Genomic DNA, 72,089 nt, shown 5'->3' on the forward strand with positions numbered 1-72,089 from the left:
TTTCCCAGCTGCTCGTTCTACTTTCATTTTTTCTTATAAAGCTGAGTAGTTTCAGGAAAAAAGTCTTCATTGATAAAAATATTTTTCCTTTAATATAATAAGATTTTTTAAGAATTCCTGTTTTATCTTTAAAATGCAAAAGCTTTAGCACAACTGTTCATGACTTTTTTACATCTATCTTGCCAGTTCTGTGAGCTCATTTTGTTTAACATATTTTAAATCTAAATAATTCTTAAATAACTTTTTTACCTTTAATTCGGTCCCAGCTTTCATTTTCATTCTCTTTTACACCGTCTTTTCTAAAGTTATTTTGTTTAGAACGATCTTCCATTTCCCTTAAATTTTTTTTTATATTAAGAAATTCCGAGTTAGCTTTAGTTATTTCACTAAAAGATGGATTTAGCTTTTTTTGTAAACTGATTGGAGTTTTTATTTTATCATCTTTAAGCTGTTTATGAAAATTCAAGCTTAATTTTATTTCTTTAACGTCTTTAAAAGACGTTAAAGTCAATAACAATAATTTTTATTGACTTTAACGTCTTTTAAAGACGTTAAAGAAATAAAATTAAGTCAATAACAATTATTGTTATTGACCTGACTCGTTCAGCATTGTCGTTCAACTTTATCTATAGTCATAAAAAGAGTAGTCTGGAAACGCAGGCCGTTTTTAATTGTTTTCATTGTTAAAGTTGAAAATCGGGTGGTCCGCGTAAATAAGGTGCAAAACAAACTTTAATGGTGACTTGAAGTTCAGAAGATTTGAATCATTTTAACCCCATTTTTGAGTTGCATCAAGACGAGCTTGATTCTATTTTTATAGTTATTGACCAGGATTTGTTAAGTTGCTGAAAAACAAAATGCTTAAGATATACCACATATAACACTTTTCTGTATTTTTAAAAGAAAATGTTTGAGCTTGAGGGGTTTCCATATTACTCGGATTTGAAGTATGTAACCATGTATTATCGTATCTTTCTAGTCAGTCAGTTTAGAGGAATACAATTTCATCTGGGAACGCTTGTGTACTTTCAGATAGGGATCGATCTGTTATTATATAGGTATGTTTTCAGCACATTATATCGTCGTATCATGCTTTCAGGTATTTATAAGGAAGAATACTACCAACAGTATATATCTATTTTATTTGCTGCTCAATATCAAGAAATCAATGATTTGTCTGATCACAAACTTTTCAACTCGCACAACAGATCAAGCTTGTGGAAAATGAAAATTGAGGCAATATGTATTTTCATTACTATTGAAACAACCTTTAAGAAGTAAGTAAGCTTATTAAGTTAGTAAGCTTACTAAGACTTATAAGTCTATCAATAAAATTAAAGTTCAAAAACTTAAAATCAAGTCACTGCAAACTTCACTAAAAAAGAAGATTACTTATTATTTAGTATATATTTATATATATATATATATATATATATATATATATATATATATATATATATATATATATATATATTTATATATATATATATATATATATATATATATATATATATATATATATATATTTTTATATATATATATATATATATTTATATATATATATATATATATATATATATATATATTTTATATATATATATATATTTATATATATTTATATATATATATATATATATATATATATATATATATATATATATATATATATATATAAGATATGTTAATTTCACATATGATAATCGAAAACAAATATATGATATTATCTCAATTTTTAAAATAGCTATTTCATAGCTACAAATGGCTAAAAACATTTTTATGGTATTAGAGTATATAATACTAGTTTTTTATTAAATTGTTTTCTATTCTTTAAAAAAGGTCTTTTACAATTAATCTAATTTATCAAATAAAGATTTTCCTTTAGAAAAAATTTTAGTAATTGGGAATTGAAATCAAAAGATGACTATATAAAATTTACAAACAATTCATTTTGTGGGGATCGGAAACTTTACATAGTTAAAAACTATTAATATCAAAAACTATTGATAACATTTAGGGCCAACATCTTATGGAATTTAATACCATATTTTAAGTTTTTTTGGAAACTTTCCCATTAATTCTAAGCTTATTGAGTCTGTTTATTAAATTTTTTTATTTAATAAAATTATTAGATTAAAAAATCTGTCTGTTATATAAACTTTACTTGTTATCAACAAAGAAATTATATCTTGAAACTAAAAAAAAACTTATTTTGGTAAACCAACCTTAAAAATTATAAATTATAAGTGCACTAACAAAAATAAAAAATTCCTATCTACCCGTTTGTTATGACCGAATACCTAGTTAGAAATAATTAAACAAGAGCATTTATTTAGCACCCTAGATAATTTTTGATCAGCATATACTTTTGAGAGTATATAAAATAAGCAAGTATTAGGAGGGTAAGGATTACTTTTCACAAAAATTTTAGGTTATATTTACTTTTTTTTTAACTTATATTTATTAACTTAAAATTTAACTACAAATTGCATATTTAAAACCCTTAATCTATATGAATTAAAAAATTGAAAAAATTAGATTGTAAAATATTTTACATGAGTTTTTCAACTTTTCTAGAAATTAATCTCACGGTTAAGCATGCAAATCTTTTTCATCATTTTTTGAGCAACCTTTTTAAGCAACCTTCCCTCTTGTAATCAAGTTTATTCATTCAGTAGACTCACTCTAACTTTAATTATCAACTCCAATTCTCTTATTTAGATACAAATAAAGATCAGCCGCGGTTCCAGCACTTTTTGGTCTTTGATAGAGCTACCTTTAAGAGGTGGAGCAAACTCCAAACATTTGTTTTTACTTATGTTAAATATTTGCAATATGCTTTGCAAAAAATTGCGATGATCGGAGCATGAGTACAAATATTCCCAAAATTTTCGCCTCTCTGCCTCAATCATAAGAGCGACAAGTTGGCAAAATATTTTTTATACTATTCTCAACTAGATTTATATTTATCGATAAATTTTCAATTTCATAGTAAAATATTTTAGAGTTCAAAAATTAAGACCTTTTAAAGTTTGAACCTCCCTCAATTTAAGGGGGTTACAAATTTTATATGGTCATAATTTTTGAACATAAAATGGTTAAACTATAAAACTTCAAAATTATTTTTGGTATAAGTCTAGTTGAGAATAGTACAAAAAATATTTGATCAATATCTTGCCCTCACATTTAGGACAGGGAAAAAAAAACTTTGGAGGTTTTTGTTCCCAGGCTCCAACCATTGATATTATTTGCAAAGCGTCCTAATTTGACATAAGTATAAACATTTAAATGTTTGGAGTTTGCTTTATATCTGGAAGTTAGCTATCTCAAAGTCCAAAGTATGCTAGATCCGCCCCTGATATAGATTGAAAGAGTTTTTCAGGAGTCTATATTTTATGAAAGCAACCAAAAAAATTCAATGTTTGCTTTCAAAATATTGCTTAACAAGGGACCTTTTTCACACAAATGTTTAGTTTTAGCTAAAGATTTTAAGCAACTATATATATAAAACTGTGGCTATCATCTGTTAAAATTTTTTTACTTCGTTAATAATTATGATTTGAATATTTAAAAAATATAATGAATAACTAATTTTAATAGTTAATAATTATGAAATTTTAGCCTTAAATTGTCTAATAAACTAGTGCTGATCCTGCTTATAATGTCAAGGGTTAATCAATCTATTGAAGGCAAGAAAAAAAAATTTTTTAGAATAATTACAGCCTAGTATAAGGCTACTTGAAAATATTAATCTTTTGTTGATTAAATACATCAAAATTGGGTCATAAAGTATCTGTTCATTTAGCCAATATTGTGTTTTAACAATTTGTGGCTATGAAAATAGCCGTTTAAATAGGTGTATTGTAGAAAAGTTTTTATTCGCTTTCTGCATAGTACTGGTTCTTCATTAATCTCAAAGTGAATATCTTCTTAGGAATTGCCATCTTTTATTGGTCTGAAGACTTTTTGGTTTCAAATGCTATTATCATTATAGCTAAAATCACAGACAGATGGGTTATCTTTGCGAGAACCAATGTGGGGTTCATTTCCATAATTATTTTGTGGTTGATCTTGAAAAATTTTTTCTGTTTATACATAAGACACATCATTAGTAAAAATTAAAAAAAAAAAAAGTACGAAGTAAAAATTTTATAAACTCAACAGCAGAATTAACAGCAATTTTAATTCCTTCATAGGTTTGCCACGATATAAACATTTTACATTTATCATTTAGAGTAAAACTACCTTGACGGTTATTGATGGAATTTAACCACTTTTCAAAATATGGTAAAAATTCTGTACTAAGCTAGTTAAAATGATAGTCATCAACAGAAGAAAATGGGACTAAGAATGGCTTTGACTTTTGAATTCATTCGATTTGATTATTATTATTCAGAATATCAAAAGAACTGTCAATCATTGAACCTAAGTTAGCTGTAGCAAAAATATCTGAAGATTCATAGTTAAGAAGGACTTTACTAACAGTAGTGCTAAGAACTTGAGCTGCCAATTTGACGTTCATGATAGAAAAAGATAATAACTTAATGCGTTTATATGATAATTTTGGAAGTAGATTTTTAGTCTTATTTAAAAATGTCTGCTATGTGACTCAGTTTCTTGTTGTTTTAAGAAGATGCAGAGGGTAAGATATAAAGTAAATATAACTTTCAAGAAAAATGTCGATTAATAGTTTTGTATGTGACATCTGCATCCTTTTTATCATTAGAATTCGATAATTTTGAATACATTTAAAAATTTTCGATAAGGAGCAGCATCATCACAAGTTGTTGCTATAACTTATAACTTGCATTCCAGTTCAACAACAGCTTTTTAAAATTATGGAAAAATTTGGGCTGTATACACTTACATACACTTGAATATGTGAACACTTAGCTTACTTCTATTAACTTTGTGTTTTTCAAAATGTCTCTCATACATGTAAAGTTTCACTAGCAATTTGTTTTCTTAAAGCTGAATCAATCAAATAATCTTTTGTGATAATCTCTATCAATTTTCTTCTCTATTGAACATTATATTCGGTAACTCTGACCTTTAGATGTAAGTATATAACTATACCATGCGAATAACGAGTGTACTACTCGTTATTCGCATGATATAGTTATATACTTACATCTAAACCATATATTGAACGATTTGCTGCAGGCATTATTTTTTAAACTTTTATTTCAACTCTTTATAAAATATTGTTTGTTTTGCACTTTATAGTAGGCTGGGTACAAGAACCTAACATCAACGCAAAAACTATTGCTCCCAGGCCTTATTTTCAGACTATTCATTCTTATGAGTATGTTTTATCTAAGTGGTCATAAGCTATTTTTACGCTTGAACTTACAATGGCTATTATGTTTATTTCTTGTTATTTTAAGATTTCTTCAAATTCTTTTTTGTATTTCCCAAACGTCTCCTTCAACATATTTTTATGTCATTTTGACATAATATGTCGATTTTTTATGTCGATTGATAGAATCTTATTACATAGTCACTAAAATGTATCAGTTTGTATTTTTTCAGTAGTTTAATTATTAAACTATTATTAAAAAATGCCTTATTATAATAAATTTTTAAATTACAAACTTTATTTAATTAAGTCCACGCCATAAAAAAAAAACAACGTTTTCGATCACTTTAAAAGGTAGAGTAGTTTAATGATAAGAAAAATGATTACGAAATTTTATTGATTTAAAAATCTAACGTAAAAATTTTGAGAAGCACCTTATTAACTACAAAAAGCGTTAAATACAAAAAAGTTTTAAAGTCAAACCTAATTCAAATTCGCTTCTTGCATGTCACCCTTAGTTACATACACCCTTAGTTACATGGCAGTTTTAACACTTTAGTTTCTAACGTTGTTAACACAGTGGATTAATTCGAATTAGTGCACCGTGTTAGAAACTAAAAGACGAATCAATAATACGTTTATAACAAGCTTCTGTTATCAAAAACCTATTTGAATTATAACTTTTAAAATTAAAAAATCCAAATATTTTAATTGATATCATATAATGATTGATGAGCTATATATGAGTAGAAGGGGTAACATAACGGTAAAGCAATAAAGCGTGCAACTATAAATTTTTAAAACATTCAAAACTAGTTGCAAGTACAAATTAAACTTAATTTTATCTTTAAATTGTTTAAATTTGTTCAACCGTTTAATTTTAAAGAATAAACTGCAACATAAGTTGACAGTTTTCTTACTTTCGTGCACTTTGTAGAGCTTAAAATAAACTAAGAAGCAATGAAAAAAAACCTAAAAAACTTTAAACATTAGTCTAATTTATATAGAATTTTCTGAATAAAGAAAAGTGAAGTGGTAAGAAATTACTTACGGTTAAATTATTTTTATTGTTTGTTTTTAAAATATTTACTGTAAAATTTATTGCTATAAATTATACTGTAAATATCTTAAATAAGATATCTTATATTTTAAATAAAATAGAAGATATATTTAAAATTAAATTTGCTTATAACTAAACATGACCTTTCTGTATTTATTAGGTTTTTGTAAAATAATACATATATATATGTATATATATATATATATATATATATATATATATATATATATATATATATATATATATATATATATATACATATATATATATATATATATATATATATATATATATATATATATATACATATATATATATATATATATATATATATATATATATATATATATATATATATATATATATATATATATATAGATACATACATATATATATATATATATATATATATATATATATATATATATATATATATATATATATATATATATATATATATATATATTAGGCGCGGGTATAGCTTATTAAAGAAGTTAGTCAAGATATAGAATCGCAACTTGGTATAGGAAGGATTGTGTGTGGGGAAGGGTGGGGGGGTTCTTGGTAGCATATTTAAAGGGTTTAAAAAATTTTCAAGAAACTAGCAGTTTAAAAGCTCTTTAAAAAAAAGGCTTAAATAGTGTTGCATTACGGACGCCACTACGGACACAGGCCACGATAAAGTACTATTTATTTAAGATACCCCTTTTTATGAACTCAATAAGGAAGCAGAAAGTTACGCTAATTTAGAACGATTTGAGGAAAAAAATGCAACTCATTATTTAATAAAACACTGATACTTCAAAATACTAAAAATAACCATAATATTTTAAATTTAATATACAGTATAATTAATTTATAACAAAACATTCACAACAAACAATATTTCTACTTTTTGCTACTTTTTTAGCTTTGTTTTTAATTGGCTGTTAAGATAATAGTTTCTACAACAAAAATATGAAGTTCCAGGTTTTGCTGTTTACTCTCTATTTTTTTAAACTTTTTTACGATCAAATCGAGTTTTACATTTGAACTTGTAAAAAATCAACGGTAGTTAAATCTTATTATTAAAATTAACGAACAGCCAATAGTAATTCGGTTAAGAAGTTTAATGAATATTTGTTTTAACTTCGATTGGCGAAGTTAAACGAACTTTGCCTTTGCTTAGTCAGTAAATGCCTAATGACCCAGCTAGCACACGTACGTTGATAAAACATTAGATCAATGTTGTGCGTTGCGTTGGCCAATATTGACTGTCAACGTTGTTTTTACATCATTTTGGTTACAAATGCGACGTCGCCAACAAACAAAAAAAAACGTTGGTCCAACGCTGTATTTTAAGTCGGCGTTGCCTAATGTTTTACGTTGATTCAACGTTGTATTTTACGTTGGCGAAACATTGTATTTTAATTTGATTCAACGTTATGTTTTACGTTTGCACAACGTTATATTAAGCTTTCATCGGAATTAAATTAATTTGTTTTAAGTTTAGCATATACATTTTTACATAAATTATTAAATATTTATACGCGTATAGTTTTTTATTATATATAAAATATATAATAAAAATATATGTTTTATGCCTATATGTTTTTTTGTTTTTTTTATTTCAAAATATTTATACATGATTATATATATATATGTATGTATATGTTAATATATATATATATATATATATATATATATATATATATATATATATATATATATATATATATATATATATATATATATATATATATATATTATCTTTTATTACAAAATAATAAATATTTACAATTTTTTTAATAACATGAACTAAGGTTTTATGGTTTTACAAGCTTTCGTAAATATATACATTTTCTGTTTTGTATATTTTATTATATAATTTTTGTATTTTTTATTTTTCATTTTTTTGTGTTTCTTGATTTTATATCTTTTTGTGTTTTTTGGTTTTATATTTTTTTGTATTTTTTTGTTTTTTATTTTTTTGCTGTTGTGCGGAGAGATATCGAGAGTTTAGATTAAGTTAAAAAAAAGGAGAAATTTTGAAATAGGTTAAGGAAAGGTTCATAAGGTAAAAAGAATGATTTATATGCAAAAAAATTTAAAAAAGAATTACAGGACTTTTGCATAAACATTACGTTACGAACACTATAGATAAAAAACTTATGTGTTAAAATAATATTTCATAAAATAAAGACTGGCAGTGATTTGCTTATCATATATAATAATAATTTTGTTGCTTAACATAAAAAATTGCAAGAGGGAAGGAAATCTTTCAATTTTATGTTAAAAAATGTAATTAAAATTATTTCAATTTCAAAATTTTAATTTGTTTTACTTCATTTGCTTTAAAAAATTTAAAAAAATATATGAAAAGGATGTCAAGGAGTTATATACGTGTTTAAAATACTCCCAAATTTCAACAGAAGGAGGACAGTAGGCAAAGATATGCATGTTGTCCTCGATTTTACCACAAGTTTTGCATTTTTTTATTTTTGACGATCTGCTGCCTTGTGCTTTTGGCTAGCAAGGCCGTAGAAGATAAACTGTTGTGTAAAAAACGAAAGAGGATGTTTTGAGTCGGTCCGCATGCGTGGGAGGTGAAGTTTTTTTTCCAAATTTGGGTCCACGGCATTGTTGTTTTTGTTGAACCGTTCCAAAAAAGTTCTGCTGGGACGACTGTCTTTTTGTTTTTTGCCACTTCTAAGTAAAAATTTTTTGTTGTTTTTAGGGGGACGTTTAAAAGGGACCCGTTTTTGCCTAATATTTCTATTAATGTTTTGTAGTACTGAGACGTTTTGTTATCCCAGTGTTTTGGAAAATTGTTCTGCTTTAAAAAGTTCCAGTTTTGGTTTTTGTTCGTAAATTTTAGTAAATGTTCGTAAATTTTAGTAAATGTTAGTATATACTTCCACTAATTTGATGAATGAACTTAGGTATTGTGGTTTATACTCCTCCGGCTAGTTGCCATACAGAGACCACCATACCAAGGCACGCAAAGACATATTCGGCCCCCCAAGAAGGAGCGTCATAACCGTTTTACGGCCGAGAGTCAAGTGAGTTTTGGAAGAACGAAGTTATTTTAGAGCAAAAGTTGGAAGCAATCGTATTAGAAAGATAGCATAGAGAAAGCGGACAGGATTGCACATGATGTTAGATTGTGCAAATATAGTTCAACTATTTCACAAGAAACAGGATTTAATTGAGATCTCAATTTGATGAATGAACTTAGGTATTGTGGTTTATTCTCCTCCGGCTAGTTGCCATACATAGACCACCATACCAAGGCACGCAAAGACATGTTCAGCCCCCCAAGAAGGAGCGTCAAAAGCGCTTTACGGCCGAGAGTAAAGTGAGTTTTGGAAGAACGAAGTTATTTTAGACCAAAAGTTGGACGCAATCGTATTAGAAAGATAGCATAGAAAAAGCGGACAGGATTGCACATGATGTTAGATTGTGCAAATATAGTTCAACTATTTCACAAGAAACAGGATTTAATTGAGATCAATGAACTTACAATGCTGATGATTTAAAATTAGAATTAAATAATTTATCTAACCAAAAAGATATTATTCGTGTATGTTTTGCTTGTGGCTTGATATTTTGTTATATAAAAAAGAAAAAAATATATTAGCAAAATATATTCGACATAATCAACTGGAATATTTGAATGAAAAATAATTTTTATAAGTTATACAAATGTATATTTGTATGTTTGCCTTTTCTCGATGCAAACAAAACGTTGATCCACTCTATAAAATCCAAAGTTGTTCCAATGTATATGGATTAAAGTTGGTTCAATAAGATTTTCATAAAAATAACATTGGATCAACGTTGTATTTGCAACGTTGTAATAACCGACGTTTGCGATGTTTTACATACGTTGGCCCAACGTAAGTGTGTTAGATGGGGAGTTAGTAAATTAGTTAATAGGGTTTAATAATGGTTCACGATAGCCGTATAACATATCTGTATGCGCCACATACAAATCTTTTTTTTTTTTAATTGGTTTAAAAACGATATTTTGGAAGTATACTACATTATTTCTGAGACAATGCTAAAAATAACTATAATATAAAAAGACGCACAAGGTATTATTACCATAAATATAACAAAAATTATTATCATTAACATGAAAAATACAATTTAGTTACGCAATATAGCAATAACATGAATATTAATCGTAAATATCTGTTACCAAAATAAACCAACTTGCCATGTTGCCGGAGAACAGTTATTCTTACTTTAATTGAACTGAAATCATTTTTTTTCCAAAACTGCTGGCTAATGATCAATAAAGTAAATTTTAAGTCATGAAAGTTATTATATTAAAGCCATATTTTAACAGTTAGGCAAGCTAAGCTTAAATAATGACGCAGATTTGAACGTTAAATAAGGTAAAACTAAAAAAGTAGAAAAAATATCTAATGAAATTAATGGTATTTAAATTTGTGTATAACATAATTTAAAATACAAAAATTACAGTATATCAAAAAGTAAAATCATGAATTCTTCTTAAATATAAAAATTAATAAAAACTTATTTACCATTTGAAGATTTTCAAGATACTAAAGAGAAAAAAACAGTATATTAGACTCAAAATCTTTCAATTTTATGTTAAAAAATGTAATTAAATTATTTCAATTTCAAAATTTTAATTTGTTTTACTTCATTTGCTTTAAAAAATTTAAAATAAGAAAAAAAGCATTCTAAAATTTAAAAAAATATATGAAAAATTATTAAAAACTAAAACCTAATAAAGAATATTTTTCTTAGGAGTTCGTTAAGACACATTAACAAAAATATGCTAATATTTCACTTTTTTTTTTCAATAAAATTTATTCAATTAAATTGATATGTTGAGTAAACTATTTCTTGTAATATTTATCCTTATTTATTACATAGTTAACACTGTTTGTTGCTACAAAGTTAAAGAAGAATTGACCTCTGGAACAAATTAACAAGTATAATAAACTAACTGTTGAAGAAAAAAAATAATTACAATCTGTTATTAACTTTGATTCAGATGAGATCGATAAGTGGTATGTTTAACGATATCTTAATATAATCTGAAGTTGAACAAGAAGGATTATTTTCTATTTATTTGACGACTTGATACTTTTAACTTAACACCTGTAACATCACCTTTAGAAGTAAGACAAAGAATTGTATTATACCACTTCATTTTATAATAATCTTTTAGATTTTTAAATGTAAACATACAATTTTTTTAAGCTGAAATAGAACCTAAATCACCACAAATGTCAAAAGTTTTACCTACTAACATTTGTGTAACAGGAATAGTGTAGTCAGGAACTGTTCAAGTTTTAAAATAAAAGAAGCTTGTGAGGAAGCTTCTTTATTACACTTTATTTCAAGTTCAAGTTTATTCCAAGACAAAAAACAATAGTTACAAATAAATTTTTTAAATCATCCTGCCCAGTTAAGCGTTCATTCCATCTTTTGCAACAAACATGAATTGATTTTTTCTTTGTTGTTGAAGGATAATGTTATGTAATAGCTGCTTTTAATAAATTGACTTGACTCAAAAAAATTAAAAAAAATATGACAACTCTTTTACTTGCTCCATCATATTTCTGGCTTCTTGTAGTTTGCACGAATTCCTACTAATAATAAGAATAAGATGTTGATTAAAACAGTCAGTTTCACACTGCTTTGTAATTGTAGTTTTTAATTTTCTTTGCAAGACCTTTAACATGACCAGCAACAGATCCTGCTTCATCATACCCCTGACCTTAACAATTCGAAACGTCAACAGAATAATCTTTCAGCATTATAAAATAGATTTGCAAAGAACTTCTTATAATAAACCATAATCGTAATGTAAAAAACTCATAAATTCTTCTTTAACATTAAAGGAACTATAAATCTAATAACCAAAAAACTTGTTCCTTTTTGGAACAATCACATGGTTTATAAGCAATTATTAATTTTGGTTTTCCTTAATATCGAAAATCAAAATATTTTGGATGTATTTTACACAACAACTAATTAATTCATTTTGTAATGAGATAGAAATGAAAAAATGCATTCTTTGCACAGCTGTTAAGATGATACTCAAGAACTTTATCATAGCACTGATCATGTAGTTTGAAAGTTGAGCAAAATTTCTTACTCAACTTATTAAAGAATACTTCCTGACACCAGGATGATGTTAATCATCATCCCAATAACCTCTAAAATCTATATTGAGATGGCCTAAGTAAATGATTGATTCAAAAATTGTAGACAAATTGTCACAATTTAAAGCTGCCCCTTTTCGTATTCTTTATTGATTAAGGCATTAATATTCTGAATACTCCCATACATTGTATTTAAAACTGTAGCAAATATTGTCCAGGATTCACAATGAAGCCTTCGTACAGCAAAGTGATGTTCATTAATCTTTCCTTTTCCCCCACAGTGACACAGTTTTTCTTATATAATTTCTTACTTTTTTACTACATCAAGCAAAACAAAACTAACAATAAAATACATAAAATAGGACAGGGCAGCGTCATAAAAACAGCTGAAACAAATGTGTCAAGTATTTACATTCCAAAAATGTCTGTTTTATTCAAATGTAAAAAGACTCCTTGTTTACGGCGTTAAAATACTCAATAAATGACTAAAAACCTCTTATTTTATCTTTCCGTAAACAGTTAAAACGTTAAAGTCGAAGTTTTCACCTTAGTTTTCACTCGTTGCAATTTACTTCCATAATCTCTTGATAGTTGTTTGAATAAATTACTAAACAAAAACGTTTCAGCTTTAATTTATTTATTTGAAAACAACAGAAGGACCCGAAGGCCACTCATACTGGAGTATAATTTAAAAATTTTTTACTGAAATGTAAATTGCATTAAGTGATCGAACAAGTTTGAACAAAATTGCATCAAGTTGAATAAAGCAGTACAAAGCGAGACGGTTCTTAAACATCGAGACAGACGATGTAGACACCATATTCTCCAATAAACTGTTTCATACATTAACAATTCGATTAGAAAAGAAACACTTGGTGCTACTTAAATTACAATGGTATTTGTACAGTTTAAAGTTCTGACCAGGATTACCCAAGTATGAATTGAGAATAAGAATATTTGATAGGTCAGTGTCCAGTTTAACATTAAAAAATTTGTAGCATAAAACTAAATTTTTAAACATTCGTTGATATTCTAACGTTTTGAGCTTTAGTATGGCTTATCATAGAAAACTGACCACAGATCAGCAATTTTTTAAGCAGTTTTAGTAAAGAAACGATGCACGTCCTTAATTTTATTAATCAGACATATAGGAAAAGGTGACCATACTGAGGAGCAATTTTCGAGCATAGGTCGTATAAAAGTACAGTAGGCTTTAACCATCACCAACCTATATCGTGAATAAAAAGATTTTAGATTAAGAGAGGCTCTTAACATAGCTTTATGTACAATAAGATTGATATGTTGATTAAAATTAAGGTTCTTGGTTAACGATTGAACAGACAAAGGATTTTCAGTTGCTGTTTGGACTTGCTAAGTACAACTCCATTCGTACAAATGATTAACAGCTGTGTGAAGATCTGACTTAGAGCCACAATACTATAGACTGAATATAATTTATGTGCAGAAAATTAGTTAGCCATTTCAGAAGATTGCCAACAATTCCGCAATGGTAATTTTATGAGTAACTTGGGATGTGAAACTTAATCGAATGCTTTCTTAAAACCAAAGTAAATAATATCTGTAGGAATGCAGTTCTGAAAATTTAAAGTCCAGTCAAGAAGACTTTTAAGAATATTAGTACAGGTATTACGTTTATGAATAAAACCATGCTGCTCTTGTTTGATTAGGTTATTGAGTTAAGAAATAGTTTATCAGTTTGTTATGAATGATTCTTTCCATTACACGACAACAAGTAGATGTCAAGGAGATGGATCTTACTAATTACTTGGGTCATAAAACTGAATCTTTAAACATAAAAAGCTCTTGGTCCCTTTTTGTGAATTGGAATAACGCTTGCCGCTTTCCAATCTAACGGTAAAGCACCATCTTTAAATGAGGTATCTAATAAATGGCTTAAGGGAATCGATAAACTATAAGCACAATTCTTTAGGAAAACATTGGGAATTTCATCTAGACCAGTCGATGTGGTGGGTTTAAGTGCTCTCAGTGCTTTTTTGATTTTAGAAGAAGAGAAGTTAATAGACGATAGACAAGTTGAATGTACATTAACACGATCCATAAACTTTGGCGATAAACCATTATCGACTGTATAAACGCTTGCAAAAAAGTTGTTAAAAATACAAGATATTTCTTCTTTATTTTGACAAAGGGTTTTATTATATTGACGAATGTCATTGGGTTTACTACAGGTTTTGAGTTTTCCAATAACAAAATTAAAGAAACTACCAAGGTTGTCTTTGCGTATTGTCTTAAGTTCTTTTGCTGCATAATGCTTTCTAATGGAGTCAGAACATTGTGCAGCAATTGATTTATAAGCTGCTTTGTCATTAGGTTTACCTGTTATCTTTGATCTTTTCCATGCGATTGCTTTGTTGTTTATCAGCCTTTTAACATAATGAGGATAGTGTATTTTATGTGATGATTTATGCTCTTCACTGACTCGCACTTTAGGTATATATTGTATAATAATGTTATTTAGTATAGTAGAAAAAGTATGCCAACAAGCTTCAATATTAAAACGTGTTTGAAAGATAATACTCTAATCTATCGATTTCAGATATTTATTGATAGCTTGATAATCTGCATCTTTCCAACAGTTGAACTGTTAAACTAGAAATTCATCTTTATTATATAAGCAGCTCAAATTAAGAGTGATTAAGATTACATTATGATCACTAGTACCAATAGGTGGTTCGATACAGAGATCACTAATAAATAAAGAGGTAGAACTCAAAATAAGACCTAAGATGCTATTTTTATGAGTTGATTGATTAACATGCTGAGTGAGACTATATCTGTTTTTAAATGTAAAAAAGAGTTATGTATAGCACTATCTAGACCATGATAGTAGTACCAATCTACATCAGGTAAATTAAAATCTTTTAGTATGATCACATTTTTTTCGATGGAACACGATATAGAGAAACATTTTACACTACTTTCCATATAGTCAATAGCTCCTTTACCAAAACCCCCACTCCGATAATAACCAATAATTCTGAATGACTGACCGTTGAGGTTAAAATTAGCACAGTCAATTTCTAACTCATGAAACTCTGATGGTATATCAACTTTTGTAAATTGTATAAAACTGCGAAAAAATATTGCTACTCCACCACCTTTACTTCTGTCACAGCGAAGAACGCTGTAAAACCAAGAACATAATAAACTGTCAGGTAAATTTTTATTTAACCAAGTTTCGATAACACAACAAGTATCAAAATTGTGTAAATGGACAAAGTGTTGGAAATCAGCAATTTTATTACATAGACTGCGAATGTTAGTAAGTGCCTATTTCCCACAGTAATTAGTTTTTAGAGGTTAATTAGCCCTTGGTTTTTTAAAACTAATAGTTGCCTGTCATGTTTTTTTCAATCAACTTGTTCAAGTTTTTAAAGAGTAGATTTTTTGGAAATATTAGCTGATCTGGTTGACTTGATATGAATTGGTATCTTTTTATGAGCTTTACAACGCGTTTATTTTTAACTCCATAATTGTATTGTAAATTTTTATTAGCTTTATTTAATTTAGCACGTTCTTCTCTTAAAGGTTTCATTTTAAGCCTTTCAGGCTATGTCTTGTCTGGATTAATAAATATGTTATTAGTTTCTGGTGAAAATGAAAATGATTTTTGAAAATGAAAGGGCCTAAACGCTATAAATTTCTTCGGATCTCTCATTAACTACGCTTTGAGTTTGGATTCTCGAAGAGAGTTAAAACTCTTAACTTCTCGAAGAGAATTTAAAATCAAACAAAACACAACTCAAACAATTGAGTTGAATAAAAAAAAGAAATTGCTTTTGCCGAGTGAATTAAAAAAAAATTGCTTTTCTTTATTCACCCTGCCATTAAACTTTTTAAATTACTGCAATAGTATTAATTACTACGAAACGAGTTAAATATTGTTTACCTTCTTTTTTATTATCATTACAAGGGAATGTTTATTTTCTTTTATTTATTTTTTAATATTAAATAATTAAATCTAAAATCACATTTTTATGTTTGATATTACCAATTTTTTTCTTTTCTCAACATTTACATGAATGAATTAAAATATGTTAAATTTTTGAATTTTCAAATGATTATTTCTTAAATTTCTAATTGCGGTTTTGCAACTACAAATGATTTTTATTTAAAAAATATTAGCGAGTACAAATAAAAAAATTTAGGTTAAATAATTTTTTTTATTGAAAGTTTATTGTTTTATTTACGATTTTTTTGTAAAAAAGCAAAGGATTATTTTTTCCAAACATTAAAATTATATTGCTGTATTATACCGCATTTTTTAAAAAATAATTGCAGCGAAATATCTTGCGTTACGTTAAAAAAAAAGCTTACGTTTTGTGCAAATTTTTGACGCGGCCGTTTATTTAATATTTAATTTTGATTAATAAAAAAACGTTTGTGAAGAAAAACCGAAAAAACATTTTTGATAAAAATGACCTAATTTTTTTTAAGAATAATTAAAATATTGAACAATATTTAGTAATACTTTTAAATAAGTTTGACAGTTAAGTCGAACCCAATCAATAAATTTAATTTTAATAAACTTAAATATATTTTTTAAATCAAAATTAAATTATATAGTTTCCATATTAATAAAACTTATATACTAAATTATATATTATTTTTATAAAAAAAAAATGTATACTTTTATAAAATTAGTTTTAAATTAAATTATGTATTTTTTATCAGAATTAAATTATATTAAAATGATCTTTGCTTCAAGTTTAAAATATTTCAAAAGCGTTTTTCAAGTAAAAAAATCAATCATTACAATAAAATAAAAACAAAACAAAGATATATATTTTTAATTTTATTTGCTGTTTTTCATAGCACTTACATATAACATCTCCCGCGGTGCTCCGCGATAGTAAGATGACCGTTAGGACTTCTGGAAGCGCCTAAATAAACTAAAAAAAAGAAAGAAAAAAATATATGTATATACATATAAAATGATTAAAAACAACTTTTGATGGAACTCTGATTTCATGCCTTAAGGCAATCATCAGCCATTTATGTATATTTCATAAAGTAAAAATGTTTAAAAAAAATATAAATTAAAATTAGGTGGAACGAGTTCTGATGTTAGAAATACAAAACAAAAAGACGTCAAAGATTTTAGTCCCGGGTGTCGAATAAGGAAATTAAAAGTTTCTTTGAATGCCGCCACTTAATCATTATTTCATATCTTTTCTTAAGTAAATTCACTCCTCTGTATGACCATATATGAAATTAAATGTCGCCACTTAATCATTATTTCATATCTTTTATTGAGTAAGTTTATCCTCTGTATGACAATATATAAAATTAAATGTCGCCATTTAATCATTATTTCATATCATTTATTAAGTAAATTCACTCCTCTGTATGACAATATATAAAATTAAATGTCGCCATTTAATCATTATTTCATATCTTTTATTAAGTAAATTCACTCCTCTGTATGACAATATATGAAATATCTCATGGAGACAAAGATTACAAACATTTGATGCTTGATTGTAGGGCTTACATCGACTATTATCTTCCATGTAATTATAGGTTTTATATTTTTAGATTTTAGTTTCCATATTTTCTTTAGAAAGTTCAGTATCATTTAATCTTTCAATGCATGCATTGAAAGATTTAAGATGGCTGACATATCTTAATTTAAATGCGGTTTCAGTTATAGCAAAATAAATTTTATTTTTGAGTTCAGAATCTTCAGAACTTACCGTGGCTTGCTATACGACATTGTTAGAAAGGCATTGGTTATTTAACCAACAATAAATTTGTCTTTTCAGTTGCATTGTTCTAATTTTATATTTTCATCGCGTTGTAAAATCTTGTTGTTGTGCATTTATTTATGACATAACATCAGGCTTGCAATTAAAGCTAACTTTAATATAGTTTAAATAAAAAATTTATGAAGCCTGTGTCCAAATGAAAAGTGGAAGTTAATTAAAGCTAAGAAGCAATTTCCAATTTTAGTTTTAACATTTTTGCTAATCGGGAGGTTATACTATATAATTTTAAGCGATTTTTTTTTTTTTCATGTTTTTTGTTCCTGATTTCCGTAAAGCCTCTTTATACGGAAAAATGGAATTATGAAACACAGCTTTATTTACTGCCATTGCCGATAATCTTTACTTAATAATGCGAGCGATTTCCTTTATTATAATAGGAAGATGGTTTCAATTAGAATGAACATACATAAGTTAGTTGTTGGGTTTACAATATGGTTGATAAGAACTGTTAATCAGGTTTAATGTTACATTAAGAAAATTTTTAGTTTTAATATTACCCTTATTGTTTATAATTAAAAAGTTATTTCTCGGCTTCACTTTACTTTTGATTGTAAAAAAAAAACTTACATATGTAAATGGCTGCCAAAAACGGGTGCAAAAAGCGTTCTGAATTTACTAATTATTTTAGATGCGTCATTTGCATTATACAATACTTTTTACGACTTCATATTGGTAGCGGTTTTAAAAATGTCAAACTTTTCGTAGTTCAAAAAGTTAACATAATTTTTAAAAATGGCTTTTTATTATATAACAATTATTTATTTATGTATTCTTTTAATCGCCCAAATTACAGGTAAAACATAGTGTAAAAAACTAATAGTTTATAGTCTAATTTAAAATTTTCTATGAATATTTTCCTCCATCAGATTTGTAAATATTAGTCTTTGTTTTCTGATATTCCAGAATTAAAAAGAATTGTTCAAATTTGCCGCTATATTGTCTCCTACTTTATCGTAGTGACGCTAAATCGTTATTTTTGTTCCCTCTATCAAACACTGGACAAAGTTTAGCTCAAGTTGATTGCACATTTTTATTACTTGGTTCATAAATATGTTATCGTTAGTAACATCAAATATCTGAGTCAAAATCAGGGAAAAACAAATCGGATTGTTCAGTAGTCTGGTAAACAGATTTAATTTGTTTCGAATGAGGATGGTAGATATGCTCTCAATTTTAAAAAAAAGAATGCAGGTAGATTTGCTGTACTTTAATATATTAAAAAGGAATTTTAATGCTGACCTTCTAACAGCGTCATATATATTAAGAAGTGAACAACAAATTTCAAAGCCGTATGAAAATGGTTATAGGTAGACAAAAACGAATACCAGATTTTATAAGAGCTCTTGAGGTTGATTGAAACTGAATAATACTCTCGTTTACATTTGCTGTTTGAAGTGTAGCTAAATTGTGTTTATAATTTTGATTATCTCATAGGAATCCGATGTGTTTCAGTATTGAGGTGTTAGGAAGAGCCATTTAAAGCTTGAACTGTTTAAACGTTTTGAACTGTGTTTTTTGTAATTGAACTTTTACCGGATGTAATAAACTCAACTTTTTCAGATTTTAGTTTGATATATAGGTTTTAGGCATTGTGACTGAACTTTAGTAACCAATTCTCGTAAACTAGAAAGTTATATGCATAAGCATACCAGTGTATACACCGCTTACTGTTGTTGCAACTTTGCAATCTGAAACAGTTTCATTTATTGCACTTGAGTGTATATATTGTATAAATGTGGTAATAAAATTGATCCTTGTTGCACGCCTTGAGACAAATCGAAATAATTAGCTGTACCCTATAAAGAAATGTTAGCTGTACCCTATAAGTATAGTAACTGCAGTGTACAAACTACTGATAGCGGTAGCTTTTAGTTGTCGTAAAGTTTTTCAAACAACAAATCCCAGTTATAGCAATCAAAAGCCTTATTTGCATCTAAACTACACATATATATTGATGAGTAACTATTATTGAAATTATTCATTGTTTCACTTTAAAGGAATTCTGCTTGAAGAGTGAAGCTATTGTGATTGAAACCAAATTGATGAGAGTGGCTATCTGATATTTCCGGACATTTTCCCATAATAAGATATGTTATATAAAGGACGGAACTAGGGATATACAATTTTACTTGGGATATACAATGGTTGACATTAAAAATAAAAGCAGGAGCTAATATTGCAAACAAAATAGATAAAATTTTTGTAGAATGTTATTCAGGTTTATCATTTTGAAGGGATTTAAGGATACGACATTGTCGTAACGACATTACAACATGTATGTCTGGAAAATACAATGGTGTAAAGACTAAACTAATTGAAAAGTATCCTCAAGCTTTGTTATCCCCATGCAGTGTTTATTCTTGAGCTTATGTGGAGTGCACGCATTAGAAAATAGTCCAGTTATAAAATCTTTTTTTTAAAAACATTCAAAAATTAATTTTTTTTTTCGGAACCTTATCTCAATTAAAAATACTAAAATAAAACTGCTTGTAGTTCAAATTACTAGATGGAGCGCCAGAATCGATACTGTTTGTCTATTTTTGTGCAATTCTAAATTCAATTGTTTGTTTTATAAATGAAGCAAATTTGCCAGCACTTAATCATGCAATGGTTTGATTGCATGGTTACATTCTTTTGAGTTATTATTTTTAACAATTGCAACAAAATTTATCATTGCAAAAAACTCACCATACATGAAGTTCAATGCATTTTCAACAATTGGCAACAATCTAAAAATTTAAAAGATAAAAAAAGTTCTTAAAATGAATTATTTAAAGGTATTTATACATTACCCATTTTGACTTATTACGGGATGGTAATGTATTCATAACCTTAAGCCACACCATCCCCCTCCTCTTGGGACACGGACCCCCTGAGATAGCTGCAGCAGGGGGTGCGCCAGTCCTATTATAGAAAAAATTGAACCTAATGAACGCATCACTCCTATTATAGAAAAAATTGAACCTAATCAACTGATTGCATTCCAAGCTTTTTGGGAAATCTACATAACTTTTATGCAATCCTGCTAATCCGTTGTAATAATAATCTTTTATAATTAAAAATTAATTTACATTAATTTAAACACAAAAAGTAAAAAAATACATGTAATTTTAAATAATTAAAATATAAGAATAAATAGAAACTAAATACATTTTACTTGACTTAATTGAAATAATACCTATATAAAATACTAAAAAAAAGGTTAATAGTTTACTAGTGTTATAAACCATATAAGGAAAATTATCTTCTATAATTATAAATAAAACATTTTTCTAGAAGAAATAGAATGATAACGTTAAGAAACTTAATGAGATAATATTTTTATAATCACTTTTATGAATATTATTAAAATTATTTTTATTCTGTTGTGGATTATTCGATACTTTAATATATTAATTTTAAAGAATAAAAACTGTAATAAACACAGCACTAATTGATTCAAACAGAAAAAAAGAGAAAATTAGAAAATGATGCTACTTCAACAATCTTTAGAATAAAATCCTAATAAATATGTATTCCTAGTAATGCGATAAATCCTATTACTATAATAAAAACAAGTTAAAAAATTTTTAAAGCAATATATTTTCTCATATCTTGTTCGCCATTTATAGCATGAATTAGTGATCAACCACTAAGAAATAACAATGCCTTAAAAATCCACGAATAATTAAATGAAATAAACTAAACTTATAAAAAGAAAGTTTAATTTCAGCAAGACCTTATATTTAAATGTCGATATTAAAGGTGGTACTGTGACTGTCGCATATGCACAAAATGACAAACCCACATTTTTTTTTTTTTTTTTTTTTAGTAAGTTTTTTGTTTACATTTGACGTAATATATATAAATTACATATTTTTTTCAAATACAAACAAGGATTCTAAAAGAAGATCAAATGATCTTATGGTCAGAAGCCTTTTACAAAACAGAGTACATAAAGTATTATAAAAACGCCTTTTTACAATAAGAGAACGTAAAAAATTAACATAAAAATATTAAAATAGTACTTAGATAAATAGAAACAAATTGTCAACAAGTATAAAACAAAGATTGAACATACATTTCAAAATTATTATATATCATAAGACAAATTAAAAATATTCTAAGATATTTTCGATAGAGAGAATGAGATCTTTTAATTTAATTTTAAAAACAGAATAAGTTAGGGGTAAGCCGAAGTTAGGCAAAATAATTTTGTTCCAGAGATGAGCTGCACGATAAGTGATACAGAATTGATTGAACTTTGTTCGACAGAGTGGTTTATTTAAATAGTTATTATTCCTCATGTTAAACTTGCTTAAAGGTTTCAAAATAAAAAGGTCTTTAAAAATTAAAGGAGATAAATCATACTTCCACATATAAACAAAAGATAAATTTTTATATACGTTTAGTTTATAAACATTGAGGATTTTCATTTGATTGAAAAATATTGAGGAATTTGAGAACCGATCCGCAAAATTAATTACACGGATCGCATGTTTCTGACGGCGATGGAGACATTGCAACTTGCTTTGATCAGTACTACCCCAGGCAATAATTCCATAACTTATATAACTATGAATAAAAGAATAATAAAGTTTAGTTAAATTATTTTTAACTAAATGAGTACGCGCCTTATATAGAATTCCAATACTTTTTGAAACTTTCGAGCAGACATAGTTAATATGATGTTTCCATGTGATGTTCTCGTCAATGAAAATCCCCAGGTATTTAGTTACAGAATCTCCTTTTATTTCATTATGGTCAATAAAAATTTTTGGTAAATTTTGGGGTAGAGAACGTTTTTTGGAGAGCTGGTGGAAAAAAATCCATTTTGTTTTGTTTACATTTAATGTTAATTTGTTACTTTTAAACCATTTAGATATGTTTTGAAGTTCTTTGTTCATAGCGGAGAATAGTAGGTAGATGTCACTGTTAGATAGAAATAAGTTTATGTCATCAGCAAACATAATACTTAGAAGATTTGATGCTTTATGCAAGTCGTTGATATATATTAAGAACAAAAGAGGGCCTAAGATGGAACCTTGCGGAACACCACAGGAAACATTTAAAAACTGTGTATGATTAAGATCATTACAAGAAACAAATTGTTTTCTGTTGGATAAATAACTTTGAAACCATTTACTAACTCTTTCATTTATTCCGTAATAATTAAGTTTATAAAGTAAAATATCATGATCCACAGTATCAAATGCTTTTGAAAGATCGATAAAAATTCCTAATGTAAATTGAGATTTTTCAAAAGAATTGGAAATCTCACGTACCAACTGAATAATTACATGCTCGGTTGAGTTATTCTTCTTAAAGCCAAACTGATTGTTGTATAATAAATTATTTATACTAAAATAATTAAATACTTTATTGAACATGATTCTTTCTAGTATTTTTGAAAATAATGATAAGATAGAGATAGGCCGGTAATTACTAATGTCAGATTTGTCACCACCTTTAAATAGTGGAATAACTTTAGCAATTTTCAATTGATCAGGAAAGACTCCTTGTTCGATTGATGATTTAAAGACTTTAAAAAGAATATATTTTAATTGTTCAAAGCAATCTAAAATTATGTTACCATTGATTTCGTCCGGTCCAACTGCTTTATTTTTTTTTAGTATTTTAAAGGCTTTTTCGAACTCATCAAATAGTAACTCTTTAGATAACTCATCCGAGTGAATGCAATTATCCATCGGTACTAGAAAATCTTTAAATGATGTTTCAGTGTTAGGAATTAATTTAGATAGTTTTGGGCCAATTTCAACAAAGAATTTGTTAAATTCGTGAGCTATTGTTTGAGAATTAATTATATTAATGTTATCTACTTTGATCATGTGTGGCAGGGAACTTGAGCACGGTTTTGATTTACCAATAATTTCTTTTATTATTTCCCAGGAGCGTTTACAAGTATTTTTGGCTTTATTGAGAATTTTAGAATAGTAATGTTTTTTTAAGTTTTTTCGAACTTTTTCAAAAAGATTTTTGTAGTCTTTGTATATTTTCTCCTTGGCGAATGATTTGTTTTTTAGATATTTTATGTATAATTTCTGCTTAACTTTTGATGATTTTTTTAAACCTTTGGTAATCCAGGGAGAATTAATGTTTTTTTGATTTAATGTTTTTTCATGTAAAAGAAAATTGACATCATAAACTGAGTAAAATGTATTAAAAAAATCATCGTAAATTTTGTTTGCGTTATCACTAAAGTCGATGTTCTTCCAATGAAGTAATGATAATTGTGTTTTAAATTGCTCAACATTTTTTTGGTTAAAGTTGCGTAATTTAACTTTTATGTTAGTTTTGGTCATAATTTTAGAGTTGTTTATGATAAAAAAGATAGGGAAATGGTCAGATATGTCTGTTTTTAAAATACCTTTATTTAAGTCACTGTTAAAAATATCAGTTGTTAGAATGTTATCAATTAGAGTAGCCGATTTAGGAGTTACATATTGTAAATATCTCGAAGAAAATCATTTTATCCAGCTTATAACCTATCAAATCTATTGTGAAGAATCTCCAAAAAACAGCACTTCTCCTTCCCAATAAACCAGATTGATTAATCAATAAAAAAGAAGCTAATCCGCTCGGCTACACAGTCAAAAGTCAAACACACTGTTTTATTGAGAGAAGTATGTCTCTCACTGACCTAAGAACTAGAAAAATTGAAATAACCAATTTCTCTAATCTCTATAAGAAACATCTGGAGCAAAGCCGACTATAAATCAATCTCTACGCATATCGAAACGTTTGATTGGCATTCGGATCATGATGACTTTTATTTGATACTTTACGGCTATTTCCGAAAATATTTATCACAAAATATAAAGAAGAAAACTCGTTACACGTCCCGTCAACAACCACCCCTTACACTAACAAGCACAAAACACGGGTGTCATAAGATGCGACAAACGTTGTCAAATTGAAAAGAAAACTCTGGGGCAAATTTATTGCAGCTAGCCCAATAAAGAAGCCAATTCTACGCAAACAACATAAACATTAAAAGCAACTTGAAACAACTAGCAATCAAACAACAACAGGTTGGAAAGCAATCGGCAACACACTAAACGATTATTTTCAATCAGTTTTCGAAATCAAGCCGCCAGGAACTATCCAATCATTAAACCCTCGTTCTACAACCACGAACCAATCAACCACATTCGCATCATATAAATCCGTTAAAGAAAAACTTTCGTTCCAGAACATAACCAAATCAATAGGCTTCGACAGCATTTACCCACGGGTCCTGAAATACTGTGCTGCAGGCTTTTGTATCCTGATAAACATTATACTCTCTGAGATGCTTAAAGCTGGCAAAGTTGCATCTCAATGGAAAAAAGCTGAAATCACTCCTATCTTCAAAAAAGGCTACAAGTCGAACCCCCTTAAACTTCTCGCACATTTCTGTCTCTTGCAAATTAATGGAAAGCCTTGTACACAGACACATTACTAACCACCAGAAAATAACTCATCAGCTCTGCTAAAGGTTCCAAAAATGAAATGGTTACACCTCAAACCTACTTGAAACTTAAGACATCCTGACCGAAGCTGCCCGCAAAGGTTACCCAACCGATATCATATTCAAAAACTTTCCAAAGGTTTTTGACAAAGTTCCACATCGACGTCTGCTGCACAAGCTGGAATTACGGATTTCCCGATAATGACGATAAGTGCAAAGTCATGCACACTGGGCCCTGCAACACCAAAATATTGACTGTAATTTACACTACAAAATAATTTGGCAGGCCAAATGCATCAGCTGTCGTGCAAAGCATTTGGACGATACCTAGGCGTTGTTATGACTAACAATCTAAAGTTTAAAAAACAAGTCTACACGGCTGCATTAGCTGGTAACCAAATGCTTAGCAGGCTCAAGAAATTTTTTTAGAGGTCAAGGTTGAGTATTATGGCGCATACTGTACAATTTATACGTTCACCTACCCCTAAACTTTGCATTGCCAACCACTTGATTTAGCAAAGGTCATTAATTCTACCTAAAAACTTAGCCAAGCGAGCAAGTTCAATACCGAGCCACAAAACATATTGCTAACTTAAAATACTTGCCCTATATTCAGAGACTATCAAGACATAACTTGGCAACGCTAACTGAACGAAGAGAAAAAGGAGACCTTATATTGGCCAATACAAAACTATAAGTAAAATCAACAAAGTTAACTTCTCAGTCTTTCAGCTTCAACCAAACAGGAGTCTTTAAAATACAGTCTTCTACCTAGTGGACACACAAAACAACTAAAAGCACACTTGTACAAAACTGCACAGAAAAAAACAACTTCCTCATCAATCGTGTTATTAAACTATGGAGTGCTTTAACCCAAAATGAGTTGGACTCAAAGAACCTGAACAACTTCAAATACAAACTTTCTTTGCTATGGCGTCTTAACTTTAGCTGAAATCTAAAAACTGTATTTTCATTTTTATTGATAACATAGATTAACCAGGCTAAGAGAGGCCTGGAGCGCCTCTCTTAGCCTGAAGTGCCTCTCTTAGTCAATAACTTAAAAATTTTGTTGATCATGAATAAACCAAACAAACAAAAAAATTACGAGAATCTAATTGCATAAGATACGCTTTTTTCAGATATTGGTAGCAGTCAAGGAAATACAGAAAAATATCAAACATAATTTTATTAATATATTGTCTCTAACAAAAAATTTATTGTCTTAACAACTTTTGTTAATTATGGGCTTTTTTTATTGAATTATTAACTGCAGGTAAATATTCCGAAAATTGCGAGGAAATGTATCGAACTTCGAAGGTTTTAAATCGCCTTAATGAATCAATAATAAAAAGTATTATAAAGATATATTATAATCCTTGTTGCGTTACTTCTTGTCTTTGAAAAAAAAAATTTTAAAGAAAAGAATAAAATATAAATATTTTAAGAGGGGTAATGGAAAGTTATATCAATTATAACCTTCCCTTATATAAGTTCATCAATGGTATTGCACGTCATTTAAGCTGAAATATTTTCACCAAATAAGAAAATATAGATTTAAAAGGGTTTTTAATAGGAGGAAAAAAATAAATAACACAGCAATATGCAGATAATACCAATCTTTATTTTATTGGGGAAAATTTCATAAAAAATATTGGTGAAGCGCTTAAGCTAAATAATAAAGCTTAAAAACTATGCCTCAAAAATTTAACATTACCAGTTGTTAGGCTTTAGTTGTTAGAGTAATAGATTAAAAGATTATAAGACACAGTAAAAGAAGCAAATTTTTTACGAATTGATAATACTTAGTTAATACTAGTTGGTGCAACCTATTGGTCTCAATTCGGCTGGCACAGCAATAACTTCATATACCTCCAGAAAATAAGGGACTTTATATGCCTCTCTCTGTCAATAATTAAGCTGCACTTTTAAATAAATTCTTTATTGTGAATTATTAATATTATTTAGGATTTTTAAAAATTTTTAAAACCTATTGATAACGGAATAAATATACAATAACTAAATATTGCTATCAATACTTTATTTCTCTATTTGCAATAGAGAATTTGGTGGCCGTATAATAGCTTTTGGATTGAATGTAGTTCTGATTTGAAGATCTAGTAAAGTAAAAATGAATTATTTTGTTAAAAAAAGTATTAAATACTAGAGGTGTCAATGTTTTTATCAATTTTGTACATGAAAATAAGTATCTTATAAATATTTAGTTAATGAACATTAAGTATATATAATTTACTAACTAAATCTTTTGAGGGAAAATAAATCTATTAAGAACAAATAAATCTTTTGAAGGTGAACAAATCTTAAAATACAATTTTAAAATATAGCTATTATTTCTGTAACTAAGTATTGTTTTCAGACTATTAAAATGAAACAACTGTTTATTAAAAAATGCCTATATATATATATATATATATATATATATATATATATATATATATATATATATATATATATATATATATCTTTCATTTTTTATTTTTAGAAAATGTATTACTTTTTTCAATCGTTTATTGCTTTTCTGTTTCTAAATAACCAATCTGCGAGGGGAAGTATAATAAATGCACCAAAAATAAATAGGAACTTTTATTTCAACTCCCCATCAAAAACAAGACATGGCTTTTGTTTGCCTAAAGGCTATAACGGAGGAAAATTAGAAGTTGAAATCAAAAACATTTCAGCGCCAACAGCAGAGCTAGAAGCATCTTTTTTTGAAAGTTTCTTTGATATTTCTAAAAAATCTTCAGAATCATTAAAGTATCTTACTGACGAAGCCAAAACGACACTTGAAAACATCGAAAGCAATTTAAAAAATGTTAAACCACTTATTTCCAAACTGTCAAAAGTTTCAAGATGTTTAGGTATGTTTGGATTTGCATTTGGAATACTAAATGATATTACAACCCCTTCCCCTGATGACATTATGGAAGCTACAAATACAGCTATCAAAAAGCTTACAAATGAAATAAACGATAAATTTACTGATATGAAAGATTACGTTGATAACAGCATACTTGATCTTAAAAGAGATTTAGTTGAAAAAAAGTACCTAGTTTATGAAAATATGTTTAAAATTTGTGGACAGCAGTTTGAAAAAGATCAAAACACGTGTGTTGAAAGAATGTTTGTTGACATTGAGTCAAACTACCACAGTTTTAGACCAAAAATTTCAGAAATTGATAGATGGAGCAACTCCAATAAACCAGCAATAAAAGTTGTAAAAGAAATTGAAGCAAGCTTTGAACTACATCGCATGTATTGTACATTATTTTTAAAGGTTGGCGGTGTCTTGTTTCAATCATATGAAGATGATAAATCAGAAGAAGGACAATTTTATTATGCAAAGTATGCTAAGAGTTTAAGGGAAGGTGCAAAAGCGTGCATAAAATACACCGAAGTTGGTTATCAATGGATTCTTGATATTCATCTTAGTCGTAACAATTGTGATGAAACCTTAACTTGTGCTGATCCAGAACCTATAAAAGAAGGTAAGACTCAATGTTAACATAATTTAGAATTTGGCAAGACTTATTGTTATATTTGTTTATAATTTATGTTTTTAAAAATTAACTTATACATTTTCAAGTACTACAGAGTCCATAAGTTAAAGTTAAACATAAAGATACTGGGAACATGCGAAAAATGTAAAACACACACACAAATATCCACACACATACATATAAATAAATAAACAATACATACACATACAGACACTAATGTATGTAAATGGTTAAAAAATTACATAAGACAAACCATTTTAAAAAGTAGACATTAAAAGGCATAAATGAAGGCGTAAAATGTAAAAACCAATAAAATAATACAATGGTAACGTCAGTTAGATTTTGTCAAAATTGGTTTCTTGTTTTAAAATTATTACCGTTATCTCGATTGGGAACAACTTTCCCAATATCAAGCTCATTGAAAACTCTTACTTTGCTAATCTCCAGGAATTTCCTATTTACTCTTATCCGTTATTCTGGAATAACTGCCAAAGTTATTCCAGAGGGTTTTTTTTTAAATTTAGCCAATCAAAGTTACCACGGCACGTTCTAGAATGTTCATTGGCTCCTGAAATCCTCTATTTTTCATTTTTACAGGTTCTTTGTTGTTCCACATTTCTTAAAATAATTTTCTTTTTGGTCTCGCCAATAAATTTACTTCCGCATGAGCACTTAAGTTGGTAAATTCTTGGTAAAGTAAAGATCGCAAATAGATTTGTTGTTGCATAATATATTATTCAATTTGGTAGCTGATGTAAATATAACTCTGATGTTTTGTTTTCCAAAATCTCTTCAGAGGATAAGACTCATAAGATTTTCAACAGGTTAACAAAGAGTTGCTTATCTAATTTTTGGATGTAGTGTTTTTTGAACCGGGATCTTTAGTTATTTTAATGACTTACTTTTATGAGAAATTCAATATCTTGTAAGATATGTTTTTGAGAGCCGATTCTTCTTAGCTATTTCGCCAATTCAATTATTTTACGATTACTTAGATATTATTATAAAATGGTTTTTAAAAAGTCGCTTCGAACTCATAAGAAAATTATTTTTAATAGTAGGAACTATAATAGAAGAAACCAAGTTCAGAAATTTCAGTTTGAAATTTTATTTCTGAAACTCTAAAACTATAACTCTAAAAATGTTGTTGTTAGCATGATTTTAGGGTGTTTGAGACATTTGTCCATACTTTTTCAATCTTCCTTTTTCAAATTTGTTTTGTGTTATAACAAATTATATCAAAATTCATCAGTAAAATCTTCAGTGTAAATTTCATCAAAAAAACTTTTTGTGTAAAAGTTGCATTTAAAGTTATTTCATGGGGTAAAAAAGGAGAGTTTTAAACTTCATCAAAAAAGAGATTTTTTGATAAAATTTGAAAATTGTTGATCTAATCAATGCCACAAGCAATGCCACAGCCTAACCTAATAACCTAAATAATAGTAATAGCATATACCTATAGCAAATAACCTAATAATAGTACCTATAATTAATATACCTATAAATAATATACCTATAGCATACCTATAATAATACCTATATATAATATACCTATAGCAAATAACCTAATAATAGTAATAGCATACCACAAGCCACAAGCAATGCCACAAGCAATGCCACAAGCAATGCCACAAGCAATTCCACAAGCAATGCCACAAGCAATGCCACAAGCAATGCCACAAGCAATGCCACAAGCAATGCCACAAGCAATGCCACAAGCAATGCCACAAGCAATGCCACAAGCAATGCCACAGCCATTCATTTATAAGTTTATTCATACATACACTGTATTAATATTATAATATTATAATTATAATATTATATAGGTCTATATATATAGGTCTATGGTATATAGGTCTATATTTATAGACCTATATATATAGACATATTTATATAATATATATAGGTCTATATATATAGGTTTAATACTATAACTATAAATACATTTATACATTTATTTTAATTTGCACATTCTAACACCTCGTGCAATATCTGTCCCGCTTACTCTATGCTATCTTTCTAACTCGACTTCTTCTGACTTTCACTCTAACTTACTTCGTTCTTCTTAAATTCACTTACTCTTGGTCAGCGATGCTGGTGATGACGCTCATTTGTGAGCTGAACTTATCTTCGCTGGCCCGGGTATGTGGCCTCTATATGGCAATTAGCCGGAGGAGGATAAACCACAATACCCATACATTGTATTAATTTTCCACAATCTGTTTTTGAAATTACCTTCTCTATTTCTATTTGATGCAGAAGCAAAAATTATATGTATACAATTATTTATATATAAGTAATTAAATAATATAATGATTTGTAATAAGTTTTCCGCCCGCCAAAAATTTCCGCCCAGTGCGACCGCATTCTCGCACACCCATTGCTACTGCTTTGCTAAATAATAAATGTGGAAATAGAATACTATGTGAAAAAGTTATTGGTTTTAACATTTTTATTACTTTTCAAGATTTTTTTTTAACTAAGATATTTATAAAAAAACCTAATACACCTGCAGCTTTTCTTAGATTCATTGTTTTATAAAAAATATAATTTACTGCAGTTTTTAATTTTTCTTCGTTTATAAATCTTTCACATTTCTCTTTATATTTACCCTTTTTAAACTTTGCTTAGTTAATAACTTTTATTAATTTATTTTTCCAATAAGATTGTCAAGAGATGCGCGTTACGTCCGAATGTTTCCATGAATATTTTCCAATACTGTCTCAACTCTGATTACAGAATATATTAAAAAATTTACAAAATTTATGTAAAAATTTTATGCATTGTAATTGAACTTTTTAATTTTTTCGTAGAACATATCTCTTTCACTAAAAATGTTGAAAAATAAACTCCTTAGAGAAGTAAGTACCTCAGTAAATCCTAAAGATTACGCATACTTAATAAATATATAGTTCTGTGGCGCCAGTTTTTAGCAATCATTTACAAAATATATAATATATATTATATATAAGTTTTTTTTATTTTGAAAAGTAAATTAAATTTAATATTTGTTAAGCATGCGTAATAATATTTGTAAATATTAGCCTTTTTTGCGTAATTTTTTAAACTATAACTTTTTTTTTTAATTTTAACTTCAACTTTAATTAGAGTACTAGTTCCAGGCTTTCATACCTATTTTTTTATATGATTCTGAATCAGCATAATGTATTCTATCATAATTAATCATAACAGTGAAGGTGTGGTATAAAGAAAGTCGAGTAGCGCTTATTTATACATATATTTCAAAAAATACACAAGATAAAATCTGCACCCTACATTATCTAATTCTCTGAAATGTAACACAAATGTTTAGGGACATATATTAGGAAAGACTTGGTAAGATACTTGTAGTAATGCTGAAATTTGGTACCTAAGGAGTTTAAAACCTGCTAAATCCGAAAACTATAGTTTTGTATTTCGCAAAACAAACCAGTTTAGTTTATTTTTAGATCTATAAAAAAGCACATAATGACAATAAAAAAGGATACTGACAAGCTGATAGTAACTATGAGTTTTAGGTATGGTATTTGCAGTATCCAATTTTTACTTAAGAGGGTTTCTTACCAAAGTTGAAGCTTCTGGTGATATAAAAATGAAATGACACCTTCAATGTTTTCATTGCAATATTTGTACATTGCTTGTGGAGATAAAATATAACTACCCATAAAATATATCTCTTTGCAAGCTTGCCAATGTTGCCAAACGCTTCCCTGTACTATTTATCCCATCACAAGATTGCTTTCCGTGACTAATGGCAAAAAAGTTCCATTCAGCGTAAAGACTAACATCTTTTAGGAGGAAATTAAGATATTTTTTCAATTTCATCACTTTTATTTTTTTCAGATGTTGCAGTAGACTCATTGTAGACGTTACTGCAGTCAATTTTTTAGCTATCAATACTTTTTTTCTAATGTGGTTATTAAGGTGCTCTCAGAAGTCCATACAGTCTTATTACAAAGTACTGCATGAGTACATTTAACTAGGAAGTTCACGCCTTCTTTCTTACCAATATCGCTTATTGGGTTAAAGCTTGCGTCGAACTAAAGACCTTTTGGTTTTGAGCGAGACTTTTAACCACTGCGCCACGGCTGCACAAAACAATCATGTTAAAAAACAAGTTTGTTTTATACTTCATATACTCATCACCAAAACTTGATCGTTCTTCAAAACAAGAATTGTTCTTGATTGTTCTTCAAAACCTTCTTGAGAAATAGTAAGCGAAGTCTCAACCTTTTTTTTAATGGAGGTAGTTAATGCTGTCAATTTTCGTTTCCCAAAGCTGATTTTAGCTGACTAGTGCAATCCGTTGATCTTAATAGGAATTTCTGTAAGAGCTGTAAAGTGTGTTTCAACACCCTTCTTTTTTTTTTGATTTGATATTTCATTATCAATATCAAAATTTTCATTACTTTCATTTTTACTCAAACTTTTTTGATAAACGGTTCATAACTTTACTTTGACAAGTTGGACACAACTTTTTCAGGTATAAGATTTATGCTTAGGGTTTCTGCTTCAAACACAGCATGCATTGTAATCACACGTAGAGAAGTTTTGAAGAAAGTGTAATTATACTACTTTAATATTATAACATTAATTATAATATTAATTATAAATCAAAAAATTGATCTTTTACATCGAAAACAATTTATTAAGTATGTTATTACTAATTCAAATATAAATATATAAATTTTTCCCTCTACACACCAAAAAGTTTGTAAAAATTTTGGAAATGGACAGCAACTCTTTTAACTACTCTACTATTTACTATATATTACTACTAGATTACTTTTATGTTTCACGTTTTATGATTGGGTGACATATATTACCCAGCAGATATAATGACGTCCAAATGACGTTCATAAAACGTCTCATTTCTCGTCCATAAGAAATTCTTAGTTGGTCTCAAATGAAAGACTTAAGGACAACTAATATAGACGTCCTTAAGGCGTCTTTTCAAGACGTCCTAGAGACGTTTTTTACAGACGTCGTAGAGTAGTCTTTTCAACTGTCCTATGGATTTCCTGGCTGTTCTTATGTGAAAGACTTATCCAAAATAAAAACTAATATATTCTGTAGAGTATAATCGATAGCGTATAATAATAAAGAAAATTGCTGAAAAATGTAAAATAAATAAAAAATACAACAGTTGATTGTAGTTAATTAAGCCATCATTGTTCGGTATCGATATTAGTTCTCCTTAATCGACTTTAAGCAGCATCTAATAAAAACAACAAGACATAGTTCAATAAGATCATAAAATAAAATATACTTTAATACATGTCATGTTTCATAGCCAAAAGAAATAATAAAATTAAAAAAATTGTTTTTATTCAAACATCAATAAAAATTAATCAAACACATTAATAAGCCAATGAGAATACCAGTGATAGAGTTGTGTAGGCTTGTCAACTCTTTAAACATTTTTTTTCTTCTTTAGACCATTCATGCCGTTTTCTGACAAAATAATGTTTGTTGTCAGTCTAGATTTACTAAAAAGATGATAAATGCCATACTGTCTAACATAAATGTTAAAATTCAAACTCTTTTTTGAATTATAAAAAATTCTAGTACTTATTATAATTAGCAAAATATTTTTAATTGTATCACCTGGATTTTTACAAATAATGAGAACTGTTTTACCTAAACAGAAACAATGCAATAAGCATTGAAAATGTTCATGACAATTTTAAAAAAATATTTTAATAATATATAACATAAAAAGGATCGTTTATAAATTATGCAATACTACATTTATTTTTAAGAAAGTAAAAAATTTTTATATGACTTGAGACTCTGCGCGGGAAAATTAATAATCTTTTTTGTTTATTGGTGAAATTTAGCGTTGTGTAATTTATGAACGATCCCTAAATTTTTCATTTTAAAACAAAAAGTTCATCTGAACTTTTATGTTATTTAAAACTTTCTTCTGGATCATTATAGAACTGTGCAGTTCTATCAACTAACATTTTTTTTATTTCAGCAAGTTGGAACATAATTTTACTCTGAAACTCTGATAAGAAAAATATATAAGTGAAGCCATTTATAGCATAGTTCTCACTATATATAAGGCTGGAAAAAGGTTGAGTTAAACTAAATAATGCAAAATATTCCATGTTTCATGCTTAACTTTAAAAAAAAATGATGTAAGCAAATAAATTTCAAGATGTCTAACGTCAATAACTTTAAAGAACCTATAATAAAGTAGAGTTAAAAGAAATAATAAATGATTATGTATAATACATTTTCAGTAATTTTTTAATTTCAGATAAAGCTCAAAACTAGGTACACTCTGGCGAACATTAAAATTCTGGTCAACTGACTTGTTTACTAAACCATATACAACTTATCTTAAACCTGAATTAGAATTTTGTGCACTAGTTTGGAATCCATATTTGAAAAATGAAATAAAAAAACTTTATAAAGTTCAGCAAAGATCTACAAAGGTTGAGCAGGTTAGCCACATAAAATTTTAATAAAAAAAGAGGATATTAGAGGATTTTAGAGGAGATTTTGCATCTAGTTTAGAGGATTTTTTTCGCATAACAACCAAATTTTGAAAAAAAAATTAAGGATTTTAGAGGATTTTTTCTATTACTATTATAGGTTTATTGTCTGTGCTTCCACACTTGTGTGGTTAGGACATGTTTCAATAATCCTATTTTTTATGTAAAATAACATGGATTTGCTAAAGCAAATCTTTACAATCCAATGCCCTTTTAGACGTTAACCAGTTTTACAGACCAGGAGTGGGTATTTTAAAATTATACTGCCATCTTGAAATGATAAACTTTATTAAATGACTTGAAAAAGAAAAAAAAACTCGTAAAGCTGTGATTAATGAAAACGTTCTTTAAGTTCTAACAACTTTACTTTATTTCATTTCACCAAGAATACTCTCTTTGTCAATTGCAGCCCTTTTGAAGGCATTACATTTAGATAAGATTGTTAAATGGTTCTTTTTTTCTGCCTCAAATGCAAAGTTATCAGCGTCTTTTTTAAGCTCAATAATAGTTTTCTCCAGAGAGAAGAAAATTAATATTTACTTCTTGAATTTCAAAAGTAATCTCAATCTCTTTTTTATTCTTCTTCTTGCTCAATTTCATTTTAGATTTATGAACAAGTGATTGTTGATATTTTTGACGAGAAGATTTGACAAGTTTTTTTGTTTCATCTTTTTCTTCTTTTTCTTTTGGCATTTTCCGTTTAGGGATCGCCACAGCGGATCAAACTCCTCCATCTAGCCCTGTCATCAGTGTCCTCCGCTGACACACCAGCCACTCTCATATCCTCTACCACTGCAACTATAAACCTGCTCTTAGATCTACCTCTCCTCCTCTTACCTGGAAGTTCCATTCACAAAACCTTCCTGCCAATATAGTTCTCCTGTCTCCCCTGTACATGTCAAAAACATCTCAATCTCGATTCTCTAACTTTATCTCCAAATCATGCTACATGTGCTGATCCTCTAATAAACTCATTTCTAATCCTATCCTTCTTCGTCACTCCAAATGAGAATCTTAACATCTTTATCTAAGACACCTCTATCTCCCTCACTTGCCTCTTTGTTAGTGCCACTGTCTCTAGTCCATACAACATAGCAGGTCTTACTACTGCCCTATAGATCTTACCCTTCATTCTAGCCGACACCCTTCTATCACAGAACACACCAGACACTTTGTGCCATCCACACCACCCTGCCAGCACTCTATTCGTTACCTCTCTTTCGCTTCCTCCATTATTCTGTACCCTCGGCCCTAAGTAGGTAAACTCGTCCACCTTCACCAAATCAACTCCTTTTTTCGTTTTTTCGTTTTCATATAGTCACAAATTAATCGAAATTAGAGTTTCCATTTCAAGATTTTCAACAAGAAGCATTTTGTTTTCAGTGAATCTTCGCTTAACAGTAGCCTGACCGTGAGATAAAAATAAAACTATTTGGGAAGCAGACCAAAGAGATTTATAGTTGGGATCTGAACCAATGTGTTTCCACAGAAGTCCAATCAACTTTCAAATTCTTTAAATTCTCTAAAACATTTGATAAAAATTTTGAACTCATTTAATGATGCTGCAATTTCCTCAAAAAATTTAATTTTCTGCGGAATAGTGAGATCTTCCACAGCTTTAGCAAGACAATTGACCCTGGTGTTTTGTCCAGGTTTCCCATTTCCAGGTTGCTTCAATTTTGGTAAGCTTTTCCAAAACTTTATAACTTTAATTACCTTGAGCCAAATCATTTGGGCACGTTTTACAACATTACTATTTTCAATTAATCAGGGTGTCCAGAACTCAAGAGGATAGTCTAAAAAAGTAGCAGCCGTTAGATATTTATCGTCAGCTCTACAGGAAGGAGACTTATCTAATAATTTATACATAGAAATAAATAATTTCTTAATGCTTCAGTGTCAGTAGCTTTTTCTCCGGTTTAGAAAGAATGATAAAGGGTATGGAGACTACATGTCCCAATATTAATTAAAGGATCAAGTAAATCTTCTTTTCTGCTTTCATTTACCGTATTTGAAAACGCTAAATTTATATTAGGACCATCAGAAGAAATTTGGAGGACTTTAGTACGATCCAAAGAACTTAAACAATTATTATATTTAGAAAAACTGTCAACCGCTGATGCTTTACCAAAAAACTCAGAACTCTAATAAGATGTTTTTACTTTAATGTCTGTGTCATCCCAAAAACGAACATCTAGATTGAATTGACTAATTTTTAGATATTTTATTTTAAGATTTATCAAATAATGTAGTGTAATAAGGGACTTTGTTTAATTTATTTAGCTTCATCTTACACCATGACATAAAATGTAACTGCATTTTGTTTTTCCAAACATAAAACTTTCAGCAATTTAACTGTCTTGAAACATGGAACAGAACAGTTTACTTTTTGACTCTGAAGAACAGTACGAATATTCACAATTTAAAACTTTAATTGACCAAATTACCTTCCGCATTTAATGTCTGATCTCTTGACATCATATCAATCAAATTCGCTTGCTTTTGAATTGTTTTCTGTTTGTTATCTTTTGCAACCAGCATTTGAACTCTTCTTCAATGAGCTACAAGTCTTGAAGTTGTAAATTTAAGCATTATTTCTACTTTTTTTAAACAAAAAAAATTAATTCTTTATAGTAGACATAACAGAAAATAAATACATTTAAACCATTTTATACACTGAAAATTTGCTTAACTCTATAATATTTTTTAAAAATAATTAAAGATTTGCAAAAAAACAACTATTGTAAATAATATATAAAAATCTGCTAAACAATAACAACATTTAATAAAATTAAAAAAAAGTTTGCTAATCTGAAAAATAAAGGAGTTAAAGAAGATATTTGATCACATTTTTAACTTTTTAGAGGATAATAAAGGATTATAGAGGGGGTTTTTAAAGAAAGAGGACTTTAGAGGATTTTAGAGGAGCTGTGGCTATCCTATTGAACCAGATTTTGGTCACAACTCGTAAGAAAAACGTTAGTTAAGCTTAGGGTTTGAAAGTTTCGAAACCAGAAGAATTAGAGGGGATCTCATCCAATACTTTAAAATAAAAAGTAACTTAAACAAAGTAAACTGGTGTCTTCTAATCTCAGAAAACTTTTTCTTCAACCCTCAAAGCTCCATCTTTAAATATTAGAGAAGAACCACACAAAGGTAGTGCCTTATTGGAAGAATTTACCAAATAAAATAGTAACACCAAAAACAGTTTACGAACTCAAGGGAAAATATGATGTGTTATCGCATAACAAATAAATAACTCATTGCTACTATAGACTATACTATAGTAGGATTACAATAATCCTATTCTGCAAAGATTTGTATTATCTATGCTGTAGAAATTATTAAATGAATACATTATATATATATATATATATATATATATATATATATATATATATATATATATATATATATATATATATATATATATATATATATATATATATATATATATATATTATATAATACAGACATGGAAAAATTCCATGATTATTCTATAAAATACTAAGTGAAATGTCATCTTGCAAGATTTCACTTCGCATTTTTTATTAAAATATTTTCACTATACTGGCAACTTATTTACACTTAATAACTCAATTTTCTTTTATTTAAAAATTGTATAGAAAATTGCGAAATAACTTTAAACGATAAATGCACAGTGGGCCCAAATGTGGAATAGACAAAAAATATTTGTTTGAGAAAGTCTATAAAAATTACTTATTCAGAAAGTTAGATAATTTTGTGAATAAATAAAAAAAAATTATGTTTCTAGCTAATTTCTAAGTGATATGCAATTTTGAAGTTGATGAATTTCCAATTTTTTTGTGTATCTATAAAAGTTTATTAATTTCGGTTAGTTTCCATTCAAAATGAATTTACTGAAATGAAAATTGATTAACCACTTATGAAAAAGTTGTTTTTATTTTGATATGGAATATATTTTTGAATAAAGAAATTAAAAATATGTTAATTTATTTATAACTTTTTTTTTACCAAAGCTTTTAAAACTTATTTATGTAATTATGTTATAAATTTATGTTGCTGTTTTTTACAAAAAATCAGAATAAATCTTAGATTTTTTCAAAAATGCTAACTTGTCTCTACTGTGTCATACATTTTTTCTTTAAATGCGTGAATATTTTATTTTTAGTTACAAATATGTAAATTTTTTTTTTTTTATTTGTTTACTTAATATGATTTTGTGTTTGTTTCAGCAGAAGTAAAGTAAAGTAAAAATTAAATGTAATGGAGGAAAATAAAAAAAAAAATACATCACAGAAATAGATTTATTCACACAATTTATTAAAGCTAATAAAACTGTTAAGTCAAATTCAGTAACATATTCAGCCATTAAAGAAATATTTTATAAAAATTTTGAGCTATTAATTAATTCACTGGAATTTGAAAATGTGTGTGAAAAAACATGGAAACGTTATAAACGCCAGAAAGAGAAACTTTTTAAGAAAAATGGAAATGCATTTATACTTTCACAAGCATCAAAAGATATTATTTATGAAGTAGAGGATGCTTACATAACAGAACCGTGTTTTTCAAAACAAAGAAAATCTTTAACAGAACTGGGTAATATGATATAAAAAGGAGAGGACACAGGAACTTCTCAATTATATAGACAACTTTATTATTGATGAGCGCCTGAAGTTGCTTGTTAGCCAGTAATTGGGTTACCTCATATACAGAGTTAACACACAAAACAGTAAAAGTATTGCTTGTGTTGGAAAATCTATTTTTATAAACCATGTGGAAACAACAGATATCTTTAGCATAGATGAATCCATTGCTTTAATGCATTACCTTACATTAAGTAAAGAGCAAATGAGAAAATTTCTTTTTGCTTCAAAAAGCATATATTTTCCATCAACCAATGAGTTACTTGAAGGAAGAAAAAAACTGCGCCTTGTAATTAGTAATGTTTTGACTGGAAGAGGTGTTTTTGTTCAATACAGAGAGCTTGTAAAAATGACAATTGATTCTGTTTTGAATATAATTATTATTCAAAACAGAATCAATTATATAAAGAATATAAGAATCTAATTATTATTAGATTCTTATATTCTTGTGGACGGCGATGAGTATCAGATGTGTTTTAAGGATGATTGTGATGGAGCAGGGTAACAAGTATCAATGAAATCAAAAGAAATGATTAAAAGCAAGTCATATATGTTTTAATATGGTCTTATTCCTCTGAAATCGAGATAGTAAAATTATGACTCTCTTTTGATAAGAGAAACAGAAACTAATCAAGATTTGCTAGATCTTGTTGTCCCAACTACTGATAACGCACAAGAAGAGTTAAATGCTGAAGGAATATGTTGCCTGTTTGGCAAAAGTTATATCAATGTCAAAATTTATATTCAAGATACAATGAAAGATTTAAAGTTTAAATGACTCATCAGCAGACTAGGAGGTGCAGATTGTTTACTTTGCAAAACAAAAACTACAGAATAGACAGATATTAGGATAGTTAGTTTCCGATTGATCGATCATCAGAAGAAACTTGGATGCTGTACAAATAGCAAGTTGAGAAGAATGTTATCATTCCTACTAAAACTGGAGATTTTGACACATGAAAAGGACTGGCTAAAGAACCACAAACCAAATCTGATTAAATAAGCAAATGTTTTACACATTCATATATAAATAGCACTACTTGGTTTTTAAAACTACTTTATCTGTGTCATATAGATTATGGACTTTAGGTTACAAAAAGTTGTAACTCTGGTTAGAAGAAACGGACATCTACAACAGGGTCACAAAGCCGTAGATTTTTTTTCTGAAGAACTAATTTCTACCATAAAATATCTATGCTCTCCTATGTACAAAGATAGTATGTTACTACTACATTCTCAAATCAGTATAATACTTTGTACAGTTTCTAGTCAAATTTCAGGAGTTATGCAATAATGCTACACTTAACATTATTACAAATATGCCATGGGCAAAAATTAACCGCACTCTTTATGGAGTCCTTCATCATTCAACTGAGTTAATAATTCTTAATGATGGTTATGGCCTTGGCAATTTATCGGAGGAAGGTCTTGAAGCAAACAACAAAGATTAAAGGAACTATTTAAAACTTCTCTCTCGTAAGACATCGCGTCTAGAACAACTTACAGATGTGTTGAGTTGTCTTTTAGGGAGATCGGATTGTTGTTTTTTAAACCGAATTATCCATTTGCATCCTCCAAAGTTATGCCAAGATTGTGGTTCATATGACCATGCAAGCAGATCTCATGAGCGTATATTTTCAAAACATATTTTGATAATATGTTTGAAAACCTTATTTATGATTAATTATAAAGTTATTAACATTTTTTACTATTTTAAGTTTTTATATTCCAATATATATTACAAGTTCAAATCATTAGAGCTCTTTCCTTATAATTTTATTATACTAACGTTATTTTAAATCCAAATTTGACAGAATACTTGTTTTTAAATACTAAACTTCTTATCAATAGAACAGTAAAAACCAGACTATTTAAATTTTTGAATTTTCTTTTGATTAAGTATGTCTAATAAATTACTTTTTTAATTGTTATCTAAAAAAATTAACTTTGAGTATTTATCAGAAAATACTAATTTATCAAAAATGACCAAATATGGTAGTTTGGACCCAGCCCACAAATTTATTTTATTATTAAAAATTTAAATTTTCCTATAACAAGCAAAAAAATATCTTTCTAAAAAGTCCTCTATGAACTTTCTAGAATATCTTAATCATTAGTTATGATCCTATTCCCAAAACTTTGCCTGCTGGGCCCGCTGTGAAATGACCAACCAAAATTAATAATCAACTAAAACAAGCTGACATTTTATATCTAAATTTATATAAATTTTTTTTGGTAAATAAGACGTCTAAAGTAGGTCTCATGGACGTAAATAGGACGTCTAATTATGGAAGTCCTAATAAAGTCTTAATGTAGACGTCATTAGGACGTCCTAATAAAGACATCTTCACAGGACGTTTTTAGGACACCTTATTTTGGTCTGAGACGTCGCGACCTATTTAAGATGTCCGTAAGACGTGAAATGGAAGCATATTTAAATGAAATGTGAAATAAAAACATATTTGAATAAAAACATATTTAAAATACCTAATTACCTACTAATTGTAATTTAAACCAACTATCTACTAATTATCTACAAAATATATGTGTGAAAGTAGATGTTTACTACGAATATTAGTTATGAGATATTACCTAAATATAATTTAACAAGATAATGCTTTTGGACATTATTAATTACATATGTCATTTTATTACTTTTTTATGATGAGATTACTATTTTAATATTATAAATCAAGTAATAAAAAAAAGTTCACATAATATTAAACAATGCAAATTACATAACTATTATGTAATTTGCATTGTGCAATATTATGTGTTTTTCTGAATTTTAAAAATGATTAAATTTTCCATGAGGCAGGGTTAGAACTTGTTCGTTTTGCTCAAAAAGAGTAGTGATAAAGCGACTGCTTCGTCACTACTTTTTTTCCGGTAAGTACCATTTAAAAAAAATTATTATTTTGCGTAAACCACTAAAATAATTATAACATTTTTATTTAAAGGGTGGCTGGGTGTTCACACGACAGATCTTTATCATTGCTCTTGTGTATACGATGGAGCTCAGAAGGGAACTGAGGTATGTTACCATAAGTTGGGACTAAGGTATGATGGAAAAAATCCTGGAAGGGAATGGAAAATGATGCCAAATAAAAAACAACAAACAGACGCTTCAAGAGCTGAAGTAGCAAAACGGTACGCTCGTTCCTTGCTAAAAGCAGGAGAGCGGCAATTCCTAGCCAAAGAAAAAGAGGTTATTGAAGAATATTGGAATGTTAATGTCATAAGTCAGGTTAGATTTACTTTTGAAAGCCTTTTTATAATTAATAAACTGTTTCTAATTAAACAGAAATCTGCAAATCATAAACCGATATTTTGACTATTTTTTTTTTTAAACTAAAAAAAAAGTTAGAAAAACGAAAAAGCCTTAAATATAATTTAACATTTAAGCTATAGTTTTGTAACCCAGTGGGCACAAGAACATTTTGTAAACATTTTTTAAAGTTCCAGAGGAAACGTTTTTCTTTTTTTTTTAACGTCTCTATGGTAGTTTAAAAAATTCTTTTTTTTGTTTTTTTTAAACTATCGAATAAATTAGTAGTTTAATATTCAAAAGTTGAAAATTGGAAATTTTACTTCCATGGAAATTTGACTTCCATTTTGACATGCTATTGGCGAAAAAATCATTTGACAAAAAAGTTATTAAATTAATTAAATTGTCAGATTTTGACCAAAGTTTTTTTAACAAGTCTACATTCTAAATTTCTTATTCATTTTATTATTCACGATAAAGTTATATTCTTATTTTTAATAATTAGATATGATTATTAAATAGTTTTGACAAATTGTGGCAAAAACAACAAAATTAACAACCTATAAAACGTTAATAAGTATCAATTCTCTACTTTTAAATGTTTAAAAGTTTATAAAAAACAGGCGTAAAAAGGAATTATTTATAAGAACAGAAGTAAAAGAAAATTTTAAAAAGTTTAAAACGTTAAAAGTTTACAACTTTTCAAAGTTTAAAGCGTTTAAAAGTTTTTAACGTTTAAAAAAAGTTCTAACCTATAAAATGTCTACAAGCATTCTTTGTAAATATACCCTCAATCAATATATGTTTACTCCACTGCGGTTTTCCTTACTTTTGTCAGTCAGTTTATGTACAATATGTGTATTGACTACGGCTATGTAAGTTTTATGTATTAGATAGCACGTGTTTTTCGTCATTGCACTGTGTATCAAAGTGTGGTAAGACTAAGGTTGTTCGCTGAAATACAAGACTTGCGAAATTTTCACATCTTTATATATCGTATTTCAAATGCAATTACGAAATTTGCATATGCAAAGTTTTATCTTCTGAAAAGCGCTCAACGAAAAATGAAAAAAATTCAAATTCCGTAATAACGACTTGTAAAACGATTTATTTTGAAAAAAGACTTCCACAACAATCCCATACGAAAAGACCATTTCGAAATATGCACTCACGGAAAAGACTCTAAAACATTTATTAAACTGTTATTCATAAATACATGCGTATTTGTGTAAAACCAAGTCCTAATGGTCTAACCGCATCATTAAGCCGTATAACTTAAGTAAAAGAAATTTAACTCCTGCGTCGCAAAATAAAAAGTTTTGTTTTGTTTCGCAATAATTTAAGAAAAAGAATTTAATTTTATGGATAAGACTAAAATAAAGATCTATAAAGGTTTTTGGATCTCCGATCTGAAGTAACTTCATTTAGATCTTTTATAGTCTTTTCTAAATTACGTAATATAAGAGATATGATTATCTACCTAACTCTGTGCCATCACTTACTCTTTTTCTAAGAATCACCATACTAAGTTCTTAACTACTTGCCCCATTCATTAATTAAGTCATACGGTATCTTGATACATTTGGTTAATAAAAAAAGCAATTGCTTTTACTCAGTAATTGGTCTGCTTTACGCAAATAAAATTTTCAGCAATTTTGCTAAAGCTTTTATTCACGTAAAGCTGAGCATTTGCTGATTAATTTGATTAACTTAACGTCAATAAAAGTTTGTGCAAAACTGCTGAAGTTTTTCTTAACTTAAAACTGACCAATTACTGAGTAAAAGCAATTGCTTTTTTTATTCACCCGGCCTTTTAACTTAAACTTTATTTATCTGTTCATTCACATGGCACTAACAATCCACCTCAGTTTCATCAAGGATAGAAACGAGCTTGTAGATCTTATAATATCTATAAGATATAGATCTTAAGGTCTTATAGAAACAAACTGGTAAGAATGGGAATTACAAAAGTATGTTTATGAAGATATAAAAGATTGGTGGGAGAAAAGAAAACAAAATATAAAACAAACTTCTCAACTTTTTGCTAAGAAACAGAACCAAATAAAAAGAAAAAAAATATATAGACTTTAAAATCATTAAAAAATGCTTAAAAAAAAATGCACTTAAATAAGAACATGAAAAATATGTATAAGGAAATCAAAACCGAAAATATTGAAAAAGAAGAAACTGAGGGAGCGGCAATTAGGGCAAGAATCCAATGGAGATTGGAAGGAGAAAAATGTTCAAAGTTTTTTGTTTTGGACTAAAAAAAGCAAAACTTGCAAAACAATATGTTTCTGAAATTAGAAATAAAAAAGGCAAAATTATAAATAATTCTCAAGATATTTTATTAGAATTTAGAAATTTTTACGAAAAGCTATATAAAAATAAATAACTTCGCTTCTCAGGAACTTTTATTTTCTTACTCTAACTACAAAAAAGTGACTGCAGAGGAAAACAATTTATTAAGTAAAGTAATATCAGAGTCAGAAATAAGAAAAATCTCAAATGAAAAACAACAAGTCACCTGGGTCAGACGGTCTAACAATAGATTATTATAAAATATTTTTTGATTTAACAGAACATAAAGATTTAACAGAAACTTTAAACAATGTATTCAAAACACGAGAAAAAACTTGTTCTCAAAAAGAGGCAATTATAACGTCCATTTATAAAAAAGGAAACAAAAATGATTTAAGCAACTGGAGACCAATATCCTTAACAAACGTTGATTATAAAGTTTTAACAAAAATTAGCTAACAGACTTTAAAGTATTTTACCAATTATTGTAGATAGTAGCCAAACAGCATGTATTAAAAACAGAACAATATACTACAATTTAAGCTATACTAGAGACAAAATTAGTATTACCAATACACATACGAGATTGCCAATACATAAACGAGACATAACTAGTATTGCCAATACACATAAGTTATACGCATATGCATGCACATAGATTAAGTAAAAGCTATCGATAGAGTGGATAGATTTTTTTTCTATAAAAGTCTTGAACACTTCAGTTTTTCAAAAAAATTTATATCTTATATTAAAACTATTAACCGATATATTGTAGCAAAAGTTAAAATAAATGGACAACTTTCCGAAAATATAAACATCGAATATAAAAAAGAAGAATAAGACAAGTTTTTTCTTTATCAATGATTCTATACATCATTCAAGCAGAGATATTTTCATCGCATATTATCAATGACTCTAAACATCATTCAAGCAGAAATATTTTCATCGCATATTATCAATGATTCTATACATCATTCAAGCAGAGATATTTTCATCGCATATTAGACAAAACAAAAATATTAAAGGAATTAAATTTCGAGGAGAAGAAACTAAAATTCAGCAGTACGCTGATGATACAAATTTTTACTTATGCGGAGCTAACTGCATAAAAAAAGAAGGCGAAGCTTAAACGAAGGCGAAAACTTAACCAAAAAGCAACAAGTATCAAAATTAACTTAGCAAAATACCAAGGTATTAGGTTAGGTAAAAACCGTTTTGAAATAAAGAATCTTTTCTAAACTTTAACTGGGAAGGAATATCTTTTAAAAGGCTTGGTTTAACTTTATCTAATACGGGAAAGGTAATGTATAACACCCATTGGAAAAAACGTTTTTTCAAAAAGAGATACAATAGCCCTTTTTTTGGAATCGAAGAAATTCTAAATCAACCTATTTTGTTCAATAAAAGCATTCGAAATAACAACAAAAGCTATTTAATTACACAAAAAATACACATAAAAAATGAGTTTGTTTTAGTAGCTGACATAACAAAAACTTTTCAGGTAGGATTTTTAAATCCGAAATCAATAGGTTTAACAGAGTTGGAGCTGAAAGATATAGTGGCTACTCTGCCAATTGAATAAAATCATAAAAGAAGGACTAAATTTCGACTTAAAAAAAGTTCCATTCTATATTGCAAAACGAAAAGATAAGTATGAATATAAAAATCTTACCTTTTCCACTTTTTATAATTTCTTTTTTAAACCAAAAAAAAATTATACTCTATAAACTTCATAAATGGTCACCAATCTATTATGAAAGTATAAAAATAATAAATGATAAGGACTGGGAAAACCTTTTTGTTAAAATACACAAAAGGAACTCAAATAATAAAGCAAGTGAAATATTTTTCAAAATAGCCAATTTCTTATTACCTACAAATGAAATAATGTTTAATAAAGGGTTGAAAAGTGATAAAATATGCCCTCAATTTAAAAAACATGACGAAAACATATTTTATATAATGTATAAATGCGAAAAAGTGCAACCTTTGATTCATTTTTAACTAGATATTCTTGATCAAATTCATCCCATAAATTATCTTCATTTTAACACTTTTGAATTTATTTTGTTTGGATACGGCGCAAATTCGGGTTGTAGAGAGTTCGGCAATATTTTATTAGAAACACTTGCGTCAGAAATATTTTGTAACAGGATGAGGTGTCATTTTAAAAATAAAGTTTTTACTTTGAAATATTTATTGAGAAAATTTGAATGTAAAATTAGATTTTTGCTCAAGAATGAACAAATGATAATTATAAATCAAAACGAAGAAAATAAATATTAGGATGAAATAAGAAACATTTTTATTAAAGGAACTTTAAATTTGTTTGCTAATATACGAAATTATTTTGACAATAAAAAAAAAAAAAACTTCTGATAAAAAATTTTTGATTCTTTTTTTGGATTTCGCTTTTTATTTTTCAACTTTTTTGCTTTTGTAATCGTTTTTTTTTTTTGCTTTTTGTTTTTTTACGATTTTATTATTTGAATTCTTTATCGTATTTTCGTATTAGAAATATTTCTGATTTTTACGAGTCCCTAGGGCATCTTTGAAATTCGGAGTATATTTTATACTTTTTTAATTTTTATGTTTACCCACTTGTAACATTATGAGATGGGTGACAATAAAGCAATTAGCTAGATGATGAAATAAACTACAATACCTTAGTTTCATCAAGAACGTTTTAATAGATGGACCTTTAAGTCATTGTTTAAAAGCCAAGATATGCGCGTTTGTAATTGTTATAAATAACAAAAGCCAAATAATAGGAAACATTTGCGCCTCGTGGAAATACTTTTATATGATTATACATCAAAATAACAAATGTCTCATCTATCTGTATAAATAAAACTTAATTATGCAAAGTACTGTGATTAATATATTTTACTATTTTGTTAAAAATTATTCTGTCTATTCAATCTTATATAACTCCTTATTAACTCCTTATTAACTCCTTAAAATCTTATATAACTCCTATATAACTATATAACAAAAATCTTTTTAAATCATATGATTATTTTAAAACTCTATTAGTAAAAAAAAAAATTCAAATACCCAAAAATATCAAAACAAAGTTTTGATTTCCGTTTTCAAGACAACTTCAAGACAATTTGATTTCCGTCTAAAAATAGAAGTTTAAATCTTTAAGAAAATGTTAATCTTAATCTTAAGTTTAATCTTTAAGTTTAATCTTAAAGAAAATAGTAAATTCAAAGTGTATGGGAGGAAGTGTAAGGGAGTAATGGTTGCCAAAAATCTCTAGCTCAATGTTTAAATGATCTATGATAATGGAACATTTAAACATTGAGTTAGTCTGGGCCGATAAATGAATTCATATAATAATTCACTTATCGGCCCAGACTTAGAGAAAGTTTCTAAGTCTGGGCCGATAAGTGAATTATTATATGAATCATACGAACTAGCTCCTGATTTTTTGGATCACGCATATGGCAAGCATATGGCAACGCATATGGCAAGCTATATATCAAGCTAAACTATATCGTAAAATGATTGATATATGTATACAACAAAATTCTAACCAAGCTGTCGTAGGAGTTGATTTTGCAGAAAACTTTAAATGCATCACTCAAAACGAACCACAAAGCGCTTATTACGGCCAGACATCATCTGTGTCATTTGCAGTCACTTGCAATTGCATCGGACCATCAAAAATATTCAAAAGAAACCGTGATTCTGTTTATTGATGTCATTATGGAGCAGCTGCCAGAAACAGTCCAAAAAGTTACATTTAGGAGTGATGATGCAAAATCTCAGTTCAAAAATAAGTATATAATGGAGTCTTTAAAAATGTTACAAAAACGACACAAGATGAAAATTGAATGGGCTTTTTTTGCACCCATGCAAAGCAATTCCGTTGTTGACGAAATTGGAGGATTTTTTAAAAGATTTGTAAAATCCAGAATTTTTGCGCAAAATATCGAAGTAAGAACAGCATCCCAATATGCAATGGCAGCAGAAAATATGGATGTAAAGCTTATTTTGGTTGATGTTGATGAAATTAAAAAACGCAATGAAGAGATTGGATTGTCAAAATTAATTTCTTTATCAAAACCGTTACCAGGAATTAATTACTAGGAATAATTTACCAGGAAACCGTGACCAGGAAAAAAAAAACATTTCGAAGTTCAAACTATTACCAAAAAAAAGAAAGTTATTGAGAAAATTAATGGCAAAAAAATCGCACCTTGTTTGATTTAAATTATCTATTTGCTTATTAACTAACTAAAGTTTATATTATGAAACTCTGATTAGAGTGGAAATAGAATAAGAAAACAAAATTTGATTTTTCATTTTTGGGTTGTTTGGTGTAATTATTTCTGGTCAATGTGACAGCGTTTTACGGCCTTTACTCTCGAAGTATTTATAAAGGAGTCACACAAATATTTACCAAATTTTAAAATTAAAGTTAAAGCTACCCAATAGTTATTTTTTGTTGTTATAATTTTTAATTCAAAAATAATCTTTGACGTTTTAGCACCTCTTCGTTTTGGCGCCCACAGGCTTCGCCCCAAGGTTTACTCGAGTTATGTAATATTTTTAATATACCAATTTTATCAATAATAAATGTTATTAAAAAATAAAATAAAACTTGAATAAATTAGCATGTTTTTAAATAACTATGGTTCTCGTAGTTAAAGCGCTACGTCAGTAACCTAACGTCAGTAATTAATGAACTTAAGAATATTTTATACAAATGGAATTTTATAAAAATATCTTCTACAAAGGGAATTAATACATCTATATTTCTTGTATGTACAACAACTTATCTACATAAACGAGTCTTTAATTTAAATTAATTTTTCCGTTTTTTTTCCTTTAACTTTCAGAGAAACTTGAAGTCAAATGTTAGTATTAGAAAAATAGCAGATCGCAGCGTTATTTCAGTAACGAACATATATTTTTCTACTTGAAGATAAATACGAATAGTCTGGAAATTTATATATACACCAATATTACCTATATATATATATATACATTTTAACTTTTATTACGAGGATCTAATATAAATGGAAAGTATTTAAATTAGGTATAAAGAAGTCTCCGTATAAACGTTGGCCCAAACCTAGCATCACAAATAAATAATTCAAACAAATCATTTTATAACTACTTTACCGACCATACTAGTTTACATCCTAATAATGATCTAAGTTAGAAGAGTTTGAAGAAGCAATAAAATCACTAAAAAAAAAACAAAGCTCCAGGCGTTGATAATATTTCGAGCAATGTAGTAGTAGATATCTTACCCTTTATAAAAGATCCTCTTTTTGATATTTTTAACTCATCAATTCGAACAGGAGTTGTTCTAGAAAAATTAAAGATAGCGAAAATTTTATCATTATTTAAAACTGGAAACACGGCATCACTAACCAAATACAGATCTATCTCAATTCTCCCTGTATTCTCCAAGCTTTTTGAACAAATAACCTACAATAGACTGTATAAATATCTAACAGAAAACAAAATTTTAAGTGAATACCAGTACGGTTTTCTAACGAATGATTCAACGGAACTTGCAATTATAGACCTCATGAACAACTTCAGCTCATCTTTTGATAAAGGACAGTTTGTATTGGGAGTATTTATTGACCTTACAAAAGCTTTCAATACGGTCAACCATAAAATTCTGATTGAAAAAATGAAAAAATATGGTATAAAAAACAAAACTATTACATGGTTCACCATTTATTTAAATAATAGACAACAATGTGTCATAATGGACGATATTTCTAATTCAGAGCTGTTAAAAATAAAATATGGTGTTCCACAGGGATCAATTCTCGCCCCCTTGTTGTTCTTTATATACATTAACACCTTCCTAATGCTAAAAATCTTGATTGCATTATGTTTGCAGATGACACAAATCTGTTTTATTCAACTTATTTTATCGATGACCTCTTTGACAAAGTCAATCTTGAGCTTCAACAACTAAAACATGGTTCAGTGCTAATAAGTTATCAATAAACGTACAAAAAACTAAATATATTTTATCTCATTCAAAGCAACAAAAAAAGGCACTTCCATCAATTTTTCCCTCTCTAAATATCGATTTTAGCAATATTGAAAGAACCCAAACAATTAAATTTCTTGGAGTGGTTATAGACAAAAATGTTTCATGGACAGCCTAAATACAGGCCATCAACACTCAAATATCTAAAAATCTTAGTTTACTTTTTAAAGCTAGACCATTTTTATCACAAAAAAAATTAAAAATTCTTTACTTTTCGTTTATACAAAGTCATCTTACATACGCTAACATTGCTTGGGGAAGCACACACAAGACAAAATTTCGACGGCAGAAACATGCTTCTAGAATTATGTATCATAAAAACAAACATACACATGCCAAACCTCTTTTAAAAGAAATGAAAGCGCTAAACATTTATCAAATCAATATCTATGCTAATATTTATGCTAAAATATAAAATTTTGCTATTTATGCTAAAATATAAAATGGGATTAGTACCTTTACGTTTCACAAAAAACTTCTTTTATTCAATTACCTATAAGTTTAACACTAGAGCAACTGGTAACTTTATCGTACCTCGAAAAAAAACAAAAAAACTCTTAATTCTCTATCTCTTATCGCGGGCCTTATTCATTAACAAATTAATTCCGAAATACACCTTAATTACACTTCCTGACTATATATTTTCTGTAAAGTCAAAACTAAAAAATCTTGTTCCTAATATAGATAACTAAATAGAATTGTTCTAGTTCACATAATAAATCAAAATTTGAACAAAACTTGAACTAAAACAATCTGCAACGTGAAAAAAGTCGGATTTATATATACAGTATTGGACAAAACATTTCCAACCAACATCAAACAATGCTAAAAAGTGTTCCTAATTTTATGTCTTAAAAACGAAACGAACTATACTACCACAGCAAACAGTTTAGGAGTCTGGAGTCATAGCATGCCATGACATGAGCAATCAGCTGACAGGTGACAGCACACAGGCAGAATTTCGTTGACAAGTGCCATTTTGCAGCGGACAAAACAAGTGCAACTTTTTTAGTTTGTTTTATTTTCTTAAGTCTGGTCCGTGTCAACGTCATGGAAGTTTTTTAATAATTAAAGGAAGTATCCAGAAGTTTCCAGAAGCATGCAGAAGCTTCCAGAAGTTTCCAGAAGAAGCATCTGGAAGCATCCAGTAGCATCCAGAAGTATCCAGAAGCATCCAGACGCATCCAGAAGCTTCCAGAAGCATCGAAAAGAAGCATCTAGAATCTTCCAGAACAGGTTCACACAGGTTCATTTTACTATATAAGAGACATGTAAATCGACATGTAATTCAGTCAGTATATGGAAGTCAATCAGTCAGTATTATCAAGACAGTTAATCGAAGTGAGTTTTATCAAAGTGTTTTATCGAAGAACATCAATACAAGAAGTGAAATACAACAAGTGTTTCATTACATCAATACAGTCCACATCCAACCAAGACGTTGTGTTCCACAGAGCATTATTGTATCATCACAAGGTAAATGTAACACGGTAAGCCTTGAGAAGCGTGATTATTTATTTTTATTATTTTTATGACTTCAAGTGCAAAAATGGCTCCCGACAGTCTTGGATTGGAACTAAGAAAGAAAATTATTGGCGATTACGTAAGTGGAATGTCACAAAAAAGTGTTTGTGATAAATATCGCGTGAAAAATTGGACCGTATCAAGACTATGTTCCATATATCGTTCTACGGGAAAGTTGGCAGCAGATAACAAAGGTGGAAGACCGCGTTCCACCACTTCTAGAGAGGATTCTATGATTGTCAGATCCGTCAAGAAAGATCCCTGGATATCATCAGTCGAGATACAAAAGCAATTAGAGCTGCCTGTATCGGACCAAACAATCAGACGACGTGCTGTTGAAGCCGGATTGTTTTCTCGACGCCCTGCAATGAAACTGCTAATTTCACTAAAAAACCAGAAGAAAAGACTCCTGTTTGCTACATCTTATATTGACTGGAATGTGCAGAAATGGCGAACTGTCCTGTTCAGTGATGAATCGAAGTTCAACATCATTGGGAGCGATGGCATTTGCCGTGTACGTCGACCGGCCGGAAAACGCCTCAATTTACGTTACTGCCATAAGACCGTGAAGCATGGTGGAGGTAATGTAATAGTCTGGGGGTGTTTTTCTGCTAACGGTCTAGATCCAATACATGGAAACGATGGAATAATGGACCGTTTCATGTATAAAAATATCCTGAAAGATGTTATGTTACCTCATGCTGAATGGAATATGCCAATAAAATGGGTTTTTCAGCAAGACAACGATCCGAAACACACGGCAAAAGTAGTCAAGCAGTGGTTTCAAGACAACCACCTATCGGTGATGGATTGGCCGCCTCAATCTCCGGATCTTAACCCTATCGAGAACCTGTGGGAGATCGTCAACCGCAGAATTAATCGTGAAGGTGTTCGTAATAAGGATCAACTGTTTGAACAAATCCAAAAGGCCTGGGCAGCAATACCACAAAGTTTCATTGATCACCTGATCGAATCTATGCCTCGAAGTTGCAAGGCTGTGATCGACAACAAAGGATTCGCCACGAAATGTTGATAGCGAAATACAGCTTGGTCAACATTTTGTCGAGTTGCACTTGTTTTGTCCAGAAGGAAATCAATTTTTTAATACTTTTGATTAATTTAATAATTTTCGTGTACAAAAAATGAACTTTGTGATGAATAAAACTTGAAGAACTTTGTCTCTAAACAGCTACATAGTTATTTCTCTAAATTGAAAAAATGCAGCACTTTTATATAAAGAAACTAAATTAGCATTATTTGGTTGCACTCGTTTTGTCCTATACTGTATATATCTAAAAAACATTAAAATAAATAAAACAAAAACAAAGAAAATTATACACTCACACAAATCATAATACAACTAGAAAAAACAAATCAAAATTTTATCACAATAATATTTAAAATATTTGAGCATAAGAATCACAATATTTATGTGTATCTTGCGTAATACCCCAAGGTTCTCGATGATAAGACTTATTCAGTCTTCTACGAGTTCCCTATAATAATATAATCTTAAAAAGTCCTTCATAATATATTCAATTAATGCTTCCTAAATTTATTTATTTTTTCAATTGTTTCTTCATTTTAACTGAGCGTTATTTTTTCTGTTAAATGTATTTTAGCAGTATTTGGTTAAATATAATCTTTTGTAACGGAAGCATATTTTGTTTATATTACGATGTGAAAAAGTTGTAACTAATATGTAGTTGTGAAAATGAAAAAAAAAAAAAAAAGGTATGAACTTGCAAACGTATATTTTATATTAATATCTATCGCAAAATATAAATTAGGATGTTGCCACTGTTATTTATTTAAGAAATGATTGCCGAGCCAGCGCTGGACTTATGTAACTATGCATATGGCTGTAAAATGGAATTGAATTAAACTCTGTAGTATCCATAATTTTTCAGTTTTCCCCATCCCCATACTTATGGCTATTGTCCATATATCATCTATTAGAAAGACTAATGCAAAAGGCTGAGTGTTCTTTAGAAGTCGAAATTCTTTTAGCTTTCTAATGATACATTCAATGTGTATTTGCAAGTGCTATGCGCTTGCAATGATACACTTCAGAGAGTGTAAACTGTCGCTTATTGCGTAAAAATGGTGGAACTACAGCTTTAACCTGCCTCAATAGAAATAAATCTTGAGCATTGAAACCTTAATCTAAAAGTGCAATAAAACCTGGAGTGAATTTTCTTGCAACATTGCAATCTTCAGTGATAAAACGATCTAAAGAAAGTCGAGAATAATCTTTAGAAACAAAAGAAATAGAACCGTCTTTAGTACAAAATATAAGTTTTTCCAATACGTTTCTACTTTTATAAGAACTATATGTTTGATACTGAGTTTTCGTATTAGCAAACTTTTGAATAGTTTTTTCAGTGCAGTCGCCAATACCTTTAACATTAACAAAATCTCCAATAAAATGGGGATGTGTAAAACTTAATGTTTCTTCTGGAGTAGGCCAATATATCAATAGTTCAAGTTCTCGAGCTAATAAAGTTATAAATGTAGTTAAAATCCGAGATGCGTGGCTTACTGAAATTTTAAAGCAAACTATTTTAAAGGTCAAAGCGAATACGCATTAATGCTGGACATGCTAGACCAGGTTTCTTTCTACTTAAAAGTTTACTAGCAGAACTAAATTGATATTTTTTTGGTTCAAACATAGTTATAAAAAGTTTCATTGTTATGACTATGGTTCAAATGGGTAGTTGGTTTGTAAGTAATTAAATTGAGTTGTTGTGTAGAAATTAAGAGAAAAGACTGTTGAGGAATGTTGTCGTTATTGTTACAGTACTTGAAGATTATTTGACATAATTATTTTGTTTTTTAGAAACTATGATAGGTGTATATCGAGGCATTTGTAAATTTATTTTATTGTGAGGTGGATATATTTCGTATCCTTTCATTTATAACCTTGGATGAGGGGATAGCTCAGTTGGCTTCCCATATTCAAAATGGTTTGGATAAATTTATGTATTCTTATTTACAGCATATAGCTTTTTTTTGTTATAAGGTTGACTATATCTCTGTTAATAATCTTACTTCATGTAAAAAAATATTTCTCTTTAGAAATAAAAAATTTTATTTCGCTGAAACTAAATGTCTTCCAAATATGATCTGTCAAAACATACTTTTCTTTGTATCGACGATCGTTAATAAAACCAAAAACTGCACAATGATCATTCTTACCCATTACAAAAAAGAGTTGCAAATAAAAAAAAAGAATAGTAAACCAAAGAGATGATGATGGTCAAGTTTTAAAAAACTGATTAGGAAACAGAATGGTATTTACAAATTTAACTTTTGTTTGCTCCCAGGCAATCCCAAAATGCATAGCGTAGTTATAATGACGTCGTTATCTGGCAAATGGTCTATTATGGGCGATTAACTGTTTTGTTTATTTCAAATATTTTCATACAAGTTCAAATGAATTCTACATCAGTTTAAAATTTCTCTTAACACTCTCTTAATATCAGTAAAACAACACGGCTAAAAACCGTGTTGTTTTACGAAGTGTTAATAATAAAAATATTAAATATAAAAAATATAAAAATAATGTTTAAAAATTTAATATAAATTATTAATTAAAAAACTTTGTTTTTATTTATTTTAAAAATAAACAGTGCAACAACATTTGTACAGCAATAAAAAATCCACATTTGAACATGAACGACGACAATATTGCATAATTTAATTATATGCAAATATGAGCAGCCAGAATGCAGAGGTAAAAACGCTTGATTTTGAAACATAAGGCCCTGGTTCAAGTCCAGCTCTGGCTATATTTGTAACGGTAAGAGGCGTAAACTTTCTAGTTGCTTTTCTGCAGTGACAAGACAGTAAAGCTCTTGGAGCACCCTAACAACTAGATAAAAAAAATATGTGATTAGCCAATGCATATATACACATTTGATATATATACACGGATATTTATAGATCATTAAACTTTGATTTTTATTATATATTAATTCCCTTAGAAATGGTGGTAAAAGATTAAACAGTATAACAGCAATAAGAAAAAGCAACAAATAGTAAGCTACCACCTTTAACTATAATCAAAATTAGCTTCATTTGTTTTTTAAACATGACTTCAACATCAATTCATTTTGTATTTTTAGTCTCAATTTTTGTTGTGAGAAAGAACAAAAACTTTACTAATAGTATTCGCTATTCTATTAACTTAATTATATATTAGTTGCTATAGTTGCATAACAGTTGCATATCAATTATATTAGTTGCAAGTCTGTGTATTGTTTTCCAGGCTAATTTTTAATGCATGACGTACATCAAAACTACTACTGTTTTTCTCCCATTTAGCAATCTTTCCATTATTTATAAATTAAAACAATTATAAATGATAAATTAACTATATTGTTTTATGAATTAAAGCATTTGGTTTACCCCTAGATAAACAGTTTTGTAGAATTTTTGAAACAGATAAAATAAAGATGTCAAACCTGATATTTTTTTGTTACAGAACGCTTTAGACTATTTAACTAAAAACTGTTATATATATATATATATATATATATATATATATATATATATATATATATATATATATATATATATATATTTTTTTTTTTTTTTTTTTTTTTTTCCACGTTAGTATTGATGTAACTATTTTTTTTAAAGTTAATAATTTTTTTTTTTAAAGTTATAATTAATGTTATTCTTTTAGATTCCGATTTGGGAAGCCATTGCAGAGAAATTTGATCAAATCATTAACGATCTTCCACCAGTAACAACTACCTATTCTAAGAAAAAAATTTCAAAATCTGAACAAAAATATTTTGACGATTTATATAAAAAAGCTCAGAAACATGCATCAGCATTTGTTAGATCGTCAAAAAATCCTGAAAGTAATGAATTAGAAAGCGAAGAGAATGCTTAATATTAAATGTAAAATTTTGGTAATGTTGAAATTTATAATTTGATTTTTACTATATACCATTTATTTATATTGTATTGTACTTTATTAAAAAGAAAGATATATTTGATAAGATACTTTACTGTTGATCTTTATTTTGAAAATCTATTCCTTACGCGCTAAAGTATATCAATTTTGTTGATTGGTTAATTCATCAAAATTAAATTCGTTTGAGTGTTTAAAAAAAATCGAAATTAGGCGCCAGCATTCATAAAAAAGTTGGAGAATTTCGAAAAAAAAATTAAATGTAAAAAGTACTGCACAATATCATTTCAACATTGAATAATATGATGCAATGAAACGTTTAATTTGAGCAGCCGTAGAGCAGTGGTTAGCTCGCATGTCTCAGAAGCTAGAGATCCATGGTTTAACGCTCAGAAGCTAGAGATCCATGGTTTAACGCTCAGAAGCTAGAGATCCATGGTTTAACGCTCAGAAGCTAGAGATCCATGGTTTAACGCTCAGAAGCTAGAGATCCATGGTTTAACGCTCAGAAGCTAGAGATCCATGGTTTAACGCTCAGAAGCTAGAGATCCATGGTTTAACGCTCAGAAGCTAGAGATCCATGGTTTAACGCTCAGAAGCTAGAGATCCATGGTTTAACGCTCAGAAGCTTGAGATCCATGGTTTAAGTTGGTAGAGCATAATTGAAATACTAAATTTTGATCAAAATATGAAAAAAAATTTAATTTATCGTATTCAAAATTTTATCTACTTTCTTATGATGTATGTATGAAACAAAATTTATTTTTGAAAAATGATAAAAATATACATTAGCAATATCATTTACCTTTGCAATGCCGTAGAAACCACAAACATACCTTCGAATATTAAATGTTGAGCAAAACTTGCAAGCTAGTTTGTCCTTTTGTTATGTTTATCATGCTTTTAATTGTTTACTTATAAACTTTGCTTTTAAAGAAATTCGAATGTCGAAAATATTTGTTTAAGCACGATTCAAAAACTCATGTTGTTACAGTTGTATTAGACACTGTTGTTGTTAGTAATGTATTAGAGATTTATTATTAATTAGTAATAAATTATAAGATCTATCATAAATAATAAATAAGAAAGAAAATTAACTTAAAAAAAAAAATAAACAAAACATAAGCAGAAGTCAGAAGAGAGCATGGAATGGTATCGTATGGAATGGTATCGTATGGAATGGTATCGTATGGAATGGTATCGTATGGAATGGTATAGTTCCAAAGAATGTAATAGTTTTTGATGACTCTTGTATTAAATCTATATGATCAAGTGAAAGGAAACTTTCTTTAAAAACAATAACTAAATTTTCTACTAATAATTAGTAGAACAATAATTGGAGAACAACTATTGTTCTCCACAAACAGGAGATTATTTAATTATTGTGCATTTTTATCTACTCAAATGCATATTGCAAACTCTTGTATGTTCAGAATGTTTTTGCAACATTGTTGTAAGAGATAGGTACGTAGCATGAAAGTTTAAAATTAGTCATATACTAGAATGTTATGCGTCATTAAAAAGCATATTTAATACAGAATTTTAAAGGTGAAAAAATTATAAAAAACGAACTATTGGACTAAAAGTTATGCCGTTTTTTGTACCAAAATTTTGATATGTGGATTTGTTGAAGAAACTGTAGTCAAATTTTATTTTTCTTCACCTTAATTGTTGTAACTTTGTTAATTCTATTCGAAACGCCTAAAACTTGGTATCAAAAGATAAGTGTAACAGTGGGCTACAAAATTAAAATGACATCTGCTTACCGGGCGTATCCAGGGAGCTAAAGGGGGTGCGGAACTTCCACCTGAAAAAGCATATTTTTTTTATACTAGAGTGTCTTTTTTGTGAAATTAGTCATTTCTATATATAACTTTTGATACAATTTGTCCTACACCACCACCACATATAAGAGGTGAATCTTTGTGTTGGGGTGGATATGAAGGAGATAATTAACACACCCTATTTTCAAAAATAATTTTTTTTCTTTTTCTTTTCTTTTTTTTTTTAGGTGCCCCAAGAAGTCCTAACGGTCTTGTCACAGAGCACCGTGGAAATGCATTTAACCAGGAAGTTCACGCTTTCTTACCGTGACGAATATGTCCAGTGCTTGTTTCGAACCTGGATCTCCTGCTTCTAAAGCAACCTCTCTAACCACTGCGCCACGGCCGCGTTGATTCTAATTCATGTTCTTATAAATATTTTTATAAATATTTGTATCTTTATAATAAAAAGCAAACCTATTATTGTAAACGAAAATCATATTTTATTACTTTACAACATATACTAGCGGTGAATACATTGATTTAAGAAAAGGAGTGTGTGCCATCCCCCTCCAACCTAAGTAAAATTAAAAAAAGACATTAAATGTGATTATTTAAAAAAATAAATAAAAATTAATATAAAATTAATATAAGAAACCAACATAAAAACATATCTTACCACGTTACAAGACTCTAGATATAATTTAAACATATTTGACCAAATTACAAGACTCTATCTGACTGTCATATCCAGGGGGCTAGAGGAGGTACCGAACTTGCGTACTCTGCTAAAAATACTCTGCATACTTTGCCCATAGCATTTTACAGCACATTTTTTAAATATAAACCAGACTTAGTTTATATTTAAACATGAAAAGTATACTTTGATAATCATTTATTTGAAATATATTCAGTGCGTTCATTTGTTCCAAAAAGGGTTGAGTAAATTTGTTTTTGTTGTATACTAGTCTTGAAGCGTGTTTTTGACGTAAGTAAAGTGGTTCTAATTTTGATTTGTGGGTACTGCCAAACGGCGTGCAGCCGTGGCGCAGTGGTTAGAGCGCTTGCTTTATAAGCAGGAGATCCAGGTTCGAAACGAGCTATAGACAAGTTTTCGCGTCACGGTAAGGAAGGAGGCGTGAACTTCCCGGTTAAATGCACTTCCGCGGTGTTCTGTGACAAGACCGTAAGGACTTCTTTGGGCACCTTAAAAAAAAAAAAAAAAAAAAAATGTATCAAGGGGGCTCAACAGTAAAAATTTTCAAAATTAAAAATGCTATTATTTAAAATGATACGAAGTAATATAAAAACGTATGAACCACATTACAAAGCAAGTAAGTGTAATCTTTTTTTCAGTTCAGGCTCCACTTTCTGTGAAAGTGGTGTTTGAAACCCCTCCAACCAAGAGATAGTAGTTGTTAATAATAAATTCAATAATGAATTTATAAGTCTAAAGTATAGATTAGTATTTTGGCTTTTAATGAATGATTGTAAATTTAAATTCTATTAATGAAACTTAATAACAATCATTTTTAACAATAGATACGAAGAGAACGTAAGCCAGATTTTATCAAAAATATTTCAAGTCACACCACTTGCGGTACCTTTTTTGCAAGTCACACCACTTTCAGTACTTATTTTTTGTGCTTTTTTGCAAGTCACATCACTTGCGGTACCTTTTTTTAAAGTTGCACCACTTGCAGTACATTTTTTTAAAGTCACACCACTTGCAGTGCCTTTCAAAACTTTATAATTTCCAAACTTACCATTGGCAGTAGAATTTAAATTCTTTTGAAAATTGAAATGCTATAAAATGAAACATTTACAATGCAAATAACTAACAAGTATTATTTTTATTGAAAAAATTATTATTGCCAATAACATTGGCAACGCTATGCTGAACATATTTTTGTCGAATTAATGGAATAATTAAAATTAAACTTTCCTTAAAATAACTAAACATAAGAACACTAACTCATTCTTTTATTAATTTGTCCATCTAAACAAGAAAAAAATATTATCATTTTTAACTTTTTTAAAATTTTATCTATACTAATTTTATTATATTTAAACTTTGATCTAGACGCTATCTTTCTAAATCAACTTCTTCTGTCCGTCACTCTAATGTGTCTATCTAACTTAACTTCTTCTTTCTGTCTTTTTTCTTCTTATACTCACTTACTCTTGGTCCGTCGAAGCGCGTTATAATGCTCTTTAGTGAGCTAAACTCGTCTTCGTGGCCTTTAGTTTGTGGCCTCTATACGGCAATTAGCCGGAAGAGGATAAATCACAATACTATTTAAAATCAAGTTTAATCTGTTCGCTTTCTCTATGCTATCTTTCCAACTCGGCAACTTTTACTCTTACTTACTTCGTTCTTCCTAAAATTCGCTTACGCTTGGTCCGATGAAGCGGTTTATGATGCTCTTAAGTGAGTTGAACTTGCCTTTGCGGACCTTGGTATGTGACCTTTATATGGCAGTTAGTCGGACGAGGTTGAACCACACTACCAATCTAACATCAAGTGCAATTTCAGACCACTTTTTTTACGCTTGCTTTCTAACACAACTTCTCCTTGGTTTTTATCTATTTTACTTTGTTCCTTCATAAAATTCATTTAATCTTAGTCCGCGGAGGTGGATAAGGATGCTTCACCTGTCAGTTTAGTGTGGAATGGCCTAAATACTTCACAAATAAACGTCTACTATCCAGCACACATATTTTCGAGCAACATATGTTAATCCATTAAAAAAAGTCGGCTACTTTTTCTGATGCAAATCTAACGTTGATTAGATTTCTATTATTTAGCAATCATATTGCTAAATTATTGAAAAAAACTGGATTGTTTATACAATCTTAACTAAATGCCGATCTAATGTGTTTAACCCAACGTTGATATAATTTTTATAGATCAACGTTGATATAACAACAAAATTTAATTCCGAGTAACTCGAAACATTGTTCTAAAGTTTTACCAACATGTGTGTGCTTTTCTAGTTAATATATGTTGAAATAGTGTTATCAGCTGGATTACAAGTGTCATGTAACAATCTAGAATAATAAGATGATATAATAAATAAGATAAATAAATAAGAATGAAACAAATCATCTTTAATTGCAGACAATATTTTTTCGTCTTTTGAGTTGGCACTTGCGTTGTCACTGTTTTTAGCAAACAAATGCTTCTGCTGACAATTCTGCATTCATGATGTACTGATTAAATCTTCAATATCAACAGCAGTTCAAATGATTTATTTATAACTTCTGCAAAAACATTAAATACTGAGTAGCTACTTAATTCATAAAGTATTATGCACTTCGCTGATGATGGGGAAGATTCTGAAGTTGAAATTAGTTTTTTAAGATTTTTATCACACACAAACTCCATTTTTCGTTCTTCATTGGCAGTTTCAAGCTGTTCAGATGCGTGTGCTGGATCAATTCTACTAACTAACTTTTGTAAATACAGATTAAATGTTTTGCAAATGTTTGACCCATTATCAGCTGTAATTTTTGTGGCTTTATCTTGTATGCTAAGTTCTGAGTGGATCTGTTTTAGGTTAAATAGCGTAGCAACTGTTCATAAATTCGCATCCTTCGGCTGTTTTTTAATAGAAGAGTTTTTGGTTCAGTGTCGGAGCAGCTATTTATTTCTTGAAGCCAACCTTGTCACTTTTGCTAAATTTTAACTGGTTGATGTTGACTACCCTTGATTATCAATTTATTGCTTACTGCTTGCAATCAATTTTTTTGTACTCCTTTATTATATACGGATGAATTCTGTAAAGAAATTTAAACTGTAAACAAAAGTCAACAATGGCCTTAATATACCTAACTAAAGTTACCTTCAAATGATCACCTAACTTGTCAGTAAGTTTAACTATTAAATATTGAATTCCTAACCAAAGGTGGAAACAACTCAAACATATAAAACATCAATAAGTTTAACTACTAAATGGAACTCGTTGAAAAAAACCCAGAGATGATATACTTGGTTTACCAAATTCATTGGACGGATACAATGAAGCAAAACGTATAATACAAGACACTTATGGAAAATATATTAGGGTTCACAAAGCATTGATTATAGATCTTGAAAAAAAAACGTCTATACACAACACGCACAACATAAAAGAAGTTTACAACTTTTATAACAAACTTGCAAGAACAGTACGAACATTAAAAACGATGCACAAATTACATCATTTTTAACGTTCGTACTGTTCAAAACATGTCAAAAACCTTATAACATTGAAACAAATCCATTGAATTCAGATTTTAATCAAAACGATGATCAAATAATACAAGATAAAAGGAACGCAATCATGCATTTTAGGTCTTTTAAACATCAAGCACTGCACACAGACAATACAATAGCGGTAAGGCAAAGTTATTTTGAAACTAGAGTGCTTTGGAAAAAAGATGTTGTTAAACTGTCAAACAACAGTAATCTGGATGTTAAAAGATTGAAAAGTACAATAATTGAATCAGAAAAACTCAATAAACTAGAGCAGTATAATGATAGAACAGATCAATGAAAGAATATTGGAAATGGTATCAGAAAAACCTGCAGAAGAAGTTATTCTCTACATTCCTATATCAGGCTATAAACATAGATATTGGTTTGTCAAAAGAAGAGATTTGTTTATGGTTGCTCAGCTTGAAAAGATGCTCTATCACCTTTATTAAAAAATTGTCTGGAATAGAACTATCGCTTCAACCCCTAATATTTGAAAATCTTATATTAAATTGGATAAACAAACTCTTTGTATTAGCTGACATAAAGATAGCATTTCTACAAATTTGAACTCACAAAATGGATTAATTTTAACGACAATTAATTTTTCATAAACGCTTAAAGAAAATGGAATTAACGAAGTTAATGTTTATAAAAGTTATTTTTGGTTCGATTTCAAGTCCTTACATTCTCGACGCTACCATCAAAAAGTATATATAAAAGTACAAGGATATTTATCCAAATCCAGTGTTTGCATTGGAAGAAGATACTTATGTTGATGAGCCGCAAGCGTGTGGAGAAACAAAAAATCAGCTTATTAGTTTGAAAAATGAATTAACGCAAACCTGAATGGCTTAAATAGAATAGCAATGTAAGTAAATAAATACTTGGACTTGGAAACAGATCAACTATCTATTGAGTTTGCTGCTTGCATCAATAATGGAAATAAATAATGACGAAAAGGAAAATGCTGTTCGCTTTCGACATCTTTTGACGTATTAGGATTTAGTTCACCTGAGGTAACCACTGGAAAAATACTATACGTTCAACTAAGTCTAAAATTTGATAGGATTAACAAATACCAAACAAACTTTTGAAGAAGGGCAAACACGATTGAATTTATTATGCAACAAACAAGTTATTTCAGTTCGGCGAAGCGTTTTACCAGTAAATTCAAAAACAAGTAAATTACTTGTAGCGAAAGCATGGATTTCACCTAGGGATCTCTATATTCAAAGAATAGAGTGGAGCAATACCTTACCCTTACCATGAGTAAGTTAATGAATTATGTTAGGAAGACATTAAACTAGTATAAATTTTACGGAGTGTTTTATTGGGTTGAGAGCACTGCTGTAATACACTGAACAAAAGAAAGAGACATTTGGTCACAGTTTGTTCAAAACTGTTGTTTGGAACTGTTGTTCGGAACTGTTGTTCAGAACTGTTGTTCGGAACTGATGTTCAGAACTGTTGTTCGGAACTGTTGTTCGGAACTGTTGTTCGGAACTGTTGTTCGGAACTGTTGTTTGGAACTGTCGTTCGGAACTGTTGTTCGGAACTGTTGTTCGGAACTGTTGTTCGGAACTGTTGTTCGGAACTGTTGTTCGGAACTGTTGTTCGGAACTGTTGTTCGGAACTGTTGTTCGGAACTGTTGTTCGGAACTGTTGTTCGGAACTGTTGTTCGGAACTGTTGTTCGGAACTGTTGTTCGGAACTGTTGTTCGGAACTGTTGTTCGGAACTGTTGTTCGGAACTGTTGTTCAGCAGATCATTTCAAATAAAGAAGTAAAACGGTTTTCCGTTCCAAAAAATGAAAACTCTAGTGATCTTGGAACAAGAGGATTTAGTCTCGAGAAGCTGTCAAGCTTGTGGTTCAATGGTCCGATTTGGTTGAGTCACAACGATTATTTTGATTAAAAAAATTTTACTAAACCATTCGAAAATATAAATCACAGATCTTGTAAAAATATTGATATAAAACAGAGCGCTTGTATGATAACAAAAGAAATAAAGGAACATTTGACAAATGGTGGAGTAAACATAAATATTAGAAAGTGTCTCTGGGAGACTTATACTAATTCCCCACAACTTAAGTTTTTTATGTAAACATATTAAACATAACTTCATTTTTATATATAATAACACATTTATATATAATAACACATTTATATATAATAACACATTTATATATGATAACAACAAAATTTATACACAAAACAAGTAAGTTTCACAAGTACATTTTATATATTAAATCCAACTTATATTATTATCCAAAAGATGTTTATGATATTCAGAATAAAGAAGAAGATGGTAAGGAGGAGCATGAGTGGTGAATGTGTAGGGGGGATTTATTTTAAGCAACTGGTGCCAAAATATAAAAGAAAAAAATTATTCAAAAAAAGCAAAAAATATTTTTGTCTCATTTCTTTGAAGTTTTAGAAGAAAAAATATAAAAATAAAATTCTACTTGGTATGGGGAGTAAGGTAACATTTTCATTCATGAACTCACTTCTTGCGCATCTTTAAAACCCATTAACAACAACACTTTCAAAAAACTTTGTTCTTTTATTGCAAGAAATAGTTGTTTTGTAATTAATTATTTGAAATGGTTGTATATTATCAATTGCAATTAAAATTGAAACAGAAAAAAACCCAAATTTTATGTATGTGAACTCGAAAATGCAATAAACCTCTTAAAATAAACAAGTCTCCAGGTATAGATGACATTTGTAGTAATATTGTTATTAATGTCTTTTTGGAGATACGCAAACCTATTTTCGAAATATTCAAAAAATCAATTAAAACTGTTACTGTACCAGATAAATTAAAAGTAGCTAAAATTGTATCTACTTTTAAAACCGGTGAAACATTTCTAATAAACAATTACAGAACAATCTCAATACTTTCAACCTTTTTTAAAATACTTGAACGAATAATCTACAATAGATTATATGAATACCTGATTTAAAGCAAATTCTTATTTTAAAATTTTGGCATATAAATTTGCCGAATGGTCACACAAGAGCAGTAAACGCCTTAGGGAAGAAATGAAATACATTAGAATAAAAGAGATTTATTTCTTGAACAAAGCATATTTGGAAAGTTGTCAAGACAAAAGTAATAATTAATAGAGGAATATCTAAAAATAAATAAGACAGACAATGCACCCAAACAGTACTTACAATAATAAAAAAACTATTTTATAAACACTGACATGAAGGAAGATATACAACAAATATATCACTAAACAAAAACTTATAAAACAAAAAATTGATTACAAAATAAAAAGTATGCATACAACAATGTAAGGCCTCAGAATGGAAATAAAACATTAATGCTGATATGTAAACATAATTTGTGTAGTGATTAAGTAATAAACATCTCCTCAGATCTTCTATTATTACTGGCGTTTCGATGATCACCACTAATAAATAGTTTATCCCGTCAGACAAACGTCATCGTCACTTATGCTTTACCCCGCGACTTTTCTTCCTTTCTACGCCTACTCCATACTGCAGTAAAAAAGGACTCACTACAAATAGCCAAAACCAAACCATACCCGAATTTGTAAAACACTAATATTTTTTGATGATATGATATAAAAAGTGTAGATCTACTGTGCGATATAAATAAAAATAACTAAATAAATCACATACCATACCACCGGTAGAAACCATTAAGCAAAATAAGTTAAAATTTTAATAAAAACGTCAGAACAAAACTAAAGCAACTAAAAGTATGCAAACAGTGACAGTGAAACTAATTTGGTTGAGTTGTTGTTGTAACTCTCATTAACGTTTGCAATAAAAGATGTATTGTCATTTGAAATACGACTGACACAAACCTGATTTTCATTTACAGGTGCATATTTGTGATTATCGCGAGTACCTGCAACTGTGTTTCCAGTACTAAATCGTTTCTCTTGATTGTCTTTAATATTGTCAACTATACTATTAACATAAATAAATGAAATACCCGTGATACTTTCCTTGCCAAATCATATAAATTTAAGGGCGTTAAAATTTGATTATCAATTGGCAATTGAAGACTGGCACGTGCTGTTAAACGCTTCACGGTTCCTCCAATTCCATCACAGGGAGATTTTCCATGACTAGTTGCAAAGAAATTCCATTCTGCTCTAATACCATAGTCAGTATAATGGTGACATAAATTCATAAAATTTTTGAAGTTTTTGTACTGTGCAGCTGAACCGTCACTTAAATAATTAATAAGTTCAAAAGACAAAAATGTTTTAAGTTCAGTTAATAATTTACTAAGAAATACTTGAACAGAAATAGTATCGTGATGCATGCAATTACTGATAACACAATAACATTTATTTTTAAGTATGTCATTAAGTTTGTAGTAAACAACAAAAGGATGCAAAGTTGTTTGGCTGTTTTCCCAGTAAAACCCTTGAACAGCATCTTGCACAACAAATGAATAGTTTTCAGAAAAATCCATCAAAATGATTAACTCATTTGATTTCAGTTCATTTTTCAATAATCGCAAATAGTTTTTTTGTTTTTTGGCAATAAAATGATGATTAGATAAAATTGATACTTTTGAAATTAAATCATCTATGAAGTTGTTTACTGGTAATTGCAAAGATTCTAAAGTTTCACGATCTACTTTTATCCATTGCTTGAATGTTATAGCTTCATCAGATTCAAAGTCTTTAAATTGCTCTTCAAGATAAGCCTTTAACATTTCATTTCAAGAACATTTATCTCAACGATGAAGCATACATTCTTTAGATTCAATATCACAAACTATTTTTTCAATTAGACATTTATAGTCTACCATAACTTGCAAGCATTAATTTTATATTCTGGTGAATAGTACATACACAAATACGATGGATACCTGAAGATCTAACAGTTATACACCATTTTGGACATAACTCGCAGAATTTAGAAAATCCGACTTCAGCTCCATTTTCTTTTTTATACTTCAAAAAAAGTTCCTTTAAATTAACTAACAATAATTTTTTTTGCATATGCACTTTTTTCGCACTTGAACTTTTTCACGGGGATTACTGATTGTAGATATTTTATCTTTTAATTCTAATATCAAATCTGACCAGTCAATGCAATTCTCACACTCTACACTTGCACTGCTTAGTGGTGGGACACTATTATCTGGTGATAAACCACCAACAACAGCTATTTTTTTGCAACTGTTATTTTCACTTTCGAAATTTTGCTTTTTACATAACTAGCATGATCTCTCTTACTAACACGTTTTCTTAAAGGTGAAATTCCAAGCTCAGAAAGGCTAGTATTAATAGTGTCAGTTGAACAAAATATATTATCTATGTCATCAATATCGTCAATTTTTTCACTTGAAGAGCTTGTGGTTGAATAAGCTTTGCGGCAAATTGGACACAATTTTTGACCTGTACAAATAACTTTATTTGTTAAATTCGAAAGACAGTCTGAAGTCTCTTGGTCAATACATCTCAAGCCTTTAACTGAGCAACAATTGGCCATACCAAAAGGGTTTAAACAATGGCGCTGTAAATGCGTGTATTTAACCAACAGCAGTGATTTGTGGTGGAAACAAATTAAAGTAATATTTTTAATTAAATTATAAAGTCACCTCACAATCAAACTCCGTTACTCGTTTGAAAGTTCTGAGTAAAAGTCAATAAAACCCTTTTTTCGAGAATAAGTACTTAAATGACATAAACTTCCATCAAATTTTCCAATACAACAAGTAGTTAAGTTTTGTTCAACAGACATATCAGGATAAATTTAAAATAACTCTTATTATAACATCTATTCTAATTTTCGTCTTCGAATATTAGATGTTTGTGATAAACTTAAATATTTGAAATTAATTTAGAGAGATTTGTCCGTAGAATAAAAATATACTTACTAAAATTACCTCTACATGGCAATAGTTGATATACGGACTTTAATATCGTTTTTAAAATATCTAAGACTTTGTAGACCTAACTTAGCTTATAAAAACTAGATTTTTTTCGTTCATAAGAAAGATCTCTCCAAGACAGTTTTTATTGTTTCTAAAATTTTGAAATAAGTTCTTTCCAATAATATAACTAAAAAGACAAAAAAATTTGCCCACATCAAGTTTTAGGGGTTCAAACACACATTATTTTAGGGTTTTTCACTTTTTTCGCCATATTGCTTTCAGAATAACTCAGCAGAGAAATTTTTAAAATAGCAAATTTTTAATCAATGTCATTATGATAGTATGTAGAACCTTTAGACAAAATAGCAATATTCAAAAACCTTTAGTTTTAGAGATATGATCCTACAAATGAATAAAAAATATTTATAGTGTTGCGTTTGTGACAATATTTGGAGAACCATAGACTAAAATGTAGGCATAATATAAAACTTGTAATAAATTATTTGTAATCTGCACCTTCGGTTTACTAAGAAACCACGTTTTTAAGATATATTACCCTTTCATTGAAAAAATATAGGACCCCAAATATACAAATTTTAGCTACTGACTGAAGTTGAAGTTTGGGTAAATCTTACAAAAAGTACCACAAATTCCGAAATGATAATTATTTTGATCTGAAATTTTGGCAATGTTCATGAAACATGTTTAACAACATACTAACAAAATTTTATCAAAATCTGAGATGGTAGTGCGGGGATTATTTCGGATATTGGACCTTTTGGCGTGGAATGACCCTTTACCATCTAGTTTTAATATAAATATCAAACAAATTACTTGGCAGATTACATATTAGAATACGGCAGATCACTTTAATTTATTAGAAAGGCGTTTACTACCTGACACAAAAAGCATTTGTTCACAAGACTCAAGTCTCTAAACACTTGATTATTTCTAGGATTAAATTTCGATTCAGAGTGCTTTGTGTACATGTGATAAATATACCTGAAGAAGAATATGGCGTTTCTTTATCTGATAGATTTAATTAGGTAGTGAGCCTGGTTTTAAAGTAGTTTTATTTGGATTAATAATTAACATGTTACCCTTTTTTTTTATTTGGGAACTAAGGCTTTCACCATCTACTCTATTGGGATGTGAGAATATGCGTAATTTGCCTTTGAAAAAGTAGACCGCATCTTTTTTGATTTAGCGAAAAGTAGAATTTAGCCAAAACAGGCTGCTCCGCTATTTGTGAACCAAATGAAATGAAATTTTGTATTTAATTAGAAAAAAGGTTAACGCATGCTTAAATATATTTCATTTTGTTTTTTATATATAAAAAAAATCGAATTTTTCGTTGTAATTCCTTAATATTTTTTTTTATGAACCACAGCTCCTAAAATAATCATGAGTCTTTATTAAAACCAAAGGGTCTTTTATGTCATTTATTAAACTACCCTTACTGAAAATTTTAAGTAAATCTTCGTGCACATACTTAATATAAATTTTGAAGCGTCGCACAGTGACTCAAAACAACAAAAAAATGGTAATAAACTCCTCACAACTTTTTTATAAATTAAGTGCCCTTTTTTAAATAATATTAAATTGCAATAATTTTTTATTTCAAAAGTATAAATAATTTTTTAATAAAAATTTTATTTTGTATTTTATAGTAAAAAGAAGTGAAAAAATTTGTTATTATTTTCAAAAAAATCTGAAAAATGTGAGATTTTTATTTAACTAAAATAGAGTACTTTTCATTTAAATAAAAGTG

At 28.6% G+C, this 72,089-nt stretch overlaps 1 protein-coding gene across 2 annotated transcripts; it reads left to right on the top strand.

Annotated features, from left to right (window-relative positions):
• The first annotated feature begins 6,172 nt into the window (after window positions 1–6,172).
• Window positions 6,173–58,531, top strand: LOC136079806 (uncharacterized). Of its 2 annotated transcripts, XM_065796343.1 has the most exons (5): window positions 6,230–6,331; window positions 11,247–11,383; window positions 28,245–29,247; window positions 43,354–43,640; window positions 58,208–58,531. In XM_065796343.1, the coding sequence occupies exons 3-5, from the start codon at window positions 28,248–28,250 to the stop codon at window positions 58,418–58,420; spliced, it is 1,500 nt and encodes a 499-aa protein (XP_065652415.1). In that variant the 5' UTR covers window positions 6,230–6,331; window positions 11,247–11,383; window positions 28,245–28,247; the 3' UTR covers window positions 58,421–58,531. The 2 variants fall into 2 exon arrangements, with proteins under 2 accessions (XP_065652414.1, XP_065652415.1); XM_065796342.1 differs by lacking the exon at window positions 11,247–11,383 and having other exon boundaries at window positions 6,173–6,331.
• The last annotated feature ends 13,558 nt before the right edge of the window (window positions 58,532–72,089 follow it).

The sequence above is a fragment of the Hydra vulgaris genome, chromosome 04 (genome assembly GCF_038396675.1).
Source record: "Hydra vulgaris chromosome 04, alternate assembly HydraT2T_AEP".
Lineage (NCBI taxonomy): Eukaryota > Metazoa > Cnidaria > Hydrozoa > Anthoathecata > Hydridae > Hydra > Hydra vulgaris.

What these genes read in the sequence shown, in the direction of transcription:
- LOC136079806 (XM_065796342.1), top strand. Translation starts at nt 28,248, where the DNA reads ATGTATTACTTTTTTCAATCGTTTATTGCTTTTCTGTTTCTAAATAAC. An exon ending in TCCAGAACCTATAAAAGAAG is followed by an intron (nt 29,248 to 43,353) that starts GTAAGACTCAAT and finishes TTTTATTTAAAG; the next exon opens with GGTGGCTGGGTGTTCACACG. An exon ending in ATGTTAATGTCATAAGTCAG is followed by an intron (nt 43,641 to 58,207) that starts GTTAGATTTACT and finishes TTATTCTTTTAG; the next exon opens with ATTCCGATTTGGGAAGCCAT.